Consider the following 72,089-nt stretch of genomic DNA (forward strand, 5'->3'; position numbering starts at 1 on the left):
GGGAAGACCTTTATCTCTCCTTCTATTCTAAATGACAGACTTGCTGGATAAAGGATTCTCGGCTGCATATTTTTTCTGTCTAGCACACTGAAAATCTCGTGCCAATCCTTTCTGGCCTGCCAAGTTTCAAAAGAGAGATCCGTCACGAGTCTTATAGGTCTTCCTTTATATGTGAGGGCACGTTTACCCCTTGCTGCTTTCAGAATTTTCTCTTTATCCTTGTATTTTGCCAGTTTCACTATGATATGTCGTGCAGAAGATCGATTCAAGTTACGTCTGAAGGGAGTTCTCTGTGCCTCTTGGATTTCAATGACTTTTTCTTTCCCCAGTTCAGGGAAGTTCTCAGCTATTATTTCTTCCAGTACCCCTTCAGCACCTTTCCCTCTCTCTTCCTCCTCTGGGATACCAATTATGCATATATTATTTCTTTTTAGCGTATCACTTAGTTCTCTAATTTTCCCCTCATACTCCTGGATTTTTTTATCTCTCTTTTTCTCAGCTTCCTCTTTTTCCATAACTTTATCTTCTAGTTCACCTATTCTCTCCTCTGCCTCTTCAATCTGAGCCATGGTGGTTTCCATTTTGTTTTGCATTTCATTTAAAGCGTTTTTCAGCTCCTCGTGACTGTTCCTTAGTCCCTTGATCTCTGTAGCAAGAGATTCTCTACTGTCCTCTATACTGTTTTCAAGCCCGGCGATTAATTTTATGACTATTATTCTAAATTCACTTTCTGTTATATTATTTAAATCCTTTTTGATCAGCTCATTAGCTGTTGTTATTTCCTGGAGATTCTTCTGAGCAGAATTCTTCCGCTTGGTCATTTTGGATAGTCCCTGGCGTGGTGAGGACCTGCAGGGCACTTCCCCTGTGCTGTGGTGTATAACTGGAGTTGGTGGGCGGGGCCGCACTCCGACCTGATGTCTGCCCCCAGCCCACCGCTGGGGCCACAGTCAGACTGGTGTGTGCCTTCTCTTCCCCTCTCCTAGGGGCGGGATTCACTGTGGGGTGGCGTGGCCCGTCTGGGCTACTTGCACACTGCCAGGCTTGTGATGCTGGGGATCTGGCGTATTAGCTGGGGTGGGTAGGCAAGGTGCACAGGGGCAGGAGGGGCAGGCTTAGCTCGCTTCTCCTTAGGTGATCCACTTCAGGAGGGGCCCTGTGGCAGCGGGAGGGAGTCAGATCTGCTGCCGGAGTTTTGGCTCCTCCGCAGAAGCACAGAGTTGGGTGTTTGCGCGGAGTGAGGAAGTTCCCTGGCAGGAACTGGTTCTCTCTGGGATTTTGGCTGGGGGATGGGCGGGGGAGATGGCGCTGGCGAGCGCCTTTGTTCCCCACCAAGCTGAGCTCTGTTGTCCGGGGGCTCAGCAGCTCTCCCTCCCTTTGTCCTCCAGCCTTCCTGCTTTCCAAGCAGAGCCGTTAACTTATGACCTCCCAGACGCTAAGTCGCGCTTGCTGTCGGAACACAGTCCGTCAGGCCCCTCCGCTTTTGCAAGCCAGCCTCTGGGGCTCTGCTTGGCCGGTGAGCCGCCCCTCTACCCCGGTTCCCTCCCGCCAGTCCGTGGAGCGCGCACCGCCTCGCCGCCCTTCCTACCCTCTTCCGTGGGCCTCTCGTCTGCGCTTGGCTCCGGCGACTCCGTTCTGCTAATCCTCTGGCGGTTTTCTGGGTTATTTAGGCAGGTGTAGGTGGAATCTAAGTGATCAGCAGGACGCGTGGTGAGCGCAGCGTCCTCCTACGCCGCCATCTTCCCTCCCTCAGTCGAACAAATGTTGTTTAAATGTCTATACTGTCGAAAGCAATCTAAGCATTTAATACAACCCCTATCAAAATAACAATAACATTTTTCACAGAGCTGTAATAAACAATCCTAAAACTTGTATGGAGCCACTAAGGACTCTGAATAGCCAAAGCAATATTGAAAAAGGAAAACAAAGCTGGAGGCATCACAATTCCAGACTTCAACTTATATTTTAAGGCTGTAGTAATTGGGGGTACCTGGGTAGCTCAGTTGATTAAGCGTCCGACTTCCGCTCAAGTCATGATGTCACAGTTCGTGGGTTTGAACCCCGCATTGGTCTCTGTGCTGACAGCTTGGAGCCTGAAGCCTGCTTCGGGCTCTCTCTCTCTCTCTGTCTCTCTCTCAAAAATAAATAAACTTTTAAAATGTTTTTAAAAAGTTGTAGTAATCAAAACTGTGTGATACTGGTACAAATATAGGCACATAGATCAATGGAACAAAACAGAAAACCCAAAAGTGAACTCACAACTATATGGTCAGTTAATCTTGACAAAGCAGGAAAGACTATCCAATGGGAAAAGGACAGTCTCTTCAAAAAATACTATTGGAAAAACTGGACAGCAACATGCAAAATACTGAAACTGGACCACTTTCTTTCACCCATACATAAGAACAAATTCAAAATGGATTAAAGACCTAAATGTGAGACCTGAAACCATAAAAATCTTAGAGGAGAACATAGGCAGTAAATCTCTGATATCATCTGTAGCAAATTCTTTCAAGATATGTCTCCTCAGGCCTGGGAAACAAAAGCAAAATAAACTATTGGGACTTGATGAAAATAAAAACTTTTGCACAGTGAAGGAAACAATCAACAAACTAAAAGGCAGCCTAGGAAATGGGAGATTTTTGCACATGACATATCCAATAAAGGGTTAGTATCCAAAATGTATAAAGAACTGACACAACTTGACACACACAAACCAAATAATCCAGATAAAAAACGGACAGAAGTCATAAACAGATACTTTTCCAAAGAAGACATGCAGATGGCCAACAGAGACATGAAAAGTGGCTCAACATCACTAATCATCAGGGAAATGCCAATCAAAACTACAATGAGACATCACCTCACACCTGTCAGAATGGGCAAAATCAACACACAAGAAACAACAGTCATTGAGGAGAATGTAGAGAAAAAGAAACACTCGTGCACAGTTGGTGGGAATGCAAACTTGTGCAGCCGCTGTGGCAATTAGTATGGAGGTTCCTCAAAGTGTTAAAAATAGAACTACCTTATGATCCAGCAAGCACACTACTGGGTATTTACCCAAGGAATATAAGAACCCTAATTCAAAGGGATACATGCACCCCTATATTTATAGCAGCATTACTTACAGTTGCCAAGATATAGAAGTAGCCCCAGTTTTCACTGATTGATGAATGGATAAAGAAGATGTGATATATATATATATATATATATATATATATATATATATATATATATATTATGGGATAGGATCCAGCCATTAACAAGTATGAAATATTGCCATTTGCAAAGACATGGATGGAACTAGAGAGGATAAATGCCAAGTAAAATAAGTCAGTCAGAGAAAAACAAATACTATATGATTTTACTCATATGTGGAATTGAAGAAAAAAGCAAAGGGAAAAAAATAAGAGAGAGAGAGAGAGAGAGAGAGAGAAAGACAAAGCAAGAAACAGACTCTTAATTGTAGAGAACAATCTGATGGTTACCAGAGGGGAGAGGGTTGGGGAATGGGTTAAATACGTGATTAGGATTAAGGAGTGCACTTGTCAGGATGGGCACAGGGTGATGTATGGAACTATTGAATTACTATATTGTATACCTGAAACTAATATAATACTGTATGCTAAATAAGTGGAATTAAAATTAAAATTAAATAAAAATAATTTCTTCAAATGAACATAATTATTTTGATGAAGTAAAATAATTTTTTTAATTTATTATTTTTATATCGGGTATATTTACAGTGTTATGTTAGTTTTAGGTGTACAATATAGTGATTTAACAATTCTGTACATTACTCATTGCTCATCATAATAATAGAACTTTTTTTTTGGTAAGTGTACTCTTTTTTATTCATATTACTTAATCCATTTATTTATCCTAAAAAGTTTCACAATATGGTAAAAGTGACAAGCATGAAAAGTCATTGGCATATTCTAGGAAAGCATATAATTTTTAATACCTTCACCTTCCATAAGACTTCTATACTCATACAACAACCACCACCTAACATCACTTTCTTTTTCTTTTCTTTTTCCTTTTCTTTTCTTTTCTTTTCTTTTCTTTTCTTTTCTTTTCTTTTCTTTTCTTTATTTTTAACTTGTTTTATTTTTTAAAATTTACATCCAAACATAAGAGACTCTTAAAAACTGGGAACAAACTGAGGGTTGATGGAGGGTGGGAGGGAGGGGAGGGTGGGTGATGGGTATGGAGGAGGGCACCTGTTGGGATGAGCACTGGGTGTTGTATGGAAACCAATTTGACAATAAATTTCATATTAAAAAAATTTACATCCAAATTATTTAGCATATAGTGCAACAATGATTTCAGGAGTAGATTACTTAATGCCTTTTACCCATTTAGCCCATCGCCCCTCCCACAACCCCTCCAGTAATCCTCAGTTTGTTCTCAATATTTATGAGTTTCTTCTGTTTTGTCCCCCTCCCTGTTTTTACATTATTTTTGTTTCCCTTCCCTTATGTTCATCTGTTTTGTCTCTTAAAGTCCTCATATGAGTGAAGTCATATGATTTTTGTCTTTCTCTAGTTTCACTTAGCATAATACCCTCCAGTTCCATCCATGTAGTTGCAAATGGCAAGATTTCATTCTTTTTGATTGCCGAGTAATACTCTATTGTGTGTGTGTGTGTGTGTGTGTGTGTGTGTGTGTGTGTGTATATATATATATATATATATATATATATATATATGTATCACATCTTCTTTATCCATTCATCCATCGATGGACATTTGGACTCTTTCCATATTTGGCTATTGTTGATAGTGCTGCTATAAACATGGGGGTGCATGTGTCTCTTTGAAACAGCACACCTGTATCCCGTGGATAAATGCCTAGTAGTGCAATTGCTGGGTTGTAGAGTAGTTCTATTTTTAGTTTTTTGAGGAAACTTTATATACTGTTTTCCAGAGTGTCTGCACCAGCTTGCATTCCCAGGTAAGTGTACTCTTGATCCTCTTTATTTCACCCATACCCCCACCACTCTGGCAGCCATCAGTTTGTTCTCTATAGTTAAGAGTCTTTCTTTTGTTTGTCTCTCTCTAAAAAACATGAACTTTTGACTTATTGTTTTAGTTAGAATGTCTAACAGAAAATATAACTCTAAAATACCTATAATTAAAGATATTAAAGATATAATTATAATAAATTAAATAATTAAAGATATAATTAAAGATAAATTGTATTATATAATATGTTATGAGGTAGGATGGCTCCAGTGTTTGTTAGTTTAACTGCTCAACAATGTCATCAAGGACCCGAGAATCTTGTTATCTTTCTGTTCTGCCACCCTCAGTTTCCTGAGGCTAGTCCCCTCATAGTTGCAATGTGGCTTCTCAAGTTCTGTGTATCACATTCAGTCATGCAACATCAAAAGGAAGAATCTGGACTGTCCTTTTTATGTGCCTCTCAGAGTAAGGACACATCAAGAACCTTTCTTGGAAGATACTCGGTAGACCTTTTCCCATATCACATGACCATAAGGTAGCATAAATCCCTCAGATCAGGATTGGTAAACTACCACTAGTGGGCCAAATCCAGTCTGTTGCCTGCTTTTGTACAGGATGTGAGCTAACAGTAGTTTTAAATTTTTCAAGAGATGAAAAAAATCAAAGGAAGAATAAAGTTTTGTGACATATGAAAATCACATGAAATTCAAATTTCAGTCTCCAATGAATGTCCAGTTTCAACTTGGAGATGTTGAGAGCTAGAAAGATGTCACTCTTAACCCTTATCAGAAAAAGCTGGAGGCACCTGGGTGGCTCATTTGGGTTAAGCGTCAAGTCTTGATTTTGGCTTAGGTCATGATCTCATGGTTCTTGAGGTCAGGTCTGCTTCAGGCTCTGTGCTGAGCATGAAGGCTGCTCAGGATTCTCTCTTTCCCTCTCTCTCCCTCTGCCCCTCCCCTGCTCCTCTCTCTCTCTCTCTCTCTCTCTCTCAAAATAAATAAATAAAATATTAAAAAATGAAAAAAGCTGGCAAGAAGTAAGAACATTAAACTAGAAGTTTTGATGAATTGCTGGGGGCAATTGCTGGAGTGTGAGCCAGCATGAGAGTATGGATCTCGTGGGAGTGACAGGGGCATTATTGCTGCATTTTCATCCAGGATTTCCCCCACCACAGGTTCTATATATAGAATGAGAAGAATCCAAAGAAAGTGCACACACACTCTCTCTCTCCCTCTGGTGCTGGCTGGAGGAAGGGAACATCAACCATTTCAAAATCCAAAATCCATTCAGACTCTTTCCCCTATCTCCATTATGGAACAAACAGCTTAATGTGCAATGGGAAGGGATTCTATGGAAAGCCCTGACAGGGAAATCACAAATGAGATGTTTAAGAGTTTGGAATAAATCTGTGCCCCTCTCATCAAACACTGATCTCCTTTTTAGTAGCACATCATGGTTTGCTCTGGTGGAGACTGAATACCTGATCTTAGGCATACAACATCCTTAGGCATACAACCTAAGCTGCTTGTCATTATTTTTTTTCTGATCTAACAAGCAATAAAATTGGTGTTCCCATAAATATTCCATAATGAAAGGGAAATAGAGATCTAAGGAAGAAACATGTACACAGAACTCTCAAAATGGTCCCAGATTTTGGGACTGTTTGTATACTGCTAGAATACTCACCAATGCACCCAACTACAGAGGAGGCTCTCAATAAGCAGGTGAACAAGATGCACCATCCTATGAACATCAGTCAACCTCCCTTCTCAGCCAACCCAGCACTTGCTAAATGTACTCATGAACAAAAGTCCAACTCCCCCCTCCTAAGTCTGAATTGGTCTTTGCTGAGTGACCATGTTGTTAACCCAGATTGCTTGTCATAAGCTTTCAATGAGGGATTATGGCTCAAGAGGACAAACCAGCTACAGTGGCATGTTGATTATGCTAGACCCCTTCCCTCATGGAGCAGGCAGTGATTTGTTGTCTCTGTAATGTCTAATTATTCTGGAAACATATCTACCTCCCTTGCTCACTGTGCTTCTGCAAATTTCACTATCCATGGGTTTATTGAATACCGTATCCATTATGACAGGTACATAGAAAGATGTCACTGACCAAGAAACTTACCTTACAGAAGAAAAAGTCAGGCAAGGAACTGACGTGCACTGGTGTTACCACATTTCCCATCAACCAAAACCAACTAGCTTTATAGAATGGGAAGGATAGTTGTGCCTCAGTTGGTAGGCAGCATCTTGTTAAGACAGGATGCCATTCTATAGTAACTGATAAATATATGGTGCTTTTATTTCATAGCTAGATCACAGGGACCAAGGAACCAGGGGATGTAAATAGGAGTGATCCTTCTTACTATTATACTTAATGCATCACTTGTAAAAATGTTGCTTCCTGTTTCTGCGATTCTGAACTCTATCAGTTTAGAGGTTTTAATACTGAAGAAAGGAATGCTTCCCCTGAAGTATATTTGACAACAGCCACGTTGTCATTTCAAGCTTCTCATGCTGCTGGGAAGACAAGCCAGAAAAAGGAAGGGACTTACCGATTAGGTTGGAATGACTGACTCTATCAAGGTGAAACAGGATTGCTACTACCCAATGGGGTATGGTTGAGTATGGTTACTCCCCTGCCAGCAAATCTTCTGGGGCACTTTCTGCTACTACTGTGTCCAGAAGTAAAAGCTAGTGGAAGACTAAAACAACTCCATGTAGATAGGCTCACCAATAGCTCAAAATTTAGAATGGGTAATGGGGAAGGGAAATCATAAATACCAACCACAGCCTCCTGGCCAGTTGTAAAAATGAATATTTACATTTTCACTTAAATATTATACTTCATGTTTTACACATACATACGTCTATATTTACATATATGTAAATATTTTTTAAACTCTCCTCCATTGCTCTATGTAGAAGTGATGGATGTGATAGTGAATGCTATTATTTAGTCCATGGATTGCAGAATATACGGATCAGCATGGAAGTGGGGAAAGAAAGTTATCATGCAGAGATCCTAGACTTGGATCTGGGTGTAGTAACTGATGAGACTTCAGTTGACTCTAGGGGAAAGGGCTGAGTGTGCTTTCAATTGTACACGGAACAGTTGCATTATATAAGGGGGCATTTTTTGAAATTGCAGGTATAGGAAGGTGGTTATTGGGCAGATGAGGATGGGCCTTTGGTGGGCAGCTATCGTTTCTTGTCTGTATAGTATACTTCCTTTAGTAATAACTCCTCCTTTTTCATGTGAAAAACTATCCCATCCCAAAAATTACATCACTCTTTTTTAATGTTTATTTATTTTTGAGAGAGAAAGAGAGAGAGAGCAAGTTGGGGAGGGGCAGAGAGTGAGGGAGACAGAGAATCTGAAGCAGGCTCCACACTGTCAGCACAAAGCTGGATATGGGGCTTGAAACCACCAACCGTAGTTCAACACAGGACTGTGGTTCAACACAGAACCATTGAAGCACTGTGGTTCAGCACAAAGTTGGATATGGGGGCAAGAACCCACCAACTCTTTTTTTTTTTTTTTTTTTTTTTTGGTTTCAGAAAATTTTTTATTTATTTTATTTTATTTTTTTTATAATATATGAAATTTATTGTCAAATTGGTTTCCATAAAACACCCAGTGCTCATCCCAAAAGGTGCCCTCCTCAATACCCATCACCCACCCTCTCCTCCCTCCCACCCCCCATCAACCCTCAGTTTGTTCTCAGTTTTTAACAGTCTCTTATGCTTTGGCTCTCTCCCACTCTAACCTTTTTTTTTTTTCTTTTTTTTTTTTTTCTTTTTTCCTCCCCCTCCCCCATGGGTTCCTGTTAAGTTTCTCAGGATCCACATAAGAGTGAAACCATATGGTATCTGTCTTTCTCTGTATGGCTTATTTCACTTAGCATCACACTCTCCAGTTCCATCCACGTTGCTACAAAAGGCCATATTTCATTTTTTCTCATTGCCACGTAGTATTCCATTGTGTATATAAACCACAATTTCTTTATCCATTCATCAGTTGATGCACATTTAGGCTCTTTCCATAATTTGGCTATTGTTGAGAGTGCTGCTATGAACATTGGGGTACAAGTGCCCCTATGCATCAGTACTCCTGTATCCCTTGGATAAATTCCTAGCAGTGCTATTGCTGGGTCATAGGGTAGTTCTATTTTTAATTTTCTGAGGAACCTCCACACTGCTTTCCAGAGCGGCTGCACCAATTTGCATTCCCACCAACAGTGCAAGAGGAAGAACCCACCAACTCTTGATGAAACTACCCATTAAATCCTCTTATTTACCATGCTGAAGGACTGAGCATGTGATCTAGTTTAGGCCAATAAAACTCTCTCAAGAACTTGAATCTTGGGTGTAATCACACAAAAATAGGAAAATTATTATAGGAGCAAACCTCTCTCAACAGTGACATCCTGTTCATTAGAACAGATTACCGAGATCCTACAAGTTGTCCTGGTTCTTGTCTTTTCTCAGGTTCAGTTGTTAAGCTTTTCTTTGATTCTGTGAGTTATCTCATTCTTCTTTCAGTAAATTCCCTTTTTTTATTTTGTTAAAATAAATCGGGTTTGGTGGCTTGTAATCAAGGGATCTTAACTAATACCCCATTATATATTGCTGAATGAAAAACATAAGTCATAAAGCAGTATGAAGGAGAGTAAATCAAGATGGAGGACTAAGCACATGATCCAGCATCTTCCTCCTACTCTAACTATTTGGAAATTATAGAAATTATATATATATATATATATATATATATATATATATATATATTAATTTTTTTAACGTTTATTTATTTTTGGGACAGAGAGACAGCATGAACAGGGGAGGGGCAGAGAGAGAGGGAGACACAGAATCTGAAACGGGCTCCAGGCTCTGAGCTGTCAGCACAGAGCCCTACGCGGGGCTCGAACTCACGGACTGTAAGATCATCACCTGAGCCTAAGTCGGACGCTTAACCGACTGAGCCACCCAGGCGCCCCGATATATATATATATATATATATATATATATATATATATATATATTTAAGTTTATTTATTTGTTTTGAGGGAGACACAGAGAGAATCCCAAGCAGGCTCCTTGCTGTCAACACAGAGCCTGATGCAGGGCTCAGTCTCATGAACTGTGAGATCATGACCTGAGATGAAATCAAGAGTTGGACACTGAACTGGCTGAGCCACCAGGAGCCCCAGAAACTACATATTTCTAAAATAAATAGATGTGGTGCTTGAAAACTGAAATAGATACTCCCAGAAGATCTAGAATTATGAGGAATCTGTGAAAGAGAGAAGACAAATGTGATTGGAAAGGTGAAGGAAACCAAATACTTGAATCACACAATCAGGCAACAAATGCTACAAAAGGTGGAAGCATCTTGGGGCACCTGGATGGCTCAATCCGTTAAGCATCCGACTCTCTGTTTGGGCTCAGGTCATGATCTCATGGTTTCATGAGTTCAGGCCCTGCATCAGGCTCTATTCTGATGGTGCCGAGCCTGCTGGGGATTCTCCCTGTCCCTTTCTCTCTGTCCCTCCACTGCTCACGTTGTCTCTGTCTCTCTCAAAATAAATAAATAAACTTTAGCAAATTTTTAAAAATTAATAAAGCAAAAGGTGGAGGCATCTTGAAGAAGGGGGTGTTCCAAATTTAGATATAATAGAAACATAGCAAAAGAGAGTCAAGGGTGAAGGATGAAACAAGGGCAGCTGTGTGAGCTGAAGCCCTTGGGATGCAGAGATAAGGTAGTACCCAGGCAACTTATGTCCCCTGGAAGGCAAGAAATTTTCCTACCCCCAGAGGACTACCTAGGGGTGCACTCTGTCCATCAGCATGTGGACCATATCCATCCCACCCAACACTGAGTGCGGGCTTTGGTCAACACAATGTAGAACTCATGCAAGGAAGGTGCAGAGAAAATTTTAAAACAGCATATAGTATGATTCTATCTATTTGAACCTTGTGAAAGAGAAAATAAACCTCACTAAACTTACTTATGGAGAGTATACGTACATTTTATATGTATAACAAAAGGTCTGGGAGAATATACAACAACCTGCTAACAATGGTTACTCCTTAGAGGTGATCAGAAAACTACTGCCTTTTTCCTTTATGGGGTTCCTTATTGTTCAGATTTTTAAAGAAGAATAAGCATTGTTTTTAAAGGTTTCTTTCATTTTTTCCCATACAATTATTTTGTTGAGACATATTCACATATCAAAAAATTCATCCTTTTAAAGTGTACAATTTAATGATTTTTTGGTGTATTTACAAGGTTGTGCAACCATCACCAATAACTAATTCAGGGTATTAAATGTTCTAGAATATTTTCTTCATCCCATAAGGAAACCCCATACCACTTAGCATTCACTACCCACTTCTCCTTCCTCTAGACCCTGGCAATCACTTCTTGTCTCTATAGACTTGCCTTTTCTGTACATTATATATAAATGAAATCATACAACATGTGGCCTTTTATGTTGGCTTCTGTTCCTTAGCATGTTTTTAAGATTTATCCATGTTATATCATATACCAATACTTCATTCTTTTTTATGGTTAAATCATGTTAAATTCCATAGGTATATCACATTTTGTTTATCTGTTTGTCAATTGGTGGACATTTGTTTTTTTTCCACTTTGGGGCTATTATGAATAATGCTGCTATGAACATTTGTGTATAAGTGTTAATGTGGGCATATGTTTTCAGTTCTTTTGACTATATGCCCAGGAGTGGAATTTCTGGGTCATATGGTAACTCTGTGCTGTACCATTTAAGACGTTGCTGAACTGTTTTTTAAAGCAGTTGCACCATTTCCATTCCCACCAGCAATGTATGAGGGTTCTGATTTCTCCACATCCTTGCTAACAGTTGTTATCATCCAACATATTCATATTTGTAATTAAAATAGTCTAAGGGCACCTGGGTGGCTTAGTAGGTTGAGCGTCCGACTTTGGCTCAGGTCAGATCATGATCAACGGCTCATGAGTTCGAGACCTGCATCAGGCTCTGTGCTGACAGTTCAGAGCCTGGAGCCTGCTTCAGATTCTATGTCTCCCTGTCTCTCTCTGCCCTTCCCCGCTTGTGCTCTGTCTCTGTCTTTCTCTCTCAAAAATAAATAAACATTTAAAAATTTTAAAGAAAAATAAAATAAGATAGTCTATAGTCAACACTTCTTAGGAATACTTTGGGAATCACCCTGGATACATGTGATTAGACTGGGAGTGGGCATCTGATCCAAACAGAACCAATAATCCTTTTCCCTGCAGCCCTTGGAATTGAGTCTAAGAGATTCCCATCTCAGTCTGAAAGCTCTCTTAAACAATGGAGGAGATGGAAACTCTAGAGCTGTTGGTAATCATTTCCCAACAGGTAGACTAGGAAGCAGTGAGAATCAATTGGCAACAAGAGAGAGAAGAATGAAACAAATATATATTGAGAAGCAGAGATTAGCGATGGAAAGAGGTTACTTCCTGGGTGTTTAAGACTTTGTTTTCTGAGGTCTGGTTTCATTTTTCCTTTGGATTTCTCAAGCCACTCTTACATCTTTATAAAGTATCCTCTTTCTTGTATAAGCTAATCCTAGTTTGTTTCTGTTACTTCAACTACAAGAACATTAACCAATACAGAAATAAAACATGAAAAATGACAAAAAGCGGTTTTATAAAACAAAAACAACAGCATCTTTACATAACCAAAGACAGGAAAATAAGTCATTGTCTTTCTTTTTCTCTCTCTCTGGATCCACTCCATTCTCCTGCTTCTTTCTGCAAATCAGATTCTTCCTCTCCCTCAGAGCCTCACTGCTCCACCATAATTTGAACTTGCAGGTTTGCAATAATGGCGATTCCCACCTTGACTCTAAATGACCCTTTGCTTCAAATGCCCAGAGCTCTCTCCCGGACCAGTCTCTCAGGGTCCCATTTCCAGTTCTCTGAATAACCTGATATGTTCAGTTTTGGGGCATGGTCCATAGAGCCAGGTGTTTGGGGACATTTTCCATGGTCTGTGCACAGAAAATTTTTTCTACAAAGCAGGATTGGGCATGGGGGAAATAAATGTGTATGCCTTCTGAGTCCCTGACTATCTGGGAATGTCTTTTTTTCTACCCTCATACATGAGCGATAACTTGGTGGGATATAGAGTTCTTGGATCACAACTTTGGCTTCCCCTAAACTCTATAGATAATGCTCAGTTCTCACATTTTATGATGTGGAAAAGAAATCTGATGGTGGCCTAATTTTTTTCCATTTGTGGTTAACCTACTCTTTTCCTTCTGGATTCTTATAGGATTTCATTCCTTACTCATGAAATTCTTTCATGTGGTTTTTCTTTTGACTCATTATCATCATCTTTTTTTTTTTTAATTTTTAGATTATAAAAGAATTTCTTTAGCTTTTATTCTAAGTAACTGACTTTTTGCTGCAATATCCAATGTACTGTTCACTATCACCATTATGTTTTCAAATTCAGCAATTATGTTTTTCATCTGAAATTAAGCTTCAATTGTTCCCTCTGTAGAAATGGAATGTCCTCTCAAAGCTCATTGAGAATACTAATTTACAATTTTCTAAAGTTATCACCTATTCATCCCATCAAGTCTATTTCAAAGGTAAACATTTCCTTGGAATGGTCTTCTCTCTAAAATTTTTTGAATTTTTTTCACAAATTCATTACTGGTCTCTGACTGGTAATTCTGAAGAGGGAGCCTATGTTTGTCTCTTCCTGACATTTGAGATAGATTCCCTCTGAGATGATACCCTAGACAAAGAAGAAAATTGAAAGCTTGTATTTTCTGTAGTTTTATTTTATTGTATTGGGGGAATTCAATTAAGACATGAAGAGTATGGAATGAACTACCAAAATGTAGTCATATATCAAGGAGGTTAAGTATTTTGTCAAATGACTAGTTTTTTCCCTCAGCTATTCTATGTGCCAGCAACATGGTGGGTGGTACCCAATGTCTCTCTTGATTTGAATTTTTCCCTAGAGTGATCTTTTATTCCACTCTCGCCTCAGGCTCCTGCTGTCTGAGATTTAGAGCTCTTGTATTGGGTCCTAAGTGCAGTTTCCCATGGAAAATAGGGAGCCCACAGTGCAAGGAAGTTCCTGATGTGCCGATGATAATTGTGACAGCCTGCAGCTAATTGGGGCATATCACACCTTCTCTAACTGGTTCACCTACCTATTTTAGAATCTTCCTATGGTAATGCTGCCCACTTTCCTCACCATCTGAAGCAAATGAAGGCTGGAGTCAGACTTGAGCCAGTTGGTCCACATGTGGGATGCTGAAACAGTTACCCCAGTTGTTTGGTTTTCTCCCTTGTATCTATCTTGTAGCCTGCCTCTGTTTCCAGTCTCAGCTGCTAACTTTGGACATTTCCAAAGCTCTTCTGAGAGAACAGTCCTCCTTCTTCTTACATGAACCTCTACTTTGTTTTGAGTTGAATTTAGGTTACTCACTGCTTTTATCTGACAGTCTTGTAGATGCTTTTAAAAGTTTCTAATCTGTTCGTTGTTCACCTATAAAGAGCTTTTCCTATCTTTATAGTTCTTAGGTTGTTTCAATGGGATTATGAAAAGAAGGGACTTAAACACATGTGCTGAAATCATTACCTTTTATGCATTCTGAAGTGCTTGGAGATGAGTGTATTGATGTCTCTAGCACTTTGAAATGCATCAAAAAGTAATATGAGGGATACCTGGGTGACTCAGTCAGTTAATCATCCGACTTCAGCTCAGGTCATGATCTCATGGTTCATGAGTTCGAGCCCCGCATCAGGCTCTGTGCTGATAGCTCAGAACCTGGAGCTTGCTTCAGATTATGTGTCTCCCTCTCTCTCTGCCCTGATCCCACTCATGCTCTGTCTCTCTCTCAAAAATAAATAAATGTTAAAAAAATTTTAAAAAAGTAATATGAGTTGCTATAGATAGTGACAAAACAAATTTAGCTAAATATTAATTATAGAATCTAGATGGTGAATATATGGGTGTTCAATGTATCATTCTTATAATTTTTCTGTATGCTTGAAAAAAACACAATAAATGTTGAAAATTTATTATTTTCAAACTAGAAGTTGATTCCTTTTTAAATGTTTATTTATTTATTTTTGAGAGAAAGAGAGCACAAGCAGGGGAGGGGCAGAGAGAGAGGAAGACACAGAATCCGAGGCAGGCTCTAGGCTCAAAGCTGTCAGCCCAGAGCCCTACACGGGGATTGAACTCACAAACTGTGAGATCATGACCTGAGCAGAATTCAGACGATTAACTGAGCCACCCAGGCATCCCTAGAAGTTGATTCTTAAACTTAACTTTGCCTCATTGTTTGGAGATCATTTTCAAGTAATTTTCACAAGGTACTGGTGATATATATTTTCTGAGCCTATGATTAATGTTTTGCCTTTTCAAGGACTTTTCTTCTTGTGTTATCCACTATTCTGCAGAACAGTATTTTTCTTTCAAGTAGATTATTGACATATTCTAGCTTTTCTAACCTCAAAATCCTCCTTTGAGTCTTTATCCGGATAATTTTCCACATTAGGGCTTTCCCACTGTGTTTTGTTCACAGATATATTCCCAGAGCCTAGAACAATACCCAGACTATATTAATCATTCAGTAACTTTTCGCAGAGTGAATGAATGAAAATCCCTGTTGTCCTTCACAGCCACCCCTCCAAAAATGGTTGTCTATGCTCTTCTTTATGGTTACCACCTCTTGATTTCCCTTTATTCGTCAGTTCATTCAAATTTGGCTTCCAACCTCATAATCCAACTTAAACTGCTTTTGTCAATATGACAAGTGGGTTCCATGTTGCCAAATCCAGTGGCTACCTTGCTGACTTCTAATTTCTGTTTCCATCATGATTTGGCACCATTTACTACTCCTTTCTTTTTGAAATGTTTTCCTTTCTCAACTTCTGTGACACCAGAGTCACAGAAGACTTGCAGGCTTGCTGCCTACATCACTAGCCTCTTCTTATAATTCTTTTATGACTTTTCTGCCTCTACATATTGGAGCTTCTCAGGACTTGGTCCTGGCCCTCTTCTCTTTCTATATGTTCTCCTTAAGTGACTTTCTTTAGTACCAAGGTTTTAATCTGAAGATTCCCAATTTAAATTCTCTAGCCTAGGCCACTCTTCCAGGCTCTAGATGTCTACATGACATCTCTGCTAGTTTTTTGGAAAAGACATTTCAAATTTAACATGTTCAAAATGAAAATGCTGCTTTCCTTTCCCCTCCCCTTGAAAGCCATCCCTGCCCCAGTCTCCTCCATCTCTGAAAATGCCAGATATTAAATGATTTCTGTTTGATTCCTTTCTTTTCCTTATCCCCCATTCCTAATCCAATAGCAAGTCCATTTAATTCTATTTCTAACATATATTTCAGATTTGTTGGTGTCTATCTGATTCTACTGCCATCACCTGTCTGGGAACAATGCAACAGTTTCCTAATAAATGTACATGCTCTATCCTTGCCTCTATATAAGCCAGGCTCTACAGAGCCAGAATGAACATTTAAACTAGTTTCTGGACTTCCAGTTCTCCCAGATGGAATAGCTTATTCTTTCCAGGTCTTCGCTCTTACAACTAATAAATGCTAGATGTATGCAACAAACAAGCATATGAAGACTCTCAATGGTGGAAAGGAGATAAACTGCCTAGGGACCTTGGGACTTGAGGAACAACACAGCAGTGAGTCCCTTTGTTTCCTTAGTGCCTCCCCTATGTCCTGATTGGATAGAATACTGCATAAGCCTCCAAGTCTGAATTGCCAACAGGCCCAGACAAAAAAACTTCAAGAAAAGCCTGTTCCCCTAGCCAAAGGACCAGGAAAATAATGGCTTAACACCAGAAAACGTTTTGGCTTTTGTTATCAACCTATTCCCTTCAGGGGTCTGCCATAGCTTCAGTCATCAAAAAATAGGAAAGAAAAAGTTTTCTTTGCATTTCTATCAGGAAAGGAAATCTTTCCAAGAAGGCTCAGAACAGATTTCTCAGGTCCATGCCTACTCCTTAGTTGTGAAGGAGGCTGCCAAAGTGAACATTTAGCTCTCTCAGTTTATGTGATGAGAAGAAAGGGGCTGGGAATGATTTGGGATGGGAAACCAATAGTACTGGTCACACATTCTAAATTAGGTTCTCCCACATTATTCTAAATAATGGCACTCTATTCTTTATGGAAATGATTTCAGTTTTAAAGTATTTCTACATTTGTTTCTGTGCTAATTTATTCTAAGCACCATACAATACTTTTGGAGGGCTTCATGAGGGAAGGAAACATTTATATTTTTACCTTTTTGTCCCCAGCACCTAGCATATTACCTGGTACAGAATATCTTACCTGAACTCAAAATATCTTGTGGAATAAATGAATGAAGCTGAGCATGCCTTTCTATTTCCTTTACATATGAAAGGCAATTTGGCTAAGTATAAAATTTTGGAGTCACAGCCATTTCCATTCAAAACTGTAGACATAGATCTATTGTCTTCTGGCATTTAGTGTTACAAGGAAGATCAGCCTGATTTATAAACAAACATTTTTGTTTGTTAAGGAAACTTTTTATTTTGAACCAATTTAGATTCATAGGAAGTTAAAAAGGTAGTACAAAGAGGTTAAGTGTACCCTTCACTCAGTTTCCCCAAATGACATTAGTATAAAGTACGTAGATATGTGTAGCCACCATTGCAATCAACACACAGTACTATTCCATAACCACAATAATCCCCTGATGCTATGCCTTTATAGATACATCCATCTGTTTCTTACCCCTACCATCCTTAATCCTTTGCAGCCATTAATCTGTTCTCCATCTCTGTAATTCTGTAACTTGAAGAATATGATATAAAAAGAATCATACAGTGTGTGACTCCTAGGTATTGACTTTGTTTCATTATTCATGCATCAATATTTTGCATATATCAATTTAATTGTTGAGCATTATACCATTATATGGCTGTATCAGAATTTGTTCAGCCATTCACTCATGGAAAGATACTTGGATTGTTTCCAGTACTTTTGCCATTAGGAATAAAGTGCTTATGAACGTTTATGTACAGGTTTTTATGTGAACAAAAGTTTTCATTTTTCTGGGATAAATGTCCAAGAGTGCAATTCCTGAGTCACATAGTAATTGCATGTTTAGTTTTTTTTTTTTTTTAATTTTTTTTTTCAACGTTTATTTATTTTTGGGACAGAGAGAGACAGAGCATGAATGAGGGAGGGGCAGAGAGAGAGGGAGACACAGAATCCGAGGCAGGCTCTAGGCTCTGAGCCATCAGCCCAGAGCCCGACGCGGGGCTCGAACTCACGGACCGTGAGATCGTGACCTGGCTGAAGTCGGACGCTTAACCGACTGCGCCACCCAGGCGCCCCATGCGTGTTTAGTTTTATAATAAACTGTTAAACTATTTTTGAGAGTGGCTCTACCATTTTGAGAGTGGCTCTATCAGGATTGCATAAGAGATCCAGTTTTTCCACATCCTTGCCAGCATTTGGTTTGTCACTATTTTTTATTTTAGTTGTTTTAATAGGTAAGTAGTGGTACCCCTTTATGATTTTAATTTGCATTTGTCTAATGGTTGATGCTGTTCAATATATTTTCCTTTGCTTATGTGTCATCCATATATAATTTTTAGTAAAATGTCTCTTCATATCTTTTGCTTATTTTCTAATTGGATTATCTATTTTTTACTGCTGAGTTTTGAGATTTCTTTATGAATTTTAGATAGAAGCCCTTTATCAAATATGTGGTTTGAAAATATTTGTCCTAGTTTATAGTTTGTCTTTTTATCCTCTTAACAAGTTCTTTTGTAGAACAAAAGTTTTAAGTTTTGATAAAGTCCAATTTGTTGATATTTTTCTTTTATGGGTCATGTTTTTTTTTGTGTCAAGCCTAAGAACACTTCAACAACCCCTAGATTCTGAAGATTTTCTTCAATATTTTCTTCTAAAATGATTATAATTTTACATTTTATATTTAAATCTATGAACCATTTTAGTTAATTTTTGTATAAAGTTTGAGGTTTAGGTAGAAGTTCATCTATCTGCTTATGGATATCCTATTGCTTCAGCACTTTTTGTTGAAGAGGCTATCTTTCCTCCATTGAATTTATTTTTCATCTTTGTCAAAAATAACTTGACAGGACTTTTGTGGGTCTGTTTCTGGGTTTTCTATCTGTTCCATTGATCTATGTGTCTATCCTTCCACCAATAACACATAGTCTTGCTAATTGTAGCTATGTAATGTCTTGAAATCAGGTGGAGTGGGTCCTCCTATTTTATTATTTTTTCCAAGTTGTTTTAACTATTGTGGTTCCTTTGCCTTTACTTATATAAATTTTAGGGTAATATTGTTTATATGTACAAAAAAAATCTTGCTGGGATTTTGATAAGAATTTCACTAAATATGTACCCTAATTTTAGGAAAATCGACATCTTCATTAAATCTTTCACAGTATTCTTACCGTTTGTGTAGGTCTTTTTAAATTTTTGTATTTTATTAAAAATTTTTTTAACAATTATTTATTTTTGAGAGAGAGACGGGGAGGGGGAGGTGAACACACACACACACACACACACACACACACAGAATCTGAAGCAGGCTCCAGGCTCTGAGCTGTCAGCACAGAGCACGACACAGGGTTCGAACTCACAAACCGTGAGATCATGACCTGAGCCAAAGTCGGATGCTTAACCAACTGAGCCATTCAGGCACCCCTCCATTTATATAGGTCTTAAAATCTCGTTCAATGATGTTATATAGCTTTCAGAGTGTAATTCTTGCACTCTTTGTTAAAGTTTTTTGTATTTTATACTTTTTGATGCTTTCAAAACTGGAATTATTGTCTTAATTTATTTTTGAATTGTTTATTGCCAGTATATGGAAAAACAATTGATTTTTATATATGGATCTTGTATCCTGTGACCTTGGTGAACTTGCTTATTAGTTATAATGATATTATAGATTATTCAGTATTTTCTATATACAAGATCATATCATCTATGATACATGTGGTTTAACTTCTTCCTTTTCAATCTGGATGCTTTTTGTTTCTTTGGTTGCCTAATTACACTGGCTAGCACCTTCAGTACAATGTTGAACAGAAATGGCAAGAGTAGATATCCTTGTCTTTTTCTTTATCTTAGGGGTAAACACTCAGTCCTTCACCATTATGTATGTATTAGAGGTAGGGTTTTCATAATGACCTTTATCAGGTTCAAGAAGTTCCATTTTATTTCTAGTCTGCTGCATGTTTTTATTATGAAAGGGTGTTGTATTTTGTCAAATGAATTTATGTGTCTACTGTGATGACCATATGACTTTTGTTCTTTATTGCTTGATTTTTGTATATTAAACCAACCTTATCTTCCTGGGCTAAATCCTACTTGGTCATGGTGTATAATCCTTTTTATTTGCTGCTAAATTCAGTTTGCTAGTATTTTGTTGAGTATTTTTGCATCTATATTAAGGGATATCGGTCTATAGTTTTCTTTCCTAATGATGTCATTGGTTTTAGCATCAGGCCTCATATAAGAAATGTTACCTCCAGAAATGAACTATTGGGACCACATCAAGATAAAAAGTTTCTGCACGGTGATGAAAACAATCAACAAAACTAAAAGGCAACCAATGGAATGGGAGAAGATATTTGTAAATTACATATCTGATAAAGGGTTAGTATCCAAAATCTAAATGACATATAAATCTATGTCAATCTAAAAACTTATCAAATTCAACACCCAAAAAAACAAATAACCCAGTTAAGAAATGGGCAGAAGACATGGCTAGACATTTTCTGAGTAAGACATCCAGATGGCTAACAGACACATGAAAAGATGCTCACCACCACTCATTACCAGGGAAATACATATCAAAACCACAATGAGGTACCACCTCACACCTGTCAAGAATGGCCAAAATTAACAACTCAAGAAACAACAGATGTTGACAAGAATGAGGAGAAAGGGGAACCCTTTTGCACTGTTGGTGGGAATGTTGACTGGCATAGTCACTCCAGAAAACAGTATGGAGGTTCTGCCCCAAAATTAAAAACAGAACCACCTTGTAAACCAGTAATTGCACTAGTAGGCATTTATCTAAGGATTAAAAATGCTGATTTCAAGGGGCACATGCACCCCAATGTTTATAGCAGTGCTATCAACAATAGCCAAATTAGGCTGTTGTTGAAGATGGCGGCGTAGGAGGACGCTGGGCTCACCGCGCGTCCTGCTGATCACTTAGATTCCACCTACACCTGTCTAAATAACCCAGAAAACCGCCAGAGGATTAGCAGAATGGAGTCGCAGGAGCCAAGCACAGACGAGAGGCCCACGGAAGAGGGTAGGAAGGACGGCGAGGCGGTGCGAGCTCCACGGACTGGCGGGAGGGAGCCGGGGCGGAGGGGCGGCTTGCCGGCCAAGCAGAGCCCCCGAGTCTGGCTGGCAAAAGCAGAGGGGCCTGACGGACTGTGTTCCGACAGCAAGCGCGACTTAGCGTCTGGGAGGTCATAAGTTAACAGCTCTGCTCGGAAAGCGGGAAGGCTGGAGGACAAAGGGAGGGAGAGCTGCTGAGCCCCCGGACGACAGAGCTGAGTTTGGTGGGGAACAAAGGCGCTCGCCAGCGCCATCTCCCCCGCCCATCCCCCAGCCAAAATCCCAAAGGGAACCAGTTCCTGCCAGGGAAATTCCTCGCTCCGAGCAAACACCCAGCTCTGTGCTTCTGCGGAGGAGCCAAACCTCCGGCAGCGGATCAGACTCCCTCCCGCTGCCACAGGGCCCCTCCTGAAGTGGATCACCTAAGGAGAAGCGAGCTAAGCCTGCCCCTCCTGCCCCTGTGCACCTTGCCTACCCACCCCAGCTAATACGCCAGATCCCCAGCATCACAAGCCTGGCAGTGTGCAAGTAGCCCAGACGGGCCACGCCACCCCACAGTGAATCCCGCCCCTAGGAGAGGGGAAGAGAAGGCACACACCAGTCTGACTGTGGCCCCAGCTGTGGGCCGGGGGCAGACATCAGGTCTGACTGCGACTCCGCCCACCAATTCCAGTTATACACCACAGCACAGGGGAAGTGCCCTGCAGGTCCTCACCACGCCAGGGACACTCCAAAATGACCAAGCGGAAGAATTCCCCTCAGAAGAATCTCCAGGAAATAACAACAGCTAATGAGCTGATCAAAAAGGATTTAAATAATATAACAGAAAGTGAATTTAGAATAATAGTCATAAAATTAATCGCTGGGCTTGAAAACAGTATAGAGGACAGCAGAGAATCTCTTGCTACAGAGATCAAGGGACTAAGGAACAGTCACGAGGAGCTGAAAAACGCGTTAAATGAAATGCAAAACAAAATGGAAACCACCACAGTTCGGATTGAAGAGGCAGAGGAGAGAATAGGTGAACTAGAAGATAAAGTTATGGAAAAAGAGGAAGCTGAGAAAAAGAGAGATAAAAAAATCCAGGAGTATGAGGGGAAAATTAGAGAACTAAGTGATACACTAAAAAGAAATAATATACGCATAATTGGTATCCCAGAGGAGGAAGAGAGAAGGAAAGGTGCTGAAGGGGTACTTGAAGAAATAATAGCTGAGAACTTCCCTGAACTGGGGAAGGAAAAAGGCATTGAAATCCAAGAGGCACAGAGAACTCCCTTCAGACGTAACTTGAATCGATCTTCTGCACGACATATCATAGTGAAACTGGCAAAATACAAGGATAAAGAGAAAATTCTGAAAGCAGCAAGGGGTAAACGTGCCCTCACTATAAAGGGAGACCTATAAGACTCGTGACTGATCTCTCTTTTGAAACTTGGCAGGCCAGAAAGAATTGGCACGAGATTTTCAGTGTGCTAGACAGAAAAAATATGCAGCCGAGAATCCTTTATCCAGCAAGTCTGTCATTTAGAATAGAAGGAGAGATAAAGGTCTTCCCAAACAAACAAAAACTGAAGGAATTTGTCACCACTAAACCAGCCCCACAAGAGATCCTAAGGGGGACCCTGTGAGACAAAGTACCAGAGACAACACTACAAGCATAAAACATACAGACATCACAATGACTCTAAACACGTATCTTTCTATAATAACACTGAATGTAAATGGATTAAATGCGCCAACCAAAAGACATAGGGTATCAGAATGGATAAAAAAACAAGACCCATCTATTTGCTGTCTACAAGAGACTCATTTTAGACCTGAGGACACCTTTAGATTGAGAGTGAGGGGATGGAGAACTATTTATCATGCTACTGGAAGCCAAAAGAAAGCTGGAGTAGCCATACTTATATCAGACAAACTAGACTTCAAATTAAAGGCTGTAACAAGAGATGAAGAAGGACATTATATAATAGTTACAGGGTTTATTCATCAGGAAGAGCTAACAATTATAAATGTCTATGCGCCGAATACCGGAGCCCCCAAATATATAAAACAATTACTCATAAACATAAGCAACCTTATTGATAAGAATGTGGTCATTGCAGGGGACTTTAACACCCCACTTACAGAACTGGATAGATCATCTAGACACACGGTCAATAAAGAAACAAGGGCCCTGAATGAGACATTGGATCAGATGGACTTCACAGATATATTTAGAACTCTGCATCCCAAAGCAACAGAATATACTTTCTTCTCGAGTGCACCTGGAACATTCTCCAAGATAGATCATATACTGGCTCACAAAACAGCCCTTCATAAGTTTACCAGAATTGAAATTATACCATGCATACTTTCAGACCACAATGCTATGAAGCTTGAAATCAACCACAGAAAAAAGTCTGGAAAACCTCCAAAAGAATGGAGGTTAAAGAACACCCTACTAACGAATGAGTGGGTCAACCAGGCAATTAGAGAAGAAATTTAAAAATATATGGAAACAAACGAAAATGAAAATACAACAATCCAAACGCTTTGGGACGCAGCGAAGGCAGTCCTGAGAGGAAAATACATTGCAATCCAGGCCTATCTCAAGAAACAAGAAAAATCCCAAATACAAAATCTAACAGCACACCTAAAGGAAATAGAAGCAGAGCAGCAAAGACACCCCAAACCCAGCAGAAGAAGAGAAATCATAAACATCAGAGCAGAAATAAACAATATAGAGTCTAAAAAAACTGTAGAGCAGATCAACGAAACCAAGAGTTGGTTTTTTGAAAAAATAAACAAAATTGACAAACCTGTAGCCAGGCTTCTCAAAAAGAAAAGGGAGATGACCCAAATAGATAAAATCATGAATGAAAATGGAATTATTACAACCAATCCCTCAGAGATACAAACAATTATCAGGGAATACTATGAAAAATTATATGCCAACAAATTGGACAACCTGGAAGAAATGGACAAATTCCTGAACACCCACACTCTTCCTAAACTCAATCAGGAGGAAGTAGAAAGCTTGAACAGACCCATAACCAGCGAAGAAATTGAATCGGTTATCAAAAATCTCCCAACAAATAAGAGTCCAGGACCAGATGGCTTCCCAGGGGAGTTCTACCAGACGTTTAAAACAGAGATAATACCTATCCTTCTCAAGCTATTCCAAGAAATAGAGAGGGAAGGAAAACTTCCAGACTCATTCTATGAAGCCAGTATTACTTTGATTCCTAAACCAGACAGAGACCCAGTAAAAAAAGAGAACTACCGGCCAATATCCCTGATGAATATGGATGCAAAAATTCTCAATAAGATACTAGCAAATCGAATTCAACAGCATATAAAAAGAATTATTCACCATGATCAACTGGGATTCATTCCTGGGATGCAGGGCTGGTTCAACATTCGCAAATCAATCAACGTGATACATCACATTAACAAAAAAAAGAGAAGAACCATATGATCCTGTCAATCGATGCAGAAAAGGCCTTTGACAAAATCCAGCACCCTTTCTTAATAAAAACCCTTGAGAAAGTCGGGATAGAAAGAACATACTTAAAGATCATAAAAGCCATTTATGAAAAGCCCACAGCTAACATCATCCTCAACGGGGAAAAACTGAGAGCTTTTTCCCTGAGATCAGGAACACGACAGGGATGCCCACTCTCACCGCTGTTGTTTAATATAGTGCTGGAAGTTCTAGCATCAGCAATCAGACAACAAAAGGAAATCAAAGGCATCAAAATTGGCAAAGATGAAATCAAGCTTTCGCTTTTTGCAGATGACATGATATTATACATGGAAAATCCGATAGACTCCACCAAAAGTCTGCTAGAATTGATCCATGAATTCAGCAAAGTTGCAGGATACAAAATCAATGTACAGAAATCAGTTGCATTCTTATACACTAACAATGAAGCAACAGAAAGACAAATAAAGAAACTGATCCCATTCACAATTGCACCAAGAAGCATAAAATACCTAGGAATAAATCTAACCAAAGATGTAAAAGATCTGTATGCTGAAAACTATAGAAAGCTTATGAAGGTAATTGAAGAAGATTTAAAGAAATGGAAAGACATTCCGTGCTCATGGATTGGAAGAATAAATATTGTCAAAATGTCAATACTACCCAAAGCTATCTACACATTCAATGCAATCCCAGTCAAAATTGCACCAGCATTCTTCTCCAAACTAGAACAAGCAATCCTAAAATTCATATGGAACCACAAAAGGCTCCGAATAGCCAAAGGAATTTTGAAGAAGAAGACCAAAGCAGGAGGCATCACAATCCCAGACTTTAGCCTCTACCAGAAAGCTGTCATCATCAAGACAGCATGGTATTGGCACAAAAACAGACACATAGACCAATGGAATAGAATAGAAACCCCAGAACTAGACCCACAAACGTATGGCCAACTCATCTTTGACAAAGCAGGAAAGAACATCCAATGGAAAAAAGACAGCCTCTTTAACAAATGGTGCTGGGAGAACTGGACAGCAACATGCAGAAGGTTGAAACTAGACCACTTTCTGACACCATTCACAAAAATAAACTCAAAATGGATTAAGGACCTGAATGTGAGACAGGAAACCATCAAAACCTTAGAGGAGAAAGCAGGAAAAGACCTCTCTGACCTCAGCCGTAGCAATCTCTTACTCGACACATCCCCAAAGGCAAGGGAATTAAAAGCAAACGTGAATTACTGGGACCTTATGAAGATAAAAAGCTTCTGCACAGCAAAGGAAACAACCAACAAAACTAAAAGGCAACCAACGGAATGGGAAAAGATATTTGCAAATGACATATCGGACAAAGGGCTAGTATCCAAAATCTATAAAGAACTCACCAAACTCCACACCCGAAAAACAAATAACCCAGTGAAGAAATGGGCAGAAAACATGAATAGACACTTCTCTAAAGAAGACATCCGGATGGCCAACAGGCACATGAAAAGATGTTCAGCGTCGCTCCTTATCAGGGAAATACAAATCAAAACCACACTCAGGTATCACCTCACGCCAGTCAGAGTGGCCAAAATGAACAAATCAGGAGACTATAGATGCTGGAGAGGATGTGGAGAAACGGGAACCCTCTTGCACTGTTGGTGGGAATGCAAATTGGTGCAGCCGCTCTGGAAAGCAGTGTGGAGGTTCCTCAGAAAATTAAAAATAGACCTACCCTATGACCCAGCAATAGCACTGCTAGGAATTTATCCAAGGGATACAGGAGTACTGATGCATAGGGGCACTTGTACCCCAATGTTCATAGCAGCACTCTCAACAATAGCCAAATTATGGAAAGAGCCTAAATGTCCATCAACTGATGAATGGATAAAGAAATTGTGGTTTATATACACAATGGAATACTATGTGGCAATGAGAAAAAATGAAATATGGCCTTTTGTAGCAACGTGGATGGAACTGGAGAGTGTGATGCTAAGTGAAATAAGCCATACAGAGAAAGACAGATACCATATGGTTTGACTCTTATGTGGATCCTGAGAAACTTAACAGGATCCCATGGGGGAGGGGGAGGAAAAAAGAAAAAAAAAAAAGAAAAAAAAAAGAGGTTAGAGTGGGAGAGAGCCAAAGCATAAGAGACTGTTAAAAACTGAGAACTAAGGGTTGATGGGGGGTGGGAGGGAGGAGAGGGTGGGTGATGGGTATTGAGGAGGGCACCTTTTGGGATGAGCACTGGGTGTTGTATGGAAACCAATTTGACAATAAATTTCATATAATAAAAAAAAACAATAGCCAAATTATAGAAAGAGCTCAAATATCCATCAACTGATGAATGGATAAAGAAGACGTGTAGATATATACAATGGAATACTACCCAGCGATCAAAAAGAATAAAATCTTGCCATTTGCAACAGCATGGATGAAACTAGTGTGTATTATGCTAAATGAAGTAAGTCAATCAGAGAAAGACAAATATATGATTTCACTCATATGTGGAATTTAAGAAACACAACAGATGACCATAGGGGAAGGGAAGGAAAAATAAAAACAGAGGGAGGCAAACCATAAGAGACTCTTAAATACACAGAACAATTTCTCAGTTTTTCTCCATTGAGTAAGATATTACTTGTGGATTCTTCATGTATGGCCTTTATTATATTGAGGTATGTTCTCTCCTTCCTGAGAGTTTGTATCATGAATGAATGTTGAATTTTGTCAAATTCTTTTTCTGTAGCTACTGAAATGATAATGATTTTTAAAAAATTTTTTGATGCTTGTTTATTTTTGAGAGAGAGAGAGAGAGAGAGAGTGAACATGTGGGGAGGGAGGGGGGCATATAGAGAGAGGGAGACACAGAATCCAAAGCAGGCTTCAGGCTCTCAGCTGTCAGCACAGAGTCCTATGCGGTGATCAAACTCATGACCGCAAGATCATGACCTGAGCTGAAGTCGGACACTTAACCGACTGAGCCACCCAGGCGCCCCTGATCATGTGATTTTTATTCTTTGTTTAGTTGATGTAGTGTATTATGTTGATTGATTTGTGAATATTGAACCACCTTTGCATCCCCAGAACAAATTCCACTCAATTGTGGTGAATGAACTTTTTAATATATTGTTGAATGCAGTTTGCTAATACTTTGTTGAGTATTTTCGTATCTATGTTCATCGGGGATATTGGCCTTTAGTTTTCTTTATTTTTGTTATCTTTGTCTGGTTTTGGTATCAGGGTAATGCTGGCCTCATAGAATATATTTGGAAGCTTTCCTTTATCTTCTTATTTTCCTTTGTAATAGTTTGAGGAAAATACATAGTATTTTTTCTTTAAATGTTTGGTAGAATTCACCTGTGTGTCTACATGGTCCTGAACTTCTATTTTTTGGTAGTTTTTTAAAATAGACAATTCCATTTTGTTACTAGCAATTGGCCTGTCCATATTTTCTATTTATATGCTTCTAGGAATTTATCCATTTCTTCTAGGTTGTCCAATTTGTTGGCATATAATTTTTCAAAGTATTTTCTTGTAATTATTTGTATTTCTGTGGTGTTAGTTGTTGCCCCTCTTTTGTTTCTGATTTTATTTATTTGGATTCTTTCTCATTTTGTTCTTCATGAGTCTGGCTAAGGGTTTGTCAATTTTGTTTATCTTTTCAAAGACCCAGCTCTTGGTTTCATTGATTTTGTTTAAAAAATTGTTTTAGTCTCTGTCATTTATTTCTGTTCTGATTTTTATTATTACCTTCATTCTACTCATCTTTGACTTTGTCTGTTCTTCTTTTTCTAGTTTCTTTAGGTGTAAGGTTAGACAGTTTGAGCCTTTTCTTGTTTCTTGAAGTAGGCCTGAATCACTATATGTTATCCTTCTAGAACCACTTTCACTGTGTCCCAAAGATTTTGACTATTGTGTTTTCATTTTCATTTGTTTCCATGTATTTTTTAATTTCTTATTTGATTGCTTGATTGACCATTTGGTTGTTGGTTATTTTTGTTTGCTTTTTTCAAGTTTTTATTTGTATTCTACTTAGTTAACATATAGTGTAATACTGGTTTCAGGAGTAGAATTTAGTGATTCACCACCTACATATAACATACAGTGTTCATCACAAGTGCCCTCTTTAATATCCATCACAACTTAGCCTGTGTCCCACCCACCTCCTCTCCAGCAACCTTCAGTTTGTTCTCTGTCATTAAAGGTCTCTTATGGTTTGCCTTCCTCTCCTTTTTTTCTTTCTCCTATGTTCATCTGTTTTGTTTCTTACAGTCTATATATGAATGAAATCATAGGTATCTGTCTTTCTCTGACTAATTCCATGTAGCATAATACTCTCTAGCTCCTTCCATGTTGTTCCAAAAGGCAAGATTTCATCTTTTTTTTTCTTTTTAATTTTTTAATGTTTATTTATTTATTTTGGAGAGAGAGAGAGAGAGAGAGAGCAAGTGGGAAGAGGGGCAGAGAGAGAGGGAGATAGGATATGAAGCAGGCCCTGCACTCACAGCAGAGAACCCATATGTGGGGCTTGTACTCACGAACCACAAGATCGTGACCTGAGCCAAAGTCAGACACTTAACCGACTGAGCCACCCAGGCGCACAAGATTTCATTCTTTCTAATGGCTGAGTAATATTCCATTGTATATATAAACACAATATCTTCTTTACCCATTCATCAGTTAATGGACATTTGGACTCTTTCAATAATTTGACTATTGTTGATAATGATGCTATAAACATCAGATGCGTGTGTCCCTTTGAATCAGTATTTTTGCATCCCTTGGGTAAATACATAGTAGTGTAATTGCTGAGTCATAAGGTGGTCCTAGTTTTAGCTTTTTGAGAAACCTACATACATTTTCTAGAGCGGCTGTACCAGTTTGCATTCCCACCAACAGTGCAAGAGGGTTCCCCTTTCTCCATATCCTCGCCAATACCTGTTGCTTACTGTGTTGTTAGTTTTAACCATTCTGACAGGTGTAAGGTGGTATCTCGTTGTTTTGATTTCTATTTTCATGATAATGAGTGATGTTGAGCATCTTTTCATGTGTATGTTAGCCATATGGATGTCTTCTTTGAAAAAAGTCTATTCATGTCTTCTGCCCATTTCTTCACTGGATTATTTGTTCTTTGGGTGTTGAATTTGATTAGTTCTTTATAGATTTTGTATACTAACTCTTTATCAAATATATCGTTTGCAAATATCTTTTCCCATTCCGTGGGTTGCCTTTTAGTTTTGTTGATTGTTTCCTTTGTTGTGCAGAGGCTTTTCATCTTGATGAAGTCCCAATAGTTCATTTTTGCTTTTCTTTCCCTTGCCTCTGGAGATGTGTCTAGTAAGAAGTTGCTGCGGCCTATGTCAAAGAAGTTGCTGCCTGTGTTGTCCTCTAGGATTTTGATGGTTTATATCTCACATTTAGGTCTTTCATCGATTTTGAAGTTATTTTTTTTGTATGGTGTAAGAAAGTTGTCCAGTTTCATTGTTTTGCATGTTGCTTTCCAGTTTTCCCCACACCATTTGTTGAAGAGACTTTTATCTATTGGATATTCCTTCTCACTCTGTCAAAGATTAGTTGACCATATAGTTATGGGTATATTTCTGGGTTTTCTATTCTGTTCCATTGATCTATGTGTCTGTTTTTGTGCCAGTACCATACTGTCTTGATCACTATAGCTTTGTAACAGAGCTTCAAGTTTGGAATTGTGATGCCTCCATCTTTGCTTTGCTTTGCTTTCTCAAGATTGCTTTGGCTATTTGGGGTCTTCTGTGGTTCCATACAAATTTTAGGATTGTTTGTTCTAGCTCTGTAAAAAATGCTAGTGATATTTTGATAGGGATTACATTAAATATGTATATTGCTTTGGGATGTATAGACATTTTAACAATATTTGTTCTTCCAATTCATAAGCATGGAATGTTTTTCCAATTCTTTGTATCATCTTCAATTTTGTTCATAAGTGTTCTATAGTTTTCAGAGTACAGATCTTTTGCCACTTTAGTTAGGTTTATTCTCAGGTATCTTCTGGATTTTGGTGCAATTATAAATGAGACCAATTTCTTGATTTCTCTTTCTGCTGTTTCATTATTGGTGTACAGAAACGCGCCAAATTTCTGTACATTGATTTTGTATCCTGGGACTTTGCTGGTTTTGTGTATCAGTTCTAGCAATTGTTTGGTGGAGTCTTTCAGATTTTCCACATAGAGTATTATGTTGTCTGCAAATAGTGAAAGTTTTACTTCTTTTTTATTGGTTTGGAAGCCTTTTATTTCTTTTGGTTTTCTGATTGCCGAGGTTAGGACTTCTAGTGCTATATTAAATAACAATGTTGTGAGCGGGCATCCCTGTCTTGTTCCTAACCTTAGAGGAAAAGCTCTCAGTTTTTTTCCCATTGAGGATAATATTAGCTATGGGTTTTTAGTGTATGGCCTTTATTATATTGAAGTATGTTCCATCTATCCCTACTTTGTTAAAGTTTTTTTTTCAAGAATAGATGCTGTACTTTGTCAAACGATTTTTCTGTGTCTAATGAGAGGATCATATAGTTCTTTTCCTTTCCTTTATTAATGTTGTGTATCACGTTGATTGATTTGTGAATATTGAACCACCCTTGCAGCCCTGGAATAAATCCCATTTGATCATGGTGAATGATTATTTTAATGTACTGTTGGATATGATTTACTAGTATTTCGTGGAGAATTTTTGCATCTATGTTCATCAGGGATATTCGCTTCTAATTGTCCTTTTTATTGGGGTCTTTGTCTTGTGGAAATCAAGATAATGCTGGCCTCAGAATGAATTGGAAGTTTTCCTCCATTTCCTCCATTTTGGGAACAGTTTGAGAAGAATAGGTATTAATTTTTCCTTAAATGTTTGGTAGAATTCCCCTGTGAAGCCATCTGGCCCAGGAGTTTTGTTTGTTGGGAGAGTTTTGATTACTGATTCAATTTCCTTGCTGGCTTTTGGCCTGCACAAGGTTTCTATTTCTTCCTGTTTCAGTTTTGTTGGTTTATATGCTTCTAAAAATTTATGCGTTTCTTCCAGATTGCCCAATTTGTTTGCATATAATTTTTCATAATATTCTCTTATAATTATTTGTATTTCTGTGGTATTGGTTGTTATCTCTTCTAATTCATGATTGTAATTATTTGGGCCCTTTCTCTTTTGTTATTGATACATCTCGCTAGGGGTTTATCAATTTTATTAATTCTTTCAAAAAACAAGCTCCTACTTTTACTGATCTGCTGTACTGTGGTTTTTTGTTTATTTGTTTGTTTCTGTATTATTTATTTCTGCTCTAATCTTTATTATTTCTCTTCTTCTGCTGGTTTTATGCTTCATTTGCTGTTCCTTTTCTAGCTCCTTTAGGTGAAAGGTTATGTTTTTGAAGCTTTTCTTGCTTCTTGAGGTAGACCTGTATTGCTATATACTTCTCTGTTATGACCACTTTTGCTGTATCCCAAAAGTTTTGGACTGTTGTGTTTTCATTTTGTTTCCATGTATTTCTTTATGTCTTCTTTAATTTCCTGGCCAACCTATTCATTCTTTAGTAGGGTGTTCTTTAGTCTCCATGTATTTGTGGTCTTTCCAAATTTGTTCTTGTGGTTGGCTTCAAGTTTCATATCATTGTGGTCAGAAAATATGCATGGTATGATCTCAATCTTTTCGTACTTCTGGAAGCCTGATTTGTAACCCAGTATGTGATCTATTCTGGAGAATGTCACACATGTGTACTGGAAAATAATGTGCATTCTGTTGCTTTAGGATGAAATGTTCTGAATATATCTGCTAAGTGTATCTGGTCCAGTGTGTCATTCAAAGACATTGTTTCCTTGTTTTCTGCTAGATGATCTGTCCATTGATGTAAGTGGAGTGTTAAAGCCCCCTACTATTATTGTATTATTATCCATGAGTTCCTTTATGTTTCATATTAGTTGTTTTATATATCAGGGTGTTTTCAATTTGGGGGCATAAATATTTAAAATTGTTAGATCTTCTTGTAAGATAGACTCCTTTATTATGATATAGTGCCCTTCTTCATCTTTTGTTATAGTCTTTGGTTTAAAAATCCAGTTTTTCTGGATTTTTCTTTTGACATCCATTAGCATGATAAATGGTTTTCTATCACTTTACTTTCAGTCTCTACTTGTCTTTAGGTCTAAAGTGAGTCTCTTGTAGGCAGACTCATATATGGGTCTTGTTTTTTTAATCCATTTTAATACCCAATGTCCTTTGATTGGAGCATTTAGTCTATTAACATTCAGAGTGATTATTGATAGTTATGAATTCAGTGCCATTGTATTACCTATAAATCATTGTTTCTGGAGATTTTCTCTGTTCTTTTCTAGTCTTTGTTGCTTTTGGTCTTACTTTCCCACTCAAAGAGTCCCCTTTAATATTTCTTGCAGGGCTGGTTTAGAGGTCACAAACTCTTAGCTTTTGTTTGCCTGGGAATCTCTCCTTCTGTTCTGAATGACAGCCTTGCTGCCTAGAGTATTCTTGGCTGCATATTTTTCCCATTCAGTACATTAAATATATCATGCCATTCCCTTCTGGCCTGCCAGGTTTCTGTTGATAAGTCTGCTGCTAACTTTATTTGTCTTCCCTTGTAAGTTATGGTTTTCTTTTCTTTTGCTGCTCTAAGGATGTTTTCCTTATCTCTGTATTTTGCAAATTTTTGTATGATATATCTTGGTGTTGGACTACTTTTGTTGCTTTTGATGGGATCTCTCTGTGCCTCTTGGATTTGGATGTGTGCTTTCTTTCCAAGATCAGGGAAATTTTCAGCTATAATTTGCTCAAATAAACCTTCTGCTGCTTTTTCCATCTTTTCTTCTTCTGGTACTCCTATGATACAAATTTTATTATGCTTTATGGAGTCTCTGAGTTCCCTAGTCTGCATTTGTTATCCAATATTTTTCTTTCCTTCCTCTTTTCAGCTTCATTATTTTCCATAATTTGGTCTTCTATATCACGTATTCCTTCATCTGCTTCTTCCATTCTGTGGTCATTACATCCAGTTGGTTTTGCATCTCATTTATAGAATTTTTTATTGTGGTCTGACTAGTTTTTAGGTTTTTTATCTGTATTGTAAGGGACTCCCTGGTGTCTTCTATGCTTTTCTCAAGCCCAGCTACTATCCTTATGATTGCTCCTTTAAATTCTTGATCAGGCAAATTAATTATATCTGTTTCAATTAGATCCCTGGCCATGACTTTTTCTTGTTCTTTCTTTTAGGATGAAATCTTCCATCTTGGTATTTTGCCTACAACTCTGTCTTCTGCATGTTAAGAAAGCCTGTTATGTTTCCTGCTCCTGAGAGTAATGACTATATTAAAAAGATGTCATATACTGACCAGGGCCTGATGCTTCAGGAAGTGTGTCTGGTATATGCTGTGTGCACTCTGCTGTTGTGTTTTGGCTGCTCTTTCCCTCAGGTCTGTCCTTTCCAGAATTTCTCCTTGCCCGCATTGAGGAGTATTTGGACCTTGTAAAGTGTGTGGCAAATTTTAACTAGGTGTGTTTTGGTCTGCTTGTTAAAAGAGGCTAGATCCTATTTCCACTAGAGCTGAAGTTTTGTAACATTCTATGGCCAGTAGACTTGGTGCATGTGTGTGGGGGGGTTTGTGTTGGTCTTCTGGGAGAAGGGCTTGCTGCTTCTCTTGCTTTCATGCACACTTGCCCTGTAAAAAACTGCCTGCAGAAGGCCGAGGGTGGGAATAAGTGTAAGCACCTCAAACCTCCACTGTAGGTGCAGTTCTACTCACTGAAGTCCGTCCAAGATAATGGATGGGGGGTAAAAATGGCATCAACCCACTCATTCATCCCAGGAGAGGGGAATTTGCACCTGCCATTGTTCAGGAAGCCCCCACAGAAAAGTGAACAATCGAGAGGGAGGAAGAGGGCGGCATAGGAGGACGCTGGGCTCACCGCGCGTCCTGCTGATCACTTAGATTCCACCTACACCTGCCTAAATAACCCAGAAAACTGCCAGAGGATTAGCAGAACAGAGTCGCCAGAGCCAAGCACAAACGAGAGGCCCACGGAAGAGGGTAAGAAGGACGGTGAGGTGGTACGGGCTCCACGGACTGGCAGGAGGGAGCCGGGGCGGAGGGGCGGCTCGCCAGCCAAGCAGAGCCCCCGAGTCTGGCTGGCAAAAGCGGAGGGGCCTGACAGACTGTGTTCCGACAGCAAGCGTGACTTAGCGTCTGGGAGGTCATAAGTTAACAGCTCTGCTCTGAAAACGGGAAGGCTGGAGGACAAAGGGAGGGAGAGCTGCTGAGCCCCCGGACGACAGAGCTGAGTTTGGTGGGGAACAAAGGCGCTCGCCAGCGCCATCTCCATCTCCCCCGCCCATCCCCCAGTCAAAATCCCAAAGGGAACCAGTTCCTGCCAGGGAAATTGCTCGCTCCACGCAAACACCCAACTCTGTGCTTCTGCGGAGCCAAACCTCCAGCAGTGGATCTGACTCCCTCCCGCTGCCACAGGGCCCCTCCTGAAGTGGATCACCTAAGGAAAAGTGAGCTAAGCCTGCCCCTCCTGCCCCCGTGCACCTTGCCTACCCACCCCAGCTAATACGCCAGATCCCCAGCATCACAAGCCTGGCAGTGTGCAAGTAGCCCAGACGGGCCACGCCACCCCACAGTGAATCCCGCCCCTAGGAGAGGGGAAGAGAAGGCACACACCAGTCTGACTGTGGCCCCAGCTGTGGGCCGGGGGCAGACATCAGGTCTGACTGCGACTCCGCCCACCAATTCCAGTTATACACCACAGCACAGGGGAAGTGCCCTGCAGGTCCTCACCACGCCAGGGACACTCCAAAATGACCAAGCGGAAGAATTCCCCTCAGAAGAATCTCCAGGAAATAACAACAGCTAATGAGCTGATCAAAAAGGATTTAAATAATATAACAGAAAGTGAATTTAGAATAATAGTCATAAAATTAATCGCTGGGCTTGAAAACAGTATAGAGGACAGCAGAGAATCTCTTGCTACAGAGATCAAGGGACTAAGGAACAGACATGAGATGCTGAAAAACGCTTTATATGAAATGCAAAACAAAATGGAAACCACCACGGCTCGGATTGAAGAGGCAGAGGAGAGAATAGGTGAACTAGAAGATAAAGTTATGGAAAAAGAGGAAGCTGAGAGAAAGAGAGATAAAAAAATCCAGGAGTATGAGGGGAAAATTAGAGAACTAAGTGATACGCTAAAAAGAAATAATATATGCATAATTGGTATCCCAGAGGAGGAAGAGAGAGGGAAAGGTGCTGAAGGGGTACTTGAAGAAATAATAGCTGAGAACTTCCCTGAACTGGGGAAAGAAAAAGTCATTGAAATCCAAGAGGCACAGAGAACTCCCTTCAGACGTACCTTGAATCGATCTTCGGCACGACATATCATAGTGAAACTGGCAAAATACAAGGATAAAGAGAAAATTCTGAAAGCAGCAAGGGATAAACGTGCCCTCACATATAAAGGGAGACCTATAAGACTCGTGACTGATCTCTCTTTTGAAACTTGGCAGGCCAGAAAGGATTGGCACGAGATTTTCAGTGTGCTAGACAGAAAAAATATGCAGCCTAGAATCCGTTATCCAGCAAGTCTGTCATTTAGAATAGAAGGAGAGATAAAGGTCTTCCCAAACAAACAAAAACTGAAGGAATTTGTCACCACTAAACCAGCCCTACAAGAGATCCTAAGGGGGACCCTGTGAGACAAAGTACCAGAGACAACACTACAAGCATAAAACATACAGACATCACAATGACTCTAAACCCGTATCTTTCTATAATAACACTGAATGTAAATGGATTAAATGCGCCAACCAAAAGACATAGGGTATCAGAATGGATAAAAAAACAAGACCCATCTATTTGCTGTCTACAAGAGACTCATTTTAGACCTGAGGACACCTTTAGATTGAGAGTGAGGGGATGGAGAACTATTTATCATGCTACTGGAAGCCAAAAGAAAGCTGGAGTAGCCATACTTGTATCAGACAAACTAGACTTCAAATTAAAGGCTGTAACAAGAGGTGAAGAAGGACATTATATAATAGTTACAGGGTCTATCCATCAGGAAGAGCTAACAATTATAAATGTCTATGCGCCGAATACCGGAGCCCCCAAATATATAAAACAATTACTCATAAACATAAGCAACCTTATTGATAAGAATGTGGTAATTGCAGGGGACTTTAACAACCCACTTACAGAAATGGATAGATCATCTAGACACACGGTCAATAAAGAAACAAGGGCCCTGAATGAGACATTGGATCAGATGGACCTGACAGATATATTTAGAACTCTGCATCCCAAAGCAACAGAATATACTTTCTTCTCGAGTGCACATGTAACATTCTCCAAGATAGATCATATACTGGCTCACAAAGCAGCCCTTCATAAGTTTACAAGAATTGAGATCATATCATGCATACTTTCAGACCACAATGCTATGAAGCTTGAAGTCAACCACAGGAAAAAGTCTGGAAAACCTCCAAAAGCATGGAGGTTAAAGAACACCCTACTAACGAATGAGTGGGTCAACCAGGCAACTAGAGAAGAAATTAAAAAATATATGGAAACAAACGAAAATGAAAATACAACAATCCAAATGCTTTGGGACGCAGCGAAGGCAGTCCTGAGAGGAAAATACATTGCAATCCAGGCCTATCTCAAGAAACAAGAAAAATCCCAAATACAAAATCTAACAGGACACCTAAAGGAAATAGAAGCAGAACAGCAAAGGCAGCCTAAACCCAGCAGAAGAAGAGAAATAATAAAGATCAGAGCAGAAATAAACAATATAGAATCTAAAAAAACTGTAGAGCAGATCAACGAAACCAAGAGTTGATTTTTTGAAAAAATAAACAAAATTGACCAACCTCTAGCCAGGCTTCTCAAAAAGAAAAGGGAGATGACCCAAATAGATAAAATCATGAATGAAAATGGAATTATTACAACCAATCCCTCAGAGATACAAACAATTATCAGGGAATACTATGAAAAATTACATGCCAACAAATTGGACAACCTGGAAGAAATGGACAAATTCCTGAACACCCACACTCTTCCAAAACTCGATCAGGAGGAAGTAGAAAGCTTGAACAGACCCATAACCAGCGAAGAAATTGAATCGGTTATCAAAAATCTCCCAACAAATAAGAGTCCAGGACCAGATGGCTTCCCAGGGGAGTTCTACCAGACATTTAAAGCAGAGATAATACCTATCCTTCTGAAGCTATTCCAAGAAATAGAAAGGGAAGGAAAACTTCCAGACTCATTCTATGAAGCCAGTATTACTTTGATTCCTAAACCAGACAGAGACCCAGTAAAAAAAGAGAACTACCGGCCAATATCCCTGATGAATATGGATGCAAAAATTCTCAATAAGATACTAGCAAATCGAATTCAACGGCATTTAAAAAGAATTATTCACCATGACCAAGTGGGATTCATTCCTGGGATGCAGGGCTGGTTCAACATTCGCAAATCAATCAACGTGATACATCACATTAATAAAAGAAAAGGAAGAACCATATGATCCTGTCAATCGATGCAGAAAAGGCCATTGACAAAATCCAGCACCCTTTCTTAATAAAAACCCTTGAGAAAGTCGGGATAGAAGGAACATACTTAAAGATCATAAAAGCCATTTTGAAAAGCCCACAGCTAACATCATCCTCAACGGGGAAAAACTGAGAGCTTTTTCCCTGAGATCAGGAACACGACAGGGATGCCCACTCTCACCGCTGTTGTTTAACATAGTGCTGGAAGTTCTAGCATCAGCAATCACACAACAAAAGGAAATCAAAGGCATCCAAATTGGCAAAGATGAAGTCAAGCTTTCGCTTTTTGCAGATGACATGATATTATATAGGGAAAATCCGATAGACTCCACCAAAAGTCTGCTAGAATTGATCCATGAATTCAGCAAAGTTGCAGGATACAAAATCAATGTACAGAAATCAGTTGCATTCTTATACACTAACAATGAAGCAACAGAAAGACAAATAAAGAAACTGATCCCATTCACAATTGCACCAAGAAGCATAAAATACCTAGGAATAAATCTAACCAAAGATGTAAAAGATCTGTATGCTGAAAACTATAGAAAGCTTATGAAGGTAATTGAAGAAGATTTAAAGAAATGGAAAGACATTCCGTGCTCATGGATTGGAAGAATAAATATTGTCAAAATGTCAATACTACCCAAAGCTATCTACACATTCAATGCAATCCCAATCAAAATTGCACCAGCATTCTTCTCGAAACTAGAGCAAGCAATCCTAAAATTCATATGGAACCACAAAAGGCCCCGAAGAGCCAAAGGAATTTTGAAGAAGAAGACCAAAGCAGGAGGCATCACAATCCCAGACTTTAGCCTCTACTACAAAGCTCTCATCATCAAGACAGCATGGTATTGGCACAAAAACAGACACATAGACCAATGGAATAGAATAGAAACCCCAGAACTAGACCCACAAACGTATGGCCAACTCATCTTTGACAAAGCAGGAAAGAACATCCAATGGAAAAAAGACAGCCTCTTTAACAAATGGTGCTGGGAGAACTGGACAGCAACATGCAGAAGGTTGAAACTAGACCACTTTCTGACACCATTCACAAAAATAAACTCAAAATGGATAAAGGACCTGAATGTGAGACAGGAAACCATCAAAACCTTAGAGGAGAAAGCAGGAAAAGACCTCTCTGACCTCAGCCGTAGCAATCTCTTACTCGACACATCCCCAAAGGCAAGGGAATTAAAAGCAAACGTGAATTACTGGGACCTTATGAAGATCAAGAGCTTCTGCACAGCAAAGGAAACAACCAACAAAACTAAAAGGCAACCAACGGAATGGGAAAAGATATTTGCAAATGACATATCGGACAAAGGGCTAGGATCCAAAACCTATAAAGAGCTCACCAAACTCCACACCCGAAAAACAAATAACCCAGTGAAGAAATGGGCAGAAAACATGAATAGACACTTCTCTAAAGAAGACATCCGGATGGCCAACAGGCACATGAAAAGATGCTCAACGTCGCTCCTCATCAGGGAAATTCAAATCAAAACCACACTCAGATATCACCTCACGCCAGTCAGAGTGGCCAAAATGAACAAATCAGGAGACTATAGATGCTGGAGAGGATGTGGAGAAACGGGAACCCTCTTGCACTGTTGGTGGGAATGCAAATTGGTGCAGCCACTCTGGAAAGCAGTGTGGAGGTTCCTCAGAAAATTAAAAATAGAACTACCCTATGACCCAGCAATAGCACTGCTAGGAATTTATCCAAGGGATACAGGAGTACTGATGCATAGGGGCACTTGTACCCCAATGTTTATAGCAGCACTCTCAACAATAGCCAAATTATGGAAAGAGCCTAAATGTCCATCAACTGATGAATGGATAAAGAAATTGTGGTTTATATACACAATGGAATACTACGTGGCAATGAGAAAAAATGAAATATGGCCTTTTGTAGCAACGTGGATGGAACTGGAGAGTGTGATGCTAAGTGCAATAAGCCATACAGAGAAAGACAGATACCATATGGTTTCACTCTTATGTGGATCCTGAGAAACCTAACAGAAACCCATGGGGGAGAGGAAGGAAAAAAAAAAAAAAGAGGTTAGAGTGGGAGAGAGCCAAAGCATAAGAGACTGTTAAAAACTGAGAACAAACTGAGGGTTGATGGGGGGTGGGAGGGAGGAGAGGGTGGGTGATGGGTATTGAGGAGGGCACCTTTTGGGATGAGCACTGGGTGTTGTATGGAAACCAATTTGACAATAAATTTCATATATTAAAAAAAAAAAGAAAAAAAAAAAGAAAAGTGAACAATCTCCCCTCATGTTTCCCAAGGATCCCTCAGATCCCTGCCTTCACCTTGTCCATGTTAGAGCTGTCTGCCCACACAACAGCGGTGCATTACTCCTTTTTTTTTTTTTTAATTTCAGGCACACTGGCTGTGTTTTTAAATGCCAAATTTTAGGGACCGGGTGCAGCATGGACCCTCACTGATCCTCTGTAGGAGGGTCTCACTGAGCTGCAGCTGGTGCTGTTTTGTCCCTGGAGGGCAGTTGCATGAATGGTCAGGGGCTTGGAGTTTGTGGTAAAGTGCAGCAAAAAGTTGGTGTCCAGGTTAGCTGCCCTCAGTAGGTGCCTCTGATGCTATACTAATATATGGGGCAGCTCAGTAGTGACCACCAGCATTTTTTGTCCCCTTAGAGACAACACCACCTCTCTGAAATGCACTCCAAGATGGGGAACTGTATATCCCAGTGTGACCCAGGGGATCCTGAGACCACACTGTCTGCTCCCAGACCTCTGCCCTCCTTCTCGACAGGAGTACCACTATGCCTGCCAGGCTCCACCCTGGCGATGGCACAGGCTTCTAAAACTTCAGACTTTGAGCTCTGATGCTTATAAAAACTTGTGATAATCAGCCCCTCTCCTTTTACCAGTCAATGGTTTGGGGGAAGTGTTTTTCTTGTGCAATCTCCTGCACACAGCGCCCTCTCTCTCTCTCTCTACCCTCCCTTCATGAGAGGGCTCCCTCCCCTCTGTAGCACTTGTGTTTATTTTTTCTACCAAATTACGTCTATGCACTTCCTACCTTCCACAATGTGGCCTCTTTTTTCCCTCTGGTTGTGCAGTTTGTTCTTTAGTCCTCCGATCAATTTCTCATGTGTTCAGAACGATTTAATATTTATCTAGCTGTGTTTGAGGGATGAAGAGGCAAGTGTAGGCCCCCCTTACTACCCCACCATCTTAATTCCTCTCCTGACACCATTGGTGGTTTAATATCATTTTGTTTAGCCTCCACGTAACTGTTTCTTCTAGTTTTTTTTTTTCTTGTGATTTCTTTCTAGGTTCATACTGTTGTAGTCAGAAAAGATGCATGGTATGATTTCAATTTTCTTAAATTTATTGAGGCTTGTTTTGTGGCCTAACGTGTGATCTATTATAGAGAATGTACCATGTGCACTTGAAAATAATGTACATTCTGCTGTTTTTGAATGGACTGTTCTGTATATGTTATGGCCATTTGGTCTAATGCATATTTCTAAAACACTCTTTCCTTGTTGATTTTCTTTCTGGATGATCTATTCACTGATGTAAGTGAGGTGTTGAAGTCCCCTACTATTATTCTATTACTATCATTTTTTCCTTTTTATATCTGTTAATATTTGCCTTATGTACTTAGATTCTCCAGTGTTGGGTGTGTAGATATTTACAATGATTACATCCTCTTGTTGGATTGTTCTTTTTATCATTATTCAATGCCCTTCTTTGTCTTATTACATTATTCAAGTTTTATTTTGTCTGATATAAATATTGCTATGATGGCTCTTTTTTTGCTTCCATTTTCATGGTAAATATTTTTCCATCTCTTCACTTTCAGTCTGCATGTGCCTTTAGGTCTAAGGTGAGTCTCTTGTAGGCAACATATAGATGGGTCTTGTTTATTTATCCATTCTTCCACCCTATTCCTTTCAATTGAAGAATGTAGGCCATTTCATTTAAATCAATAAGTAATATATTGATATTTTGTTATTTGTTTTTTCATTGCTTTTGTAGTTCTTCTCTGTTCCTTTTATTTTTCTCACATTCTTTTTCTTTGTGATTGATGAGTTTCCATAGTGTTATGTTTGACTTTCTTCCTCTTTATTTTTTTATGTATCCATTATAGGTTTGGGATTTGTGGTTACCATGAGGTTATTACGTAGCACTTTAAGTATATAGCAGTCTATTTTAATATGATAGTTATTTACGTTCAAAAACGTAAGTGTTCTAAAAAATACTTCTTTCTATTTTTTTACTCCCTCCTCCATGTTTTGTGTATATGCTATCATATTTTACACATTTTTATTCATGAATTTCTTATATCTATTTATGGCCATTTCTTTTGCACTTAATAAATTACCTTTAGTATTTTGTGCAAGGCTAGTTTGATGGTGATAAACTTTATCTTTTGTTTGTCTGGGAAACTATACATTCTTCAAATCTGAGTGATAATTTTATCAACTAGAATATTCTTGTTGATACGATTTTTCCTTTCAACACTTTGAATATATTATGCCATTCCCTCTGGCTTGCAAAATTCCTGCTGAAAAGTCAGCTGATAACCTTATAGGTTTTTCCTTGTAGGTAACTTTTTGCTTCTCCCTTGCTGTTTTTAAAAGTCTCTATGTTGAACGTTTGGCATTTTAATTATTATGTGTGATGGTGTGGATCTTTTTGGGTTCACCTTGTTTGGACTTCTGTGCTTCCTCAGTCTGGATATCTATTTCTTTCCTTAGGTTAGTGGAGTTTTCAGCTATTATCTCTTCAAATAAGTTTTCTGTCCCTTTATCTCTCTCTTCTCCTTCTGGGATCTCTATAACGCAAATGTTTGTTTGCTTGATTTTATCTAAAAAATCTGTTAACCTATCCTCATTAAAAAAATTTCTTTTCTCTTTTTGCTGTTCAACTTGGGTGCTTTCCATTACCCTATCTTCCAGATTGCTGATATGTTCTGCATCCATGAATCTACTGCTGATTCCCTCTAGTGTTTTTTTTTTTATTTCTAGTGCATTTATCAACTCTAATTGATTCTTTTTAAATATTTTCTATCCTTTATTGAAGGTCTCACTGAGTTCTTCCACTCTTCTCTACAGTTCAGTGAGTATCTTTATGAGCATTATTTAAAATTTTTTTATTTTAGAGAGACAGAGAGCATGAGCGGAGGAGAGAGGCAGAGGGAGAGAGATAACCTTAAGTAGGCTCCATGCTCAGTGTGAAGCCCAATGCAGGGATTCTGGGATCATGACCTGAGCCAAAATCAAGAGTTGGATGTTCAAGCAACTGACCCCTCAGGCACCCCTAATTCTTTATCAGGTATATTGCTTATTTCTGTTCCATTTAGTTCTTTTTCTGAGGTTTTGTGTTGTTTTCTTTGAGGCATATTCCTTTGTCTCCTCATTTTGCTTGACTTTCTGTGTTTCTTTCTATGGATTAGATGAAACAGCTGCTTCTCCTTAACTTGAAGTAATGATCTTGTGTATGATTCTCCCCTATGTAGACTGTATGTGATTGATGACTTTTGTTCCCTGGATGGATCTGTGGCTAGTGTGATCTGGGGGTCCTGGGACATTCCATACAGTGGGCACCCCTGTCTGTATCTCCCTTGCTGTTCTCTTTTGCCATTCTCTCTATCTTATGTTGTGCAGAAGCTGTTCAGTTGCCCCTCTGTTGTTCTTCAGGAGGCGTTATTCTATAAATAGGTGTAATTTGGTGTGTTCCATGGAGGAGGAGAGTTTAGGGTCTTTCTAAATCACAATCTTGGACCAGAGCCATCTTTACTACATTTTTGAGGTATTTTCTAAGTAATTGCTCTGGGAGTTACAATTAACACCTGTATTTTAAACAATAGACTTTGGATTGATTCCAGCCTAATTTCAACTAGGCTGTGCACTAATATACTCCTGTTTCCCCTTCTCCTTTGTATCATTATTTTTGTACAAATTACATCTTTACCGAGTGTAAAACCAAGAATTATAGACTCCACCTGAATTTATTTTTTATTATGCCACGTATGTTTTAATCTATTTTAACAAATCTCCCTTTTCTTTCTTTTCTTCTTCTTCTTCTTCTTTTTTTTTTTTTTTTGACCATTACTTCATGTGGGGAATGCTGGTAGTGAGAGTGAACTTTAGCTTTCACACCATAGTCTCAGAATATTGTGATAGTATTCAGCAGCATCAGAGCTGGAGGAGGGATGAACATTACACAGATATTCTGGAACTGGAGCCGGATATAATAAGTGATAAGACTTTTAGATGCCCCTCATTTTAGGGAGAGAACGAGCCTATTTTCAGTTGTTGGAACTTTAGCTGCATTATTTTAGGTGGGAACAATTTGAAACACAAACAGTAAACATGGAAAGTATGGTGTATGTAGACTTTGAGCAAAGTAATAAACTTTACTGAGTATTTATCATTGTGGGTACTATCTAACATCAGAACACCCTTTGTATGTAAAAATCATTTCCCATTATGAGTCTTTAAATTTTTTTAAAATTTAAATATATATATATTTTTAATGTCTATTTATTTTTGAGGGAGAGAGAGAGAGGGCGAGAGAGAGCACAAGTGACGGAAGGGCAGGGAAAGAGGGAGACGCAGAATCTGAAGCAGGCTCCAGGCTCTGAGCTGTCACCATACAGCCCGATGCAGGGTTCAAACTCACGAACCATGAAATCATGACCTGGGCTGAAGTCAGACGCTTAACTGACTGAGCCATCCAGGCAACCCCCTATTATGAGTCTTGATAAGAGACAGGGCCCTGGGTTTTTCTCACAATATGCGTCCATTACATCATTGAAACTTAAGAGAAACAGATGCACAGACAATGTTGAAAAATTATTCTCAGAACTGACAGTAGCATGAAGTGACCTTTGACAGTGGTAGCATGCCAGGAGTGGCATCCTTAGTAGACTTCCTATGGAGTGATCTTGGATATTCAGTCAATTCTCATTATTCATGAATCATATATTTGTGAATTCACTTACTCTCTAAAATTAATATGTAGCCCTGAAATCAATACTTGCAATACTCTCATAGTTATTTGCAGACATGTGGATGAGCACAGTGGCAAAAAATTTGGGTTGCCTAATGTACATGTGACTAGTTGAGGTCAAACAAGATGATGTTCTGACTTTTTGTTTGGATTCTCATACTGTAAACTAGTGTCCTCTTTCTGGTATATTTAGTGCCATGTTTTTCACATTTTTGTGACTTTTGTTGGTGGCTTACTGTTTAAAATGGCCTCCAAGCTTAATGCTTAAATGCTGTCTAGTGTTTCTCAGCAAAAGAAGGCTGTGATATACCTTATATAAAGGAATCACACATGTTAGGTAAGCTTCATTTGGGCGTGAGTTATAGTGCTGTTGGCTGTGAGTTCAATGATAATGAACCAACAATATGTATTAAACGGGGTGTTAAACGGAAACACACATGAAGAGATTTCTTTTTGCAAGAAAAGGGATGGCAAATGAGGATATGAAAGCACATTCAACATTATTAGCCCCTCTTAAAATTCTGAAAGGATTGCATTAGAATCCTCTTCAAGTTCTTGCTCCACTTTGAAGAAACCAAAACTGTCACTCACAGATAATGCACCAACTATGGTTTCTGTAGGAAAAATGAAGAAGAAGGCCAATTAGTGGGAACATACACAAAGAAAAGTCCTTGATCTTAAATAAAGATTGGTTAATGAATGTACATTTATATGTTTTAACTTAAAGTAAAAGTTTTAATATATGAATATATCATGTATGTGATTCTCTGTTTTACTGACTTTTCCCATTTGCTGATTGACTACAGTTATAATTGCATCAGATAAAAGAGCTTCTATTCTACCAGATCCTTCTTTGAGAATCTTGTTTTAATATGCAAGGTTTTCTTAGAGTACATGATTTATTTATTTAAACTCAAGTTAGTTAACATACAGTGTATTATTGGTTTCAGGAGTAGAACCCATTGATTTATCACTTACATACAACAACCAGTGCTCATCCCAAGTTTTCAATAATTCTGTACATATATACTTTATTTTCCTATAAAATTTGACATTTTATGAAGTTGCTGCCCAGAGCCTTACAGTTTTGTTTTCATAGAACACATAGGAATATTAATGATGTATTAGTCATCTTATATTTTTTTGAGCTTTGGGAGGACTAATAAGATTTACAAATAGACAAGAACACTTGAATAGCATGGGAACTGTATGGTGATGGGCATACCAGCTCCTTTTCCTTTCATTCCCTTTACCTTTTTGGTTGCTGCTCAGCACAGACATCCTGGAATTGGCTGCCAGCATAATTTGGGAAGAATTTCCAATTTTTCCTTCTATGGTATATTTTATTTTATAATTTAAAAATTCAGAAAAGTACAAAGAATAATATAACAAACAAGCATACACCCAGGATTGTTAACATTTTATCACATCTACTTCAAATCTATGCTTTTAAAAGTGATAAAAGCAATTAAGCAATTAAGTCGAAGTGTGCTTTGTCCACCCATCCTCAATCCTGTTCCTCTATTCCTACCCAGATAAAAATGCTATTGTGAATTTGGTGTTCATAGTATCAAATTTAATATTATTTAATAAATAAACATTAAATTTAATAATATTTACATAAATGTATATCTCTGTAGGCAGTAAAGTATGGTATTGTGCATTTTTAACTTTACAAAAAAAGCTTCAGACTATACATACATATTTAATACATATTATTGCATAATATGTTAATGATGTATATTACATTGCAACTTGCTTCTTTTCAGTCAAGTGTTGATAATACATAGATCCAGTTAATTTCTTTTGGCTGTTGTGTAGCATTTGACTGTAAGACTGTATCACATTTTATTTACCCATTTATTTATTGAAGGACATTTACACATTATCCAGTTTTACACTATTACAATGCTGTGATGGGCATCTTAGTACATTCTCCTTGTCCACATGTTGGAGAATTTCTCGAGGGAAATTAGCTAGAAGTGAAATTACTGGGTAGTATGGTAAACATACCTTGCGTATCATTAAATAGTGTCAAAATTCTTTCCAAAGTGGTTGTCTCCATTTACACTTCCAATAGCAGAACATGAGGATTTCTGCTGTTCCACCTATTCTGTATCAGAAGATAAACTTTTTGCCAGTGTGGTGGATATGAAATGGTTTTTCATTGTTTTATTTAATATTTTCTTGATATTTAGTGAGGTTGAGTATCTTTTCATTTTATTTTCCTTTTCTGTAACAGACTTTTAATATGCTGTTTCTTTATCTGTTGAGTTTTGTTCATCTTTTTCTTATTGTGCTGTGGGAATTCTTTATACCAGTTTTTAATTTTTGTCTGTTATGTGTGTTGCAAATATCTTTTCCCAAACTGGCACCCATCTTTTAAAAAAAATTTGTTTTTACATTTATTTATTTTTGAGAGACAGAGACAGAGCACAAGTGGGGGAGGGGCAGAGAGAGAAGGAGACATAGAATCCGAAGCAGGGTCCAGGCTCTGAGCTGTCAGCCCAGAGCCCGACGTGGGGCTCAAACCCACGAACTTCGAGATCATGACCTGAGCCGAAGTCGGACGCTTAACCAACTGAGCCACCCAGGCGCCCCAAACTGGCACCCATCTTAATATTTTATTTATGTGCTTTTATTTTATAGAAGGTTTAATTTTAATAAAGTAAAAATAATTCTTTTTGTCTATGGTTTGGGCTTTTTATAACTTGGTTAAGGAAAACTTTCCTACTCCAAGGTCATATTACATTTTCAGATATTTTCTTCTAATAGGTTTAAAAGTTTGCTTTTCATATTTAGAGTTTTGTCCATCTAGAATTATTCTCTGTGTAAGATACAAAGTAGTGATCAAATTTTATTTTTTCCATGTAAAAATATGTTGTTCCAATATCATTTATTGGCTATTCTTTCCTTTCCCCAGTGTTTGAAATGCCACTTTTATAATATTCTAAGTTCCATGGACTTATTTCTGGGTTTTCTATTCTCTTCCAGTAATCCATTTGTCTATTTCTGCACCAGAATCACATTGTTCTAATCACTATAACTGTAAAATAAATGTTGATATCTGGTAAAACAAGTCAATTTTTCTCCTCGTTACTTTTCATAACTCAATAATTATTCTTCAACAAATCTATTCCATATGAATTTTAGAATCAGTTTGAAAAATTCCATAAAAATCCTATTGGATTAGAATTTAACTTAACTTAGAGATTAATTAGGGAAAGTTCATAGCTTTATGATACTGAGTCTTACCACACAAAATTTGTGATAGTTCTCCACTTATTCAAGTAGGTTCTTTTTGATGGCCTATGTTTCATATATTTCTCAAATATATTTACCACAATTTTTGTTATATTTATTCTTAAGTGAGTAGGTACAATTCTAAGATGGCCCCCAAGATTTCCACCTCCTGGTATGCATATCCTGTATAATCAATCACCTTCCCTTGCACGTGGATATGAGTATGATAGGATAGTTGCTCCCTTGATTAGATGACATTATGTCACAAAAGTGATGGAATAGTCACTTCTATGATTACATTACATTATGTAAGACTCCATTATAGCAGACTGAAATGAGATTCTTCTGCTGGCTTTGAAGAAAGAAGCAAGCTGCTATGCTATAAAAAGGAGGCATCAGAGCTAGTACCTGAGGATGGCTTTTAGGAAATGAAAGCAAGGCCTCAGGTGACAGCAAGAAATTAGAGCCCTCAGCTCTACAATAGCAAGGAACTGAATTCTGCTAATAACCATGTAAGCTTAGAAAAGGACCCTGAGCCCGCGATGAGACCATAGACTCTGCCAACACCTTGACTCCATTCTGGTGAGACCCTGAACATAGGATCCATCTCAGCTGTGCCCCGACTCCTGATCCACAGAAACTGTGAGAAAATAAGTGTGTGCTGTTTTAAGCCTCTAAATTTATTTTAACTTATTATGCAGCATTAAAAAACATATACATCAGGTATATCATTTTATCCCCCCTTATTACTGTGAATGGGTTTGTTTCCTTGTCACTGTGAATGAGTTCTTTTTAAAATTTCATTTTAGAATAGTTATTACTGGTTATAGGGGTGCTATTTTTTTTTTTGAGTAGGCTTCACATCCAGTGCAGAGCCCAACATGGGGCTTGAACTCATGACCCTGAGATCAAGATTTGAGCTGAGATTAAGAGTCTTATGCTTAACTGACTAAACCACTTAGGCAAGGGTGCTATTTTTTTTTACATTTGTTTATTTATTTTTGAGACACAGAGAGAGACAGAGCACAAGCGGGGGATGGGCAGAGAGAGGAGACACAGACTCCCAAGCAGGCTCCAGGCTCCAAGCTGTCAGCACAGAGCCCCACGTGGGGCTTGAACCCACAAACCACGAGATCGTGACTTGAGCCGAAGTCGTACGCTTGACCGACTGAGCCACCCAGGCGCCCCAAGGGGTGCTATTTTTATATGTTGATCTTTATCCAGAAATCCTAGTGAAATTTCTTATTAGATCTAATGATGTGTAGATTTTCTTGGATTTTCTATGTGGACAACCATATTGAATAATAATGACAATTTTGTCTTTTATTTTCTGAGTCTTATACTCATATTCTTTATACTCTTAAAGTCTTATACTCCTATAGTCTTATTCTCCATTTTTGCATAGGTCAAGACCTTTAGTACAATATTGCGACAGAAGAAGATATAAGAAATCTTATCTTGTTATTGACTTTAATGGAATGGTTCTATTAATTCTCCACTAATTTGATGTTTACCATATGTTTTTTTATACACATTATTCATCAAGCTAAAGACTTTTTTGTTTTGTGTTTTGCTTATTTTTTTTATCCACTGTGATAATCTTTATCTCCTAACTGGAGCATTTAAATCTATTTTCCTTTAAAATGGTTACTGATATATTAGGGTTTAAATCTTATATCTTATTTTGTCCATTCTCTTCAGATACAGATTCTATTTCTTTTTCTCTCACATCTTGCTTTTTAATCCATTTTGATTGAATATTTTTATCATGCCATTTATTTCCTCTCTACTGGTTTGGAAGTTACATCCTTGATTTGTATTATTTTACTGGTTACCCTGCCTCTGATCAAAGTCTAAAGTTCATTAAAACTTTACCCTCATCCTAGGTAACTTGCTTTGTTCCCTCCCAACCTAGATGGTATTGTCTGGTATGTATGTATGTATGTATGTATGTATGTATTTATTTATTTATTATTGTGGTCAGATTATGAGAGGGACAATGGCAAAGGAAACTTCCTTCCAAGAGCTTTTCAGAAAAGATGAAGGAAAGCTGATAGAATTGGAAGGTACTCAGGCAAACTGAAGCACACTTCTATGGAATTGAGGTCCCAGGTGCTTCCTGAAGATTCCAGAATTGCAGATCTTTAAGGCCTATTGTATGGGGTGTGCTTTGCAAGAGGTAAATGTTATCTAGAAGCAGATTCTAGCTCAATTGAAGGCAAAACTGGGGATGAAGAGGAGCAAATGTATTGTCGGGTACTTTAATCCTTCTAGACATTATTATTACTGCCTAATGTGGCCAATGTTTACTTACATTTGCCCACATATTTACCACTTTCTTTGTTTTTTATTCCTTCTTGCATTTCAGACCTTCCATTTGGGATCACTTTCTTTCTTCCAGAAGTACATCCTATAGGATCTTCTTTAGTCAGAGTATGATGGTGATAAACTTTCAAAGTTTATTGTTTCTAAGAACATGTCTTTGTTTGCCTTTGTTCTTTTTTTTATTATGAAATTTATTGTCACACTGGTTTCCATACAACACCCAGTGCTCATCCCAACAGGTGCCCTCCTCAATACCCATCACCCACCCACCCCTCCTTCCCAACCCCCATAAACCCTCAGTTTGTTCTCAGTTTTTAAAAGTCTCTTATGTTTTGGCTCCCTCCCTCTCTAACCATTTTTTTTCTCCCCTTCCCCAATGGTCTTCTGTTAAGTTTCTCAGGATCCACAAAGGACCGAAAACATATGGAATCTTCCCTTCTCTGTATGACTTATTTCACTTAGCATAACACTCTCCAGTTCCATCCATGTTGCTACAAAAGGCCATATTTCATTCTTTCTCATTGCCACGTAGTATTCCATTGTGTATATAAACCACAATTTCTTTATCCATTAGTCAGTTGATGGAATTTAGGCTCTTTCCATAATTTGGCTATTATTGAGAGCGCTGCTATAAACATTGGGGTACATGTTCCCCTATGCATCAGCACTCCAGTATCCCTTGGGTAAATTCCTAGCAGTGCTACTGCTGTGTCATAGGGTAGGTCTATTGTTAATATTTTGAGGAACCTCCACACTGTTTTCCAGAGTGGATGCACCAGTTTGCATTCCCACCAACAGTGCAAGAGTGTTCCCGTTTCTCCACATCCTCTCCAGCATCTATAGTCTCCTGTTTTGTTCATTTTAGCCACTCTGACTGGCATGAGGTGGTATCTGACTGTGGTTTTGATTTGTATTTCCCTGATGAGGAGCGACGTTGAGCATCTTTTCATGTGCCTGTTGGCCATCTGCATGTCTTCTTTAGAGAAGTGTCTATTCATGTTTTGTGCCCATTTCTTCACTGGATTATTTGTTTTTTTGGGTGTGGAGTTTGGTGAGCTCTTTATAGATTTTGGATCCTAGCCCTTTGTCTGATATGTCATTTGCAAATATCTTTTCCCATTCCGTTGGTTGCCTTTTAGTTTTGTTGGTTGTTTCCTTTGCTGTGCAGAAGCTTTTTATCTTGATGGGGTCCCAATAGTTCATTTGTGCTTTTAATTCCCTTGCCTTTGGGGATGTGTCAAGGAAGAAATTGATGTGGCTGAGGTCAGAGAGGTTTTTCCCTGCTTTCTCCTCTAGGGTTTTGATGGTTTCTTGTCTCACATTCAGGTCCTTTATCCATTTTGAGTTTGTTTTTGTGAATGGTGTAAGAAAGTGGTCTAGTTTCATCCTTCTACCTGTTGCTGTCCCATTCTCCCAGCACCATTTGTTAAAGAGACTGTCTTTTTTCCATTGGATATTCTTTCCTGCTTTGTCAAAGATTAGCTGGCCATACTTTTGTGGGTCTAGTTATGGGGTTTCTATTCTATTCCATTGGTCTATGTGTCTGTTTTTGTGCCAATACTATGCTGTCTTGATGATGACAGCTTTGTAGTAGAGGCTAAAGTCTGGGATTGTGATGCCTCCTGCTTTGGTCTTCTTCAAAATTACTTTGGCTATTCGGGGCCTTTTGTGGTTCCATATGAATTTTAGGATTGCTTGTTCTACCTTTGAGAAGAATGCTGGTACAATTTTGATTGGGATTGCATTGAATGTGTAGATAGCTTTGGGTAGTACTGACATTTTAACAATATTTATTCTTCCAATCCATGAGCACGGAATGTTTTTCCATTTCTTTATATCATCTTCAATTTCCTTCATCAGCTTTCTATAGTTTTCAGCATACAGATCTTTTACATCTTTGGTCAGGTTTATTCCTAGGTATTTTATGCTTCTTGGTGCAATTGTGAATGGGATCAGGTTCTTTTATTGTATTTCTGTTGCTTCATTATTAGTGTATAAGAATGCAACTGATTTCTGTACATTGATTTTGTATCCTGCAACTTTGCTAAATTCATGGATCAGTTCTAGCAGACTTCTGGTGGTGTCTATCGGATTTTCCATGTATAATATCATGTCATCTGCAAGAAGTGAAAGCTTGACTTCATCTTTGCCAATTTGGATGCCTTTGACTTCCTTTTGTTGTCTGATTGCTGATGCTAGAACTTCCAACACTATGTTAAACAATAGTGGTGAGAGTGGACATCCCTGTCATGTTCCTGATCTCAGGGAGAAAGCTCTCAGTTTCTCCCCATTGAGGATGATGTTAGCTTTGGGCTTTTCATAAATGGCTTTTATGATCTTTAAGTATGTTCTTTCTATCCCGACTTTCTCTAGGGTTTTTATTGAGAAAGGATGCTGAATTTTGTCAAATGCTTTTTTCTGCATCGATTGACAGGATCATATGGTTCTTATCTTTTCTTTTATTAATGTGATGTATCACGTTGATTGATTTGTGAATGTGGAACCAGCCCTGCAGCCCAGGAATGAATCCCACTTTAGCATGGTGAATAATTCTTTCTTCCTGTTTGAATTTTGGAAGTGTGTGGGAGTTTAGGAATTTGTCCATTTCTTCCAGGTTGTCCAGTTTGTTGGCATATAATTTTTCATTGTATTCCCTGATAATGGCTTGTATTTCTGAGGGATTGGTTGTAATAATTCCATATTCATTCATGATTTTATCTATTTGGGTCATCTCCCTTTTCTTTTTGAGAAGCCTGGCTAAAGGTTTATCAATTTATTTATTTTTTCAAAAAACCAACTGTTGGTTTCATTGATCTGCTCTACAGTTTTTTTAGATTCTATATTGTTTATTTCTGCTCAGATATTTATTATTTCTCTTCTTCTACTGGATTTGGGGTGTCTTTGCTGTTCTGCTTCTATTTCCTTTATTTGTGCTGTTAGCTTTTGTATTTGGTATTTTTCTTGTTTCTTGAGATAGGCCTGGATTGCAATGTATTTTCCTCTCAAGACTGCCTTCACTGCATCCCAAAGCGTTTAGATTGTTGTATTTTCATCTTCATTTGTTTCCATATATTCTTTAATTTCTTCTCAAATTGCCTGGTTGACCCATTCATTCTTTAGTAGGGTGTTCTTTAACATCCATGCTTTTGTTTTCAGTTTTCCAGACTTTTACTTGTGGTTGATTTCAAGCTTCATCGCTTTGTGGTCTGAAAGTATGCATGGTATGATCTCAATTCTTGTATACTTATGAAGGGCTGTCTTGTGACCCAGTATGTGATCTATCCTGGAGAAGGTTCCATGTGTACTCGAGAGGAAAGTATGTTCTCTTTCTTTGGGATGCAGAGTTCTAAATATATCTGTCAAGTCCATCTCAGGCAGTGTATCATTCAGGGCCTTTGTATCTTTATTGATCCCGTGTCTAGATGATCTATCCCATGTTGTAAGTGGAGTATTAAAGTCCCCAGCAATACCACATTCTTATCAATAAGGTTGCTTATGTTTGTGATTGTTTTATATATTTGGGGGCTCCCATATTCGGCACATAGACATTTGTAATTGTTAGCTCCTCCGGATGGATAGACCCTGTAATGATTATATAATGCCCTTCTTCATCTCTTGTTACAACCTTTAATTTGAAGTCTAGTTTGTCTGATATAAGTATGGCTACTCCAGCTTTCTTTTGACTTCTAGTAGCATGATAGATAGTTCTCCATCCCCTCACTCTCAATCTGAAGGCGTCCTCAGGTCTAAAATGAGTCTCTTGTAGACAGCAAATGGATGGGTCTTGTTTTTTTATCCATTCTGATACCCTATGTCTTTTTGTTGGAGCATTTAGTCCATTTACATTCAGTGTTATTATTGAAAGATATGTATTCAGAGTCATTGTGATGTCTGTAGGTTTCATGCTTGTAGTGATGTGCCTGGCACTTTGTGGTCCTTGCAACTTTTCACTCACAGAGTCCCCCTGAGGATTTCTTGTAGGGCTGGTTTAGTGGTGATGAATTCCTTCAGTTTTTTTTTCTTTGGGAAGACCTTTATCTCTCCTTCTATTCTGAGTGACAGACTTGCTGGATAAAGTATTCTTGGCTGCATATTTTTTTCTGTTTGTCACATTGAAGATTTCCTGCGGTTCCTTTCTGGCCTGCCAAGTTTCAGTAGATAGATCTGCCACCAGTCTTATGGGTCTCCCCTTATAAGTTAGAGCGTGTTTATCCCTAGCTGCTTTCAGAATTATCTCTTTATCCCTATATTGCCATTTTCACTATGATATGTCATGTAGAAGATCGATTCAAGTTACGTCTGAAGGGAGTTCTCTGTGCCTCTTGGATTTCAATGCCTTTTTCCTTCCCCAGTTCAGGGAAGTTCTCAGCTATGATTTCTTCCAGTACACTTTCAGCACCTTTCCCTCTCTCTTCCTCCTCTGGAATCCCAATTATGCGTACATTATTTTGTTTACTTATGTCACTTAGTTCTCTAAGTCTCCCCTCATACTCCTGGATTTTTTTATCTCTCTTTTTCTCAGCTTCTTCTTTTTCCATAATTATATCTTCTAATTCACCTATTCTCTCCTCTGCCTCTTCAATCCGAGCTGTGGTCGCCTCCATTTTATTTTGCAGCTCATTTATAGCATTCGTTTTAGCTCCTCCTGACTGTTTCTTAGTCCCTTGATCTCTGTAGTAATAGATTGTCTGCTGTTCTCTATAGTTTTTTCAAGCCCAGTGATTAATTTTATGATTATTATTTTAAATTCATTTTCTGCTATATTGCTTAAATCGTTTTTGATGAGATCGTTAGCTGTCGCTACTTCCTGGAGTTTCTTTTGAGGAGAATTCCTCCGTTTCGTCATTTTGGATAGTCCCTAGAGTGGCGCAGAACTGCAGGGCTCTTCCTCTGTGCTGTCTGGAGTAACTTGCGTTGGTGGGCGGGGCCGCAGTCAGACCTGATGTCTGCCCCCAGCCCACCGCTGGGGCCACAGTCAAACTCGTGTGTACCTTGTCTTCCCCTCTCCCAGGGTCAGGACTCACTATGGAGTGGTGTGGCCTTTGTCTGGGCTAGTTGCACACTGCCAGTCTTGTGGTACTGCTTCAATGGGATCTGGCATATTAGCTGGGGTGGATCCGCAAGGTGCACAGCGTTGTGTGTTTGTGCAGTGCAAGCAAGTTCTGTGAGGGGAACTGGCTCCCTTTGGGATTTTGGCGGGGAATGGGAGAGGGAGAAGGCGCTTCCCAGTGCCTTTGTTCCCCGCCAAGCTGAGCTCTGTCCTCTGGGGCTCAACAACTCTCCCTCCCGCTCTCTGAGCAGAACTGTTGACTTATAACATTCCAGATGTTAAGTCCCGCTGGCTGTCAGAACACACTCTGTCCAGCCCCTCTGCTTTTGCAAGCCATACTCGGGGGCTCTGCCTTGCCAGACGGGCTGCCCCTCTACTGCCCTGGCTTCCTCCCACCAGTCCGTGTAGGGCACACCGCCTCTCCACCCTTCCTACCCTCCTCCGAGGGCCTCTTGTCTTTGCTTAGCTCCGGAGAGTCCAATCTGCTAGTCTTCTGCTGGTTATCGGGGTAAATTAGGCAGATGTGGGTGGAATCTAAGCGATCAGCAGGACGCAGTGAGCCCAGGATCCTCCTACGCTGCCATCTTCCTGATTTCCCGGAGTTTGACTCTTGTTTGCCTCTGTTCTTGAATGAGAGGGAGTTCAGCATCTAATTATAGTTTGAGAAACTTATATGGCTTTCTCTACACCCCCTGGGGTTGAGGAAAGAAGTTTAGTTTTGGTTTGCTCTTATTCTGACAGTGCATATTTTTGGTCTCCAATTAACGTGGGGAGGGTATACACACACACACACACACACACACCACAACTTCTTCATCAGTTCATAATTTGATGGACATTTGGGCTCTTTCCATAAATTGGCTATTGTTGATAATACTGCTATACATCTGAGCACATGTATCCCTTTGAATCAGTGTTTTTGTATCCTTTAGGTAAATGCCCCGAGGGCAATTGCTGAATTGTAAGGTAGTTCTAATTTTATTTTTTTGAGGAACCTCCATACTATTATCCAGAGTGGTTACATCAGCTAGCATTCCCACTAGCAGTGTCAGAGAGTCCTCCTTTCTCCCCATCCTCACCAAAACCTGTTGTTTCTTGTGTTGATGATTTTAGCCATTCTGACAGGTGAGGCAATATCTCATTGTAGTTTTGATTTATGTTTCCCAGATGACCACTGATGTTGGGCATCATTTTATGTGTCTGTTAGTCACCTGGATGTCTTCTGTGGAAAAATGCCTGTTCATGCCTTCTGTCCATTTTTTAAATGGATTATTTGTTTTCTGGGTGTTGAATTTGATAAGTTCTATATAGATTTTGGATATGAACCCTTTATCAGATATGTCATTTGGAAATATCATCTCCCATTCTGTAGGGTGCCTTTTAGTTTTGTTGATTGTCTCCTTCACTTTACAGAAGCTTTTTATCTTGATGAAATCCGAATAGCTTATTTTTGCTTTTATTTCCCTTGCCCCAGGAAATACATCAAGTAAGAAGTTGCTGTGGCTGTTGTCAAAGAGGTTACTGCTTGTGTTCTCCTCTAGGATTTTGATAGTTTTATGTCTCACATGTAGGTCTTTCATCGATTTTGAATTTATTATTGTTTTTGTATAAATGGTTGAGTTTTTTAAAATATAATTTATTGTCAAATTGGTTTCCATACAACACACAGTGCTCATCCCAACAAGTGCCCTCCTCAATGCCTATCACCCACTTTCCCCTCTCCCCCACTCCTCATTAACCCTCAGTTTGTTCTCAGTATTTAAGAGTCTCTTATGAGTTTCATTCTTTTGCATATTGCTGTCCAGTTTTCCCAACACCATTTGTTGAAGAGACTGTCTTTTTTCCATTGGATATTCTTTCCAGCTTTGTCAAAGATAAGTTGACCATATAGTTGTGGGTACATTTCTGCATTTTCTATTCTGTTACATTGATCTATATGTATTTTTTGTGCCAGTTCCATACTGACTTGATGACTACAGCTTTGTAATATAACTTGAAGTCCAGAATTGTAATGCCTCCAGCTTTGCTTTTTTTTTTCTTTCAAGATTTATTTGGCTATTTGGGGTCTTTTGTTTTTCCATACAATTTTTAGGATTGTTTGTTCTAGCTCTGTGAAAACTGCTGGTGGTATTTTGATAGGGCTTGCATTAAATGTGTAGATTGCTTTGGGTAATATAGACATTTTAACAATATTTGTTCTTCCAGTTCATGGGCATGGAATGTTTTTCCATTTCTTTGTGTCATCTTCAATTTTTTTCATCAGTATTTTTAGTTTTTGGAGTATAGATCTTTGGCCGCATTGGCTAGGTTTATTCCCAGGTATCTTATGGTTTTTGGTACAATTGTAAATGGGATCAATTCCTTGATTTCTCTTTCTGCTGTTTCTTTATTAGTGTATAGAAATGCAACAGATCTCTGTATTTTGATTTTTTATCCTGCAACTTTGCTGAATTTGTGTATCTGTTGTAGCAATTTTTTGCTTTCAGGTTTTCTACAAAAGTATGATGTCATCTGCAAATAGTGAAAGTTTGACCTCTTCCTTGCTGATTTGGATGCCTTTTATTTCTTTTCGTTGTCTGATTGCTGAGGCTAGGACTTCCAAGTGTGTTAAATAACTGTGGTGAAAGTGGACATCGCTGTCTTGTTCTTGACCATAGAGGAAAAGCTGTAAGTTTTTCCCCATTGAGGATATTACCTGTGGATCTTTCTTATATGGCCTTGTGATGTTGAGGTATGTTCCCTTTATCCCTATTTTGTTGAGGGTTGTTATTAAGAATGGATACTGTGCTTTGTCAAATGTTTTTTCTGAACCTATTGAGAGGATCATATGGTTATTTTCCTTTCTTTTATTAATGTGGTGTATCACATTGATTGATTTGTGAACATTTGAACCACACTTGTAGCCCAGGAATAAATCCCAGTTGATTGTAGTGAATGATTCTTTTAATGTGCCATTAGATTCAATTTGCTAGTATCTTGTTGAGAATTTTTGCATTCATGTTTATCAAAGATATTGGCCTGTAATTCTCTTTTTTAGTTGGGTCTTTCTCTGGTTTAAGAATCAAGGTAATGCTGATCTTGTAGAATGTATTTGGAAATTTTCCTCCATTTTTTGGAACAGTGTGGGAAGAATTAAGTTTTCTTTAAATGTTTGGTAGAATTCCCCTGGGAAGCCATCTGGCTCTGGGTTTTTGTTTGTCAGGAGATGTTTGATTACTCATTCAAATATTTTGCTGGTTTTTGTTCTGCACAAGTTTTATTATTCTTCCTGTTTCGGTTTGGGTAGTTCATATGTTTCTAGGAATTTATACATTTTTTTAAGATTGCCCAATTTTTGGCATATACTTTTTCATAATATTATCTTATAATTGTTTTTATTTCTCTGGTGTTGGTTGTGATGTCTTCTCTCTCACTCGTGATTTTATTTATTTGAGTCCTTTCTCTTTTTGTTAAGTCTGGCTAGGGGGTTATCAATTTTATTTATGTTTTCAAAAAGACACCTCCTGGTTTTATTGATTTATTCTACTGTGGTTTTTTTCTATATCATTTATTTCTGCTCTTATCTTTATTAAAAAAATTTTTTTAAAGAGAGAGAAAGAGTGCAAGCAGGGGAGAGGGGCAGAGGGTGAGTGAGAGAGAATCTTTAAGCAGGTCCACACTCAGTGTGGAGCCCAATGCAGGGCTCAATCCTCTGACCCTGGGATTATGACCTCAGTCGAAATCAAGAGTTGAGACACTGAACCGACTGAGCCATTCAGGTGCCCCATGTTCTAATTTTTTTATGTCCCTTTTCTGATGGCTTTAACCTTAATTTGTTTTCATTTTTCTAACTCCTTCAGGTGTAAGTTTAGGTTGCATATTTGAGATTTTTCTTGATTTTTGAATTAGGCCTTTATTGCTATATACTTCCCTCTTATGACTGCTTTTGCTGCATCTCAAAGATTTTGGAGCATTATGTTTTCATTATCATTTGTTTCCATGTATTTTTAAAAATTTCTTCTTTAATTTCCCAATTGACCCATTCATTCTTTATTAGGATGTTCTTTAACTTTTTTTTTTTTTTTTTTTTTTTTCGCTTTTTATTTTTTTATTTATTTATTTATTTTTTTTTTATAATATATGAAATTTATTGTCCAAATTGGTTTCCATAAAACACCCAGTGCTCATCCCAAAAGGTGCCCTCCTCAATACCCATCACCCACCCTCTCCTCCCTCCCACCCCCCATCAACCCTCAGTTTGTTCTCAGTTTTTAACAGTCTCTTATGCTTTGGCTCTCTCCCACTCTAACCTCTTTTTTTTTTTTTTTTTTTTTTTTCCTTTTTTCCTCCCCCTCCCCCACGGGTTCCTGTTACGTTTCTCAGGGTCCACATAAGAGTGAAACCATATGGTATCTGTCTTTCTCTGTATGGCTTATTTCACTTAGCATCACACTCTCCAGTTCCATCCACGTTGCTACAAAAGGCCATATTTCATTTTTTCTCATTGCCACGTAGTATTCCATTGTGTATATAAACCACATTTTCTTTATCCATTCATCAGTTGATGGACATTTAGGCTCTTTCCATAGTTTGGCTATTGTTGAGAGTGCTGCTATGAACATTGGGGTACAAGTGCCCCTATGCATCAGTACTCCTGTATCCCTTGGATAAATTCCCAGCAGTGCTATTGCTGGGTCATAGGGTAGGTCTATTTTTAATTTTCTGAGGAACCTCCACACTGTTTTCCAGAGCGGCTGCACCAATTTGCATTCCCACCAACAGTGCAAGAGGGTTCCCGTTTCTCCACATCCTCGCCAGCATCTATAGTCTCCTGATTTGTTCATTTTGGCCACTCTGACTGGCGTGAGGTGATACCTGAGTGTGGTTTTGATTTGTATTTCCCTGATAAGGAGCGACGCTGAACATCTTTTCATGTGCCTGTTGGCCATCCGGATGTCTTCTTTAGAGAAGTGTCTATTCATGTTTTCTGCCCATTTCTTCACTGGGTTATTTGTTTTTCGGGTGTGGAGTTTGGTGAGCTCTTTATAGATTCTGGATACTAGCCCTTTGTCTGATATGTCATTTGCAAATATCTTTTCCCATTCCATTGGTTGCCTTTTAGTTTTGTTGGTTGTTTCCTTTGCTGTGCAGAAGCTTTTTATCTTCATAAGGTCCCAGTAATTCACGTTTGCTTTTAATTCCCTTGCCTTTGGGGATGTGTCGAGTAAGAGATTGCTACGGCTGAGGTCAGAGAGGTCTTTTCCTGCTTTCTCCTCTAAGGTTTTGATGGTTTCCTGTCTCACATTCAGGTCCTTTATCCATTTTGAGTTTATTTTTGTGAATGGTGTGAGAAAGTGGTCTAGTTTCAACCTTCTGCATGTTGCTGTCCAGTTCTCCCAGCACCATTTGTTAAAGAGGCTGTCTTTTTTCCATTGGATGTTCTTTCCTGCTTTGTCAAAGATGAGTTGACCATAGGTTTGTGGGTCTAGTTCTGGGGTTTCTATTCTATTCCATTGGTCTATGTGTCTGTTTTTGTGCCAATACCATGCTGTCTTGATGATGACAGCTTTGTAGTAGAGGCTAAAGTCTGGGATTGTGATGCCTCCTGCTTTGGTCCTCTTCTTCAAAATTCCTTTGGCTATTCGGGGCCTTTTGTGGTTCCATATGAATTTTAGGATTGCTTGTTCTAGTTTCGAGAAGAATGCTGGTGCAATTTTGATTGGGATTGCATTGAATGTGTAGATAGCTTTGGGTAGTATTGACATTTTGACAATATTTATTTTTCCAATCCATGAGCAGGGAATGTCTTTCCATTTCTTTAAATCTTCTTCAATTTCCTTCGTAAGCTTTCTATAGTTTTCAGCATACAGATCCTTTACATCTTTGGTTAGATTTATTCCTAGGTATTTTATGCTTCTTGGTGCAATTGTGAATGGGATCAGTTTCTTTATTTGTCTTTCTGTTGCTTCATTGTTAGTGTATAAGAATGCAACTGATTTCTGTACATTGATTTTGTATCCTGCAACTTTGCTGAATTCATGTATCAATTCTAGCAGACTTTTGGTGGAGTCTATCGGATTTTCCATGTATAATATCATGTCATCTGCAAAGAGCGAAAGCTTGACTTCATCTTTGCCAATTTTGATGCCTTTGATTTCCTTTTGTTGTCTGATTGCTGATGCTAGAACTTCCAGCACTATGTTAAACAACAGCGGTGAGAGTGGGCATCCCTGTCGTGTTCCTGATCTCAGGGAAAAAGCTCTCAGTTTTTCCCCGTTGAGGATGATGTTAGCTGTGGGCTTTTCATAAATGGCTTTTATGATCTTTAAGTATGTTCCTTCTATCCCGACTTTCTCAAGGGTTTTTATTAAGAAAGGGTGCTGGATTTTGTCAAAGGCCTTTTCTGCATCGATTGACAGGATCATATGGTTCTTCTCTTTTTTTTTGTTAATGTGATGTATCACGTTGATTGATTTGCGAATGTTGAACCAGCCCTGCATCCCAGGAATGAATCCCACTTGATCATGGTGAATAATTCTTTTTATATGCCGTTGAATTCGATTTGCTAGTATCTTATTGAGAATTTTTGCATCCGTATTCATCAGGGATATTGGCCGGTAGTTCTCTTTTTTTACTGGGTCTCTATCTGGTTTAGGAATCAAAGTAATACTGGCTTCATAGAATGAGTCTGGAAGTTTTCCTTCCCTTTCTATTTCTTGGAATAGCTTCAGAAGGATAGGTATTATCTCTGTTTTAAACGTCTGGTAGAACTCCCCTGGGAAGCCATCTGGTCCTGGACTCTTATTTGTTGGGAGATTTTTAATAACCGATTCAATTTCTTTGCTGGTTATGGGTCTGTTCAAGCTTTCTATTTCCTCCTGGTTGAGTTTTGGAAGAGTGTGGGTGTTCAGGAATTTGTCCATTTCTTCCAGGTTGTCCAATTTGTTGGCATATAATTTTTCATAGTATTCCCTGATAATTGTTTGTATCTCTGAGGGATTGGTTGTAATAATTCCATTTTCATTCATGATTTTATCTATTTGGGTCATCTCCCTTTTCTTTTTGAGAAGCCTGGCTAGAGGTTTGTCAATTTTGTTTATTTTTTCAAAAAACCAACTCTTGGTTTCGTTGATCTGCTCTACAGTTTTTTTAGACTCTATATTGTTTATTTCTGCTCTGATCTTTATTATTTCTCTTCTTCTGCTGGGTTTAGGCTGCCTTTGCTGTTCTGCTTCCATTTCCTTTAGGTGTGCTGTTAGATTTTGTATTTGGGATTTTTCTTGTTTCTTGAGATAGGCCTGGATTGCAATGTATTTTCCTCTCAGGACTGCCTTCGCTGCGTCCCAAAGCGTTTGGATTGTTGTATTTTCATTTTCATTTGTTTCCATATATTTTTTTATTTCTTCTCTAATTGCCTGGTTGACCCACTCATTCGTTAGTAGGGTGCTCTTTAACCTCCATGCTTTTGGAGGTTTTCCAGACTTTTTTTTGTGGTTGATTTCAAGCTTCATAGCATTGTGGTCTGAAAGTATGCATGGTATAATTTCAATTCTGGTAAACTTATGGAGGGCTGTTTTGTGACCCAGTATATGATCTATCTTGGAGAATGTTCCATGTGCACTCGAGAAGAAAGTATATTCTGTTGCTTTGGGATGCAGAGTTCTAAATATATCTGTCAAGTCCATCTGATCCAATGTCTCATTCAGGGCCCTTGTTTCTTTATTGACCGTGTGTCTAGATGATCTATCCATTTCTGTAAGTGGGGTGTTAAAGTCCCCTGCAATTACCACATTCTTATCAATAAGGTTGCTTATGTTTATGAGTAGTTGTTTTATATATTTGGGGGCTCCGGTATTCGGCGCATAGACATTTATAATTGTTAGCTCTTCCTGATGGATAGACCCTGTAACTATTATATAATGTCCTTCTTCATCTCTTGTTACAGCCTTTAATTTAAAGTCTAGTTTGTCTGATATAAGTATGGCTACTCCAGCTTTCTTTTGGCTTCCAGTAGCATGATAAATAGTTCTCCATCCCCTCACTCTCAATCTAAAGGTGTCCTCAGGTCTAAAATGAGTCTCTTGTAGACAGCAAATAGATGGGTCTTGTTTTTTTATCCATTCTGATACCCTATGTCTTTTGGTTGGCGCATTTAATCCATTTACATTCAGTGTTATTATAGAAAGATATGGGTTTAGAGTCATTGTGATGTCTGTATGTTTTATGCTTGTAGTGATGTCTCTGGTATTTTGTCTCACAGGGTCCCCCTTAGGATCTCTTGTAGGGCTGGTTTAGTGGTGACAAATTCCTTCAGTTTTTGTTTGTTTGGGAAGACCTTTATCTCTCCTTCTATTCTAAATGACAGACTTGCTGGATAAAGGATTCTCGGCTGCATATTTTTTCTGTCTAGCACACTAAAAATCTCGTGCCAATTCTTTCTGGCCTGCCAAGTTTCAAAAGAGAGATCAGTCACGAGTCTTATAGGTCTCCCTTTATATGTGAGGGCACGTTTACCCCTTGCTGCTTTCAGAATTTTCTCTTTATCCTTGTATTTTGCCAGTTTCACTATGATATGTCGTGCAGAAGATCGATTCAGGTTCCGTCTGAAGGGAGTTCTCTGTGCCTCTTGGATTTCAATGGCTTTTTCCTTCCCCAGTTCAGGGAAGTTCTCAGCTATTATTTCTTCAAGTACCCCTTCAGCACCTTTCCCTCTCTCTTCCTCCTCTGGGATACCAATTATGCGTATATTATTTCTTTTTAGTGTATCACTTAGTTCTCTAATTTTCCCCTCATACTCCTGGATTTTTTTATCTCTCTTTCTCTCAGCTTCCTCTTTTTCCATAACTTTATCTTCTAGTTCACCTATTCTCTCCTCTGCCTCTTCAATCCGAGCTGTGGTGGTCTCCATTTTGTTTTGCATTTCATTTAAAGCGTTTTTCAGCTCCTCATGACTGTTCCTTAGTCCCTTGATCTCTGTAGCAAGGGATTCTCTGCTGTCCTGTATACTGTTTTCAAGCCCGGCGATTAATTTTATGACTATTATTCTAAATTCACTTTCTGTTATATTATTTAAATCCTTTTTGATCAGCTCATTAGCTGTTGTTATTTCCTGGAGATTCTTCTGAGGGGAATTCTTCCGCTTGGTCATTTTGGATAGTCCCTGGCGTGGTGAGGACCTGCAGGGCACTTCCCCTGTGCTGTGGTGTATAACTGGAGTTGGTGGGCGGGGCCACACTCCGACCTGATGTCTGCCCCCAGCCCACCGCTGGGGCCACAGTCAGACTGGTGTGTGCCTTCTCTTCCCCTCTCCTAGGGGCGGGATTCACTGTGGGGTGGCGTGGCCAGGTTGGGCTACTTGCACACTGCCAGGCTTGTGATGCTGGGGATCTGGCGTATTAGCTGGGGTGGGTAGGCAAGGTGCACAGGGGCAGGAGGGGCAGGCTTAGGTCGCTTCTCCTTAGGTGATCCACTTCAGGAGGGGCCCTGTGGCAGCGGGAGGGAGTCAGATCCGCTGCCGGAGGTTTGGCTCCGCAGAAGCACAGAGTTGGGTGTTTGCGCGGAGCGAGCAAGTTCCCTGGCAGGAACTGGTTCTCTTTGGGATTTTGGCTGGGGGATGGGCGGGGGAGATGGCGCTGGCGAGCGCCTTTGTTCCCCACCAAACTGAGCTCTGTCGTCCGGGGGCTCAGCAGCTCTCCCTCCCTTTGTCCTCCAGCCTTCCCGCTTTCTGAGCAGAGCTGTTAACTTATGACCTCCCAGATGCTAAGTCGCGCTTGCTGTCGGAACACAGTCCGTCATGCCCCTCCGCTTTTGCAGAGCAGACTCCGGGGCTCTGCTTGGCCGGCGAGCCGTCCCTCCGCCCCGGCTCCCTCCCGCCAGTCCGTGGAGCGCGCACCGCCTCGCCGCCCTTCCTACCCTCTTCCGTGGGCCTCTCGTCTGCGCTTGGCTCCGGCAACTCCGTTCTGCTAATCCTCTGGCGGTTTTCTGGGTTATTTAGGCAGGTGTAGGTGGAATCTAATTGATCAGCAGGACGCGCGGTGAGCCCAGCGTCCTCCTACGCCGCCATCTTCCTGGAATCTCCGGATGTTCTTTAACTTCTATGTATGTCTGGTCTTTCCAATATTTTTTCTTGAGGTTGACTTCAAGTTTCATAGCACTGAGGTCTGAATATATGCATGGTATGATCTCAGTCTTTTTGAACTTGTTGAGGACTGATTTGTGACCAACTATGTGATCTTTTCTGGAGAATGTCCCATGTGCCCTTGAAAAAATGTGTATTCTTGTCTTTTAGGATGAAATGTTCTGAATATATCTGTCAAGTCTATCTGGTCCAGTGTGTCATTCAATCTGGTCCAGTGTGTCATTCAAAAACAGTGTTTCCTTGTTGATTTTCTGCTTAAATGATCTGTACGTTGATGTAAATGTGGTATTAAGTCCCCTCTTTATTATCCATGAGTTCCTTTATGGTTCTTATTAATTGTTTTATATGTGTGGGTTCTCCCATAGATAGATAGATCTTCTTGTTGGATAGGTCCCTTTATTATGATATAATGCCCTTCTTCATATTTTGTTACAGTCTTTGGTTTAAAATCTAGGTTGTCTGTGAAGAGTGAAAGTTTGACCTCCTGGAGAACAAACTGAGGGTTACTTGAGGGGTTGTGGGAGGGGGATGGGCTAAATGGGTAAGGGGCACTAAGGAATCTACTCCTGAAATCATTGTTGCACTATATGCTAACTAATTTGGATGTAAAATTTTAAAAATAAAAAAATAAAATAAAATAAATAAAGTACTTTCTGTAATTGGCAAAAAAATAAAAGAAATAAAATCTAGGTTGTCTGATAGAAGTATCACTGCTCCAGCTTTTTTTTTTTTTTTTTTTTTTTTTTTTGACGTCCGTTTTCATGATATTGTTCTCCCTCCCTTTGTTTTCAATATGCAAGTGTCTTTAGGTCAAAATGAGTGTTTTGTAGGTAGCGTATAGCTGGGTCTTTTTTAAAATACATTCTGATACCTATGTCTTTTGATTGGAACATTTAGTCCATTTACATTCAGAGTAATTATTGATAGATATGTATTTAGTGCCATTTTATTACTTGTTTTGTCATTGTTTCTGGAGATTTCCTCTGTTCCTTTCTAGTTTGTGTCACTTTTGATCTTTCTTTCCCACTCAAAGAGTCCCCTTAAATATTTCTTGCAAGACTTGTTCAGTTATCATGAACTCCTTTACTTTTTGTTTATCTCTCCTTCTATTCTGAATGATAGCCTTGCAGGCTAGAGTATTCTTGGCTGCATATTTTTTCCATTCAACACGTTGAATCTATCATGCCTCTCCCTTCTGGCTTGCCACATTTCTGTGGAGAGATCTGCTGCTAACCTTATTTGTCTTCTCTTGTAAGTTAGGGACTTCTTTTATCTTGCTGCTTATAGGATTTTTTTTCTTTATCTCTATATTTTGCAAATTTAACCACAATATGTCTTGTTGTTGGTCTGCTTTTGTAGATTTTGATGGAAATTCTCTAGGGCTCCTGGATTTGGACATCTGTTTCCCTCCCCAGATTAGGGAAGTTTTCAGCTATAATTTGCTCAAATAAACCTTCTGCCCCCCTTTCCCTCTCTTCTTCTTCTGGGACTCCTATGATATGAATGTCATGTTTGATGTAGCCACTGAGTTCCTTAAATCTATTCTTGTGATCTATAATTCTTCTTTCTTTTCTGCAGCTTCATATTTTCCATTATTCTATCTTCTATATCACTCATTCACTCCTCTGCACCTTCCATCCTTGTGGTCATTAATATATCCAGCCTGTCTCAAATCTCAATTATTGCATTTTCGAATTCTTGCTGATTTTTTAAACCCTTTTTCTGTGCTGTAAGGGTGTCCCTGATGTCTTCCATGCTTTTCTCAAGCCCAGTGAGAATTTTTTTATAATTGTTGCTTTGAATTCTCCATTAGTCATATTACCTATACCTTTATTTGGCTCTGGCCATGAGCTTTTCTTTTTCTTCCATGTCTTTTTCTCTGTGTTAGAAAAGTCTGTTGGGACACCTGGGTGGTTCAATTGGTTAAGCGTCTCTTTTTAAAAAAAAATTTTTTTTAATGTTTATTTATTTTTGAGACAGAGAGACAGAGCATGAATAGGGGAGGAGCAGAGAGAGAGACACACAGAATCTGAAACAGGCTACAGGCTCTGAGCTGTCAGCACAGAGCCCAGCACGGGCTCGAATTCACGGACTGCGCGATCATGACCTGAGCCAAAGTCGGAATCTTAACCGACTGAGCCACCCAGGCGCCCCTAGCGTCTGACTCTTGATTTCAGCTCAGGTCATGATCTCACAGTTCGTGGATTCAAGCCCCATGTTGGGCTCTGCACTGACAATGTGGAACCTGCTTGGGATTCTCTGTCTCCCTCTCTCTCTCTGCCCCCTCCTGATCATGTTCTCTCTTTCAAAATAAATCAATTAAAAAAAAAAAAGAAATGTCTGTTATGTTTCCTGCTCTTTAGAGTAATGGTTTGTGAAGAAGAGGTCGTATTGTCCAGGGCCTAGCACTTCAGGGAAGGTCTCTGATGTGTGCTGCGTGCACTCTGCTGTTGTGTTTTGGCTGCTCTATCCTTTCAGGCAAGTCACCTGCAGAGGCTTTCTTTGCTTGTGGTGGGCAGTGTTTGGTCCTTGGACAAAGTGTGGTGAGTTTTAAATAGGTGTGTTCTGGTCTGCTTGTTAAGTAAGACCAGATGCTACTTCCACTAGAACTGAAGCCTTGTGGAACTATCTGGTGGGTAGATGTGGTTTGTGTGTGGATTTCTGCTGGCCTTATGGAGAAGGGGCCTGTTTCACTGGGCTTTAGACACACTTGCTCAATAAAAGCAGTACTAGCAGAGTATGGGGGGGGTTGGTCGTTACTGTTGGTGCTGTGTTGTTTACTGAAGTTGGTTTATGCTAAGGGGCAAGGGAGAGAAATGGCACCAGCCAGCTCCTTTTTTCCTGGAGAGGGGTCTCTGTGCTCGCTGCTTTCTCAGGGAAGTACTCCCAAAAAAGTGAATAATTTCCCTTTGTGTGTCCCAGGCATTTTTCAGATTGTTATTTTCATGCTGTCTCTCCAGGTTGCTTTCCTGCCTGGGGCAGTGTGGTGCACTTTGACCTTTATCTCAGGCAAGTCTTTTGGCTTTTAAAACTTTTAAAACTCCAAACTTTGGGGTGCCTTGGTGGCTCAGGCGGTTAAGCACCCAACTCTTGATTTTGGCTCAGGTAATTATCTCATGGTTCATGGCACCGAGCCTCACGTTGGGCTCTGTGCTGGCAAAGTGAAACCTGCTTGGGATTCTCTCTCTCTCTCTCTCTCTCTCTCTCTCTCTCTCTCTCTTTCTCTGCCACTCCCCTGCTTGCTCAGACATGTGCAAGTGCACTCTCTCTCAAAATATACAAATAAACTTAAGAAAAAAACCCTTAAACTTAAGGAACATGCTGTGATGGTGGCCTGTGCTGGTCTCCTGGGGGAGGGTCTTGCCATATTAGGATGCAAGTTTTACCAAGTTGAACAGTTGTGCCAGAGCACAACTGGGATTTGGAACAAAGCAGGCTAAGCAGCTAGTGTCTGGGTTGCTGCCCTCAGCAGGTGTCTCTCCACCTATGCTGAGGGGCAGGGGAGGGCAATGGTGCCCACTGCTCTTTTGTCCCTGGAGAGGTGTCTATGAGAATGCCACCTCTCACAGAAGGCCTCCAAGAAGAGTAAACAATCTCTTCCTATGTGCCTTAGGTGTTCCTCAGATCACACAGTCTGCCCTGGGGTTGTTTGCCTGCCTTCTCTCCAAGAGTAGGGCAGCACCCTCAAGACTCTATCCTAGCCAAGCCTGCTGACCTATAAAACTCCAGTCTTTGAGCCTTACTGGTTGCAAAACCTGATGAAAATCAGTGCCTCTCATTTTCCCAGCCAATGGCTTTGGGGAAGTGCTCTCCTTGTGTATATCCCTGTGTGCTCCACTCTCTCTTGTCTTTTTCCATAACCAGGGCTTCCTCCCCTCTGCAGCCCCTGTTATCATTTCTCCCCCAAACCAATCTCCATACCTCCTAACTTGAAGGAAGAAATATCTCAAAGCAATAACCTAAAGTTCCACCTGAAGTAACTAAGAAGAGCAACCTAAACCCAAAGCAAGCAGAAAGAAGGATACAATAAAAACTACAGTGGAAATAAATGAAATTGAGACTAGAAAAACAATAGAGAAAATCAACAAAAACAAAAATTGGCTCATTGAAAAGACCCCTAACATTGATAAACCTTTAGCTAGGCTGACAAGAAAAAAGAGGACTGGAATTACTAAAATTAGGAATAAAAATGGGGACATCATTAGCAGCCCTAAGGAAATAAAAAGGATTATAAATAAATACTATTGACAGATGTTAACAAGTTTAATAACATATAAAATGGGCAAATTTGTAGAAAAACAAACTACTGAAACTGACTCAAGAAGAGAGAGAAAATATGAATAATCTTACAAGTAAAAAAATTGAATTAGTGATTAAAAAAAAAAGCTTCCCACAAAGAAAAGGCCAGCACTGGGACGACTGCATGGCTCAGTTAAGCGTCTGAATTCAGCTCAGGTCATGATCTTGAGGTCCGTGAGCTTGAGCTCCACATCAGGCTCTGTGCTGACAACTCAGAGACTGGAGCGTGCTTCAGATTCTGTGGCTCCTTCTTTCTCTGCCCCTCCTCCACTCACACTCTGTTTCTCTCTGTCCCTCAAAAATGAATAAATGTTTAACAAAATTAAAAAAAAAACCCAGCACCAAATGACATCACTGGTGAATTCTATCAACTGTTTCAAGTAGAATTAACAGAATGAAGTGACATAATATCAAAATGGTAAAAAAGGTGTTTTTTGCCATCTTCTTTCAAAGAATACTGAATTTGACAATCACTTATAAATGAGAGAGCCTTTGTAGAAGTCCCTGAGTCAAGAGGAGAAGTTCCAGTGCACCAGTGGAAGAACAAAAAGTTTGATATTGGATGCATTAGAGAGAGTAATAGAAACAGTTTCACTTTACCAGCATCACCCCTTCTTCGAGGTGGCACAGCTGAGTGCCAAGAGAGATTTTGGTTGTTATTTCTCCCATAGGGAAAATGAGGGAATGTAAGTGAACATCTGGCTCCCCAGTTGTGTGGAACACTGCCAGAGATCCATTTCTTTCTTACCCCATCCAGAATACTTAGGTGCTGCAGCATGGGGTGGGGTGGGGGCAGGTGGTGTAGAACAGCACTCAGAACTCTCAGAAGGTATCAAAGGGACAGGTTTCCTACAAGCCATGTAGTGAACAACATCAGGAAGCCTGCCCACGAGCTCTTTAGAAATGTTTTATCTGTAGATCCCCCCAATTTGCCACAGGCACCCCCAATGCTCTGTGCACCTCACGTACACACATCTCGTACACTATGGCCAATTCCCTGTGTTTCCAAGGGTGGCTAGAGTGAGCCATTTCAGACAGGCAGTGAACAGAAGCAGAAATCTGGCATAATTGTGGGGTTGGGAGAATACACACAAACTTTAGGCACCACCATGGGGAGAGCATTTGGGAGGCTGTCAAGTCTCAGTTTAACTTTGCAAGATCAACAGAAGTCATACAATCATATGAAGTCCTCCACAAGAGGGAACAAGAAGTGTGGCACAGGTGTATCTATAGAAAAGGTCTGAGAAAGCCTCAGAATCCCTAAGAAGACTGATGGAAGGTATTAGTCTTTGGAAGCAAGTCAGTGGAGTATAAAGGTGGTGACTGCTTTACAAATACAAAGACAGCAATGCAAGACTTCAAAGAGCATGAAAAACAAGGAAAAACCAAGGAAATGGTACCATAAAAGGAACACAATAATTTTCAAGTAACCAATTGCAAAGAAATGGAGATCTGTGATTTGCCCAACAAAAAATTTAAAGTAGTTGTTTTAAGGAAGCTCAGTGAATTACAAAAAAGAAAAAAAAAGATAAAGATAAAAATTAACCACAGAAAGACAAGTCAATGAAACGAGGAAAACAATATATGGACAAAATGAGAAATTTAATAGACATGGAAACTATAAAAAATAACTAAAATTGTGGAGATGAAGAATACAAAGAATGAAATGAAAAAT

General features: G+C 39.2%; 1 long non-coding RNA gene across 1 annotated transcript; it reads right to left on the minus strand.

The window, feature by feature from the left end:
• Nucleotides 1–2,624: 2,624 nt before the first annotated feature.
• Nucleotides 2,625–26,261, minus strand: LOC123594660. The gene is made up of 3 exons (XR_006710824.1): nucleotides 26,209–26,261; nucleotides 14,152–14,156; nucleotides 2,625–2,692 (listed from the first exon to the last, which is right to left on the minus strand). It is a non-coding gene; the product is annotated as an uncharacterized LOC123594660 (long non-coding RNA).
• Between the last annotated feature and the right edge of the window lie 45,828 nt (nucleotides 26,262–72,089).

The sequence above is a fragment of the Leopardus geoffroyi genome, chromosome X (assembly GCF_018350155.1).
Source record: "Leopardus geoffroyi isolate Oge1 chromosome X, O.geoffroyi_Oge1_pat1.0, whole genome shotgun sequence".
NCBI lineage: Eukaryota > Metazoa > Chordata > Mammalia > Carnivora > Felidae > Leopardus > Leopardus geoffroyi.